The sequence below is a fragment of the Malus domestica genome, chromosome 10, assembly GCF_042453785.1.
Source record: "Malus domestica chromosome 10, GDT2T_hap1".
NCBI classification, from domain to species: Eukaryota; Viridiplantae; Streptophyta; class Magnoliopsida; order Rosales; family Rosaceae; genus Malus; species Malus domestica.
Genome location: NC_091670.1, coordinates 30391514 through 30452461, shown reverse-complemented (window position 1 = coordinate 30452461; position 60948 = coordinate 30391514). Strand labels below are relative to the sequence as shown.

The following is a 60948-nucleotide window of genomic DNA, read 5'->3' as shown; positions in this document are numbered from 1 at the left end:
AAAGATCGACTTCACCATAGTCAAGATGGACGACTATGGCGTAGTCATTGGGTTAGAGTTCATGGACAAGGTACGAGCCTTTCCCATTCCCTTCTACAATATTTTCTGTATCCTGGCTGACGGAAGACAACCTTGCCTGGTGCCATTGGAAAGGCAAGCCAAGAAGTGTACCCAGCACTTGTCGGCAATTCAATTTGCCAAGTCTTGGAAGAAAGGCGAGGCCACATTTCTTGCAACCCTAATATTGAATGAAGGGGAGGAGAAGCACGGGCCTTTGCAGAAACAAGTGGAAGACGTCCTTGTGGAGTTTGCGGACTTGATGCCTAAGGAACTGCCAAAGAAGTTGCCACCAAGGAAAGAGGTCGACCATGCGATTGAATTGGAGCCTGGTGCTAAGCCTCCATCCAAATCACCTTATAGGATGTCGCCACCTGAGTTGGAGGAATTGAGGAAGCAACTCAACGAGCTACTTGATGCTGGCTACATCCAACCCTCCAAGTCCCCATATGGTGCGCCCGTCTTGTTCCAACGCAAGAAAGAAGGTAGCCTAAGGTTGTGCATCGACTATAGAGCATTGAACAAGATTACCATCAAGAACAAGTACCCACTTCCGTTGATCGCTGACTTATTCGATCAACTTGGTGAAGCAAGGTACTTCACAAAGTTAGATCTTCGATCGGGATACTACCAAGTGAGGATAGCCCCTGGAGACGAATCGAAGACGGCGATGGTGACCAGATATGGAGCGTTCGAGTATAAAGTCATGCCATTTGGTATGACCAATGCCCCCGCAACATTCTGCACATTGATGAACAAGGTATTCCATCCTTATCTTGACAAGTTTGTCGTGGTTTACATTGATGATATTGTTGTCTATAGCAAGACATTGGAGGAGCACGTCAAGCACTTGCGCATAGTGTTCAAAACCCTTCGGGAGCATGAACTCTATGTCAAGAAGGAGAAATGCTCCTTTGCCACAAAAGAAGTAGAATTTCTTGGCCACAAGATAAAGGAGGGGAAACTTATGATGGAAAAGGGCAAGATCAAGGCCATTCAAGAGTGGGAACCGCCGACCAAGGTACCAACACTACGATCCTTTCTGGGGCTAGCCAACTACTATCGGAGATTCATTAAAGGGTATTCAGCCATAGCGGCACCCTTAACAGACCTTCTTAAGAAGAACAAGGCATGGGAATGGACGGACCGGTGTCAAGAGGCCTTTGAGAGGTTGAAGAAGGCCCTAATGGAGGAGCTTGTACTAAGGTTGCCCGACCTTAGCAAGCCATTCGAGTTGCACACTGATGCTTCCGACTTTGCCATAGGAGGAGTGTTGATGCAAGAGGGACATCCGATAGCCTATGAAAGTCGCAAGCTAAACAATGCCGAGAAGAGGTACACGACCCATGAAAAGGAGATGACCGCCATCATCCATTGCCTTAGAGTTTGGAGGCATTACCTGCTTGGTACCCCATTCATCATCAAGACGGACAACGTTGCCACTAGCTACTTCTGTCAAGGGCCAGACACTGGCTGATTTCCTTGCTCAACATCCCTCCCCATACGGTTTTGGGGGCAACGACGTTGAAATCGGCATGGTTCAGATGCGCGACAACCACTGGACGATGTACTTTGACGGCTCCAGTACGTCATATTCGGCGGGCGTGGGAATTGTCATTCAATCCCCGAACCACGATCACTGGTTATTTTCGCTTAAGTTGGATTTCGAATGCACCAACAATCAGGCCGAATACGAAGCCCTAATCGTCGGCCTTGGAATTCTTCGTGACCTGCGGGCAACCCGCGCCCTCGTCCTCGGTGACTCCGAACTTGTGATTAACCAACTCAATGGTTCTTTTCGTTGCATGAGTTGTACCCTGGCGCCTTACCACATGATCGCCAGCTATTTGGCTGAGTCCTTCGACGGTATTACATTTAAACATATTTCCTGGAGTCATAATACCGACGCAGACGAATTGGCTCAAATTGCCTCCGGCGCACAACTCTTGGGGGGCAAGCTAGGCCGAGAAATACCCGTGTTGCGACAGCTATACCCGGCCTTGGTTAACCAACAAGTCCTCTAGCGCGACAACGTGATACGTACAAGAGTCATGTCCTTACCTTCGTTGTTAGATAGAGACGACCCTATGGACGTTTGTGCCGTCGAGGCAGTACCAGATGATTGGAGAAAGCCCATTATGCAGTACCTCGACAATCCCAATGGTAAACATGATCGCAAGACGAAAGTTCACGCCACGAACTATGTCATGTATCAGAACGAGTTATACCGAAAAGGCGAAGATGGTTTGTTATTGCTATGCCTCGGCCCCCAAGAGAGTGCTCGGGCGATTACAGAAGTCCATGAAGGGATATGCGGAGCTCATCAATCCGGACGGAAAATGCGATGGCTACTTCGACGGCACGGCTATTTTTTGCCAAGGATACTAAAGGATGTGTACAATGCCAAATCCACGGGCCTATACAAAGGGTCCCGGCCGAATCTTTGCATTCGGTCATAAAGCCATGGCCGTTTAGAGGATGGGCCATGGACGTAATCAGCAAAATCACGCCGTCTTCTGGAGCCGCTAAGCACGCATGGGTAATAGTTGCAACTGATTACTTTACTAAGTGGGTCGAAGCGAAATCATATGCCGAACTAACATCTAAAGAAGTTTACGATTTCGTGGAGGAACACATCGTGACTAGATTTGGCGTACCAGAAACGATCATAACTGACAATGGAACAATCTTCACAACCGAGAGGTTTAAAGAGTATACGGCGAATTTGAAAATTCGGCTCGAACAGTCTACACCGTATTATCCACAGGCGAATGGGCAGGCCGAGGCAAGTAATAAAGTGTTGATCGGCATCCTCGAAAAAATGATAAAAGAAAGGCCTGGCATGTGGCATTTGAAGTTGAACAAGGCATTATGGGCATATCGAACATCGCCCTGATCGGCGACTGCGACAACCCCGTACACATTAACCTATGGACACGATGCAATGTTACCAGTCGAGTTAAGCGTAAATTTGTTGCGATTAATCGAACAAAGTAGTTTGTTTAGCGCCAAATATAATCAGTCCATAAGATAGGAACTCGAAGATTTGGAAGAAGCACGACTTGACGCTTATAACTTACTGGTGGCACAAAAACGGATTGCCGAGCGAGCCTATAATCAAAAGGTACGACAGAAAACATTCGGCGAGGGTGAATTAGTGTGGCAAACGGTGTTACCCGTAGGACTAAAAGACCCTAGATTCGGCAAGTGGTCGCCAAATTGGGAAGGACCGTTCGTTGTGCATAAAGTATACGAAAAATGGGCGTATCATCTTAAAGACCGGACCGGTTTGGTTCACAGATTGCCGATCAACGGGAAGTTTTTAAAAAAATACTACCCAGTCACGTGGGAAATGCGGGAATAGAAAATCAATTCATTAATATTGGTAAACATGTACAAGACGACTGAATTGATCGTTTTTACATCCAAGTGCCTTTAAGGCGAAGAGGGTAGGAGGGTGCCAAGCAGGGCCTTCAACTCCAACCACCGTACCTCGGCCATGATAACTTCAGCTTGCCGATTCCTCTTGTCCAGCTTCAACCGCTCGACCAGTTTTGTGGTCGCCGCGTACTCAGTTAGGCAATCATTTCCGCCCGATTCGAAGTCTTTAGCAAGCTCGGAAGCAATGGCCGACCGACGTTTTGCTAGTTCGGCCATCTGACGGTCAAGCTCGGCTAAGGCATCTCCTTTTGCCCTTAGATCGTCGATTTTCGGACAGAGAGTGTCTTGAACGACCGTGGCAGCTTGCAGGTCATGTTCGGCCTTTAGAGCGGTCTGGAAGATACTAAATGTCTCCCGAACCCGCTCCAAGGCAGACGATGCCCGAACAATGGCATCTCCGCTCAGGCGACCGTCGGCTCCAAGGTCGTTCAGACATATGCCAAGTAGATCAAGACCGTTGCGCTCGAGTACTTGCGACGTTGAAAGCGACAGGACTTCTCGCAACTGAGTTAGAGCGCTTGGATCGGCAGCTTCAGTCGTAGCGGCCGAAGGACCGGACTCTGCAGTTGTGCTGGAGATGAGGGTTTTGAATTCGACCTCCCACGAAGCCTGCACATACAAATCAGGTTAAGCTTAAAAGAAGTCATGACAAGAATAACAAGAAGGTTTCATTTTTTAACCTGCCGAGAGGAGACCTCGGCCATATCTCCAGGATCGTTGCTCGAACCTAAAGAACTCTATGGCCGAGCCCAGTGTCTCAAGGTGCTTCTCAGTTCACGCGGCCGATGAAGGCTATCTACGTTTGATGGCCACTGAGGCGGCCAAGAAATATAGATAACGCCCTTTGGCGCGTAGAATTTTCGGTGAAAAGAGTGTACAGGCACCTGACATTTAGTATTTTCTTCGTTTAGAATTCTAAAGTAGAAAAGCAATCAAGGAAAGATGGTAGAAGGTACTTACGAAGGCTGAAGTAACCTCCTGCGAAGGAATGTGGAAGCCCTGGTCTTGAGGATGAACGGGCGACTCCGCCATTGCCTCGGGTTCCTCGGCCGGTCGTTTGCCACGGTCGGCTGTGGAGGGGCTGACCGGGACAGCCGCTTCGGATGAGGCAGGGACATCCTGGTCCTGAGAAAGAGCGAGGGGTTCGACCATAGCTGTTGGTTCCTCGATCGGACGCTTGCCACGATCAGCCGTGGAGGGGCCGGCTGGAACCACCATCTCAGAGATTGGAGGAGGTTGTCGGCGAGTATGAGGACGATTTGCAAGCGGGACCTCATCGCTCCCCTCACTCTCTTCCAGAATGAAGACCGAGGGCTTTTGGATTTTTAGGGGAAGTTCCCTCGGTCACAGAAACTGCCTTTTTCGGAACAGGTGCCTCCTCGACAGAAGGAGGCACAACTGGTGTTCCAGCCCTAGAAATAGGTCGCGTTTGAACTGTCATTGCGGCCAGAGCTGGCTGTTTCTCAACCGAGGGTTGGCCGACGGCAGGAGAAGGGGAAACACTGGGAGTCGTCGCCCCTGAAGTTTGACTGGAGATGACGTGGATCTCCCGTGCACCTTTCTTTGCTAGCTTTTTTACCCGCTTGGCAGGCGGTGAAGGTTCGACAGGCGGCTCGGCCTCTTGGCGATGCCTTTTGGTCAGCACAGCCCGACCAGCAGTTTTATCCTTCTTATCCACGACCGATTTTTTCTTGGCCGTAGCCGCGGCAACTGCCTCCACTTTTCTCAGTGGCCGACTACCTGAGAAGATAAAAAAAAATCAGCAAGGCAAATCAGTAAGGCAAATCAATATGCAAAGTTGAAGGAAAATAGGAGAAATGAACAGTTACCTTGAGTTTGGGGGGCCGAGGCCTTCTTAGGTCAGTCACCGAAGAGTTTGTTCAGCACATCTTCGACCGGAGCACCAAAGAACTCCTGGGTGTAATCTTCCCACCAATCACCGAAGGTGTCAGTACAAAGGGTTTCTGGGGTGACCGGTCGAAGGCGGAATTTTTGGCAGTGCTCTTGGAACTCCCTCGTGGCAGTTTTGCATTCCTTCTCCGAGGAACGGGGCTCACGTCTACGGCTCAGAACTGTTCGGGAGGAGAGAAGGGGGACCAGGCAGCCCTGGAGATAGCCAAGCTGTCTAGCAAGGAAGTTAGGATGGTACACTTCCCAACCCACTCGTTTCCCATCGCAGCCGAGAGGAAGGTCGCGAGTGAGCACAAACGACCCCCAGGACTGACGAAGGTCGGCATCTTCCCCCGCGCCCCACATGGATGTAGGCAGTCTGATGGATGAGGGATAGTCTCGACGACGACATATCAGGAATTCGTCGTTGGAAAGGTCATCAAGAGCGAAGAAGTACCTAAATACCTATTCGGCTTGGTGAGGAGGTGTCGGTCGGGAGGCCAGCTGAGGTCCAAGCACCTCCGTTGGTGAGAAGTCGGCTATGGCCGGCCGAAAGGAGGCGAAGTACACTTGTAACCAGAGTTGGAAGACCCAGAGGTGACCATTCTGGTGAGGGTCGATTTTGTGAAGGGTCGCCTCGGCCAGGCAGCGGAAGAGATGGGCGAGAATGTTGGAGCTCAGTGACAGGACGTGACCACTAGCCAGGGCCTCGGCTACCGGCATGTTCTCGACCAAGCATTTGTTCAACTTGGTACAACAAATGTACTTGTTGTACCAATAGAAGAGGAAAGCTCCATGTTCTCCTTCTCGCAGGTCCTCTTCTCCTCGGCCGGCGAAATGAAGATAGAGGGTGTTGTAATTGAAGAAGTTCTTGTGGAGCTTCTGAATGTCTTCTTTTGACGGGATTTGACATTCACGGTTCAGCGTCTTGAAAGCCCGTTGATCAAAAAACGTCTTCAGGTCAATATTCGACGGGTACCCAGAGAGTGCCGCGTCGATAGGGATCCCAGTTGCTGAAGTCCCCAAAATGGCAGTGACATCGAGAATGGTGGGACCGATGGGACCAAAGGGAAGAACCATGGTGTTGGTGATCGAGCACCAGAAGCACAAGGTGGCTAGGAGAAGCTCCTTGTCGAGAACAACATCCATTGAAGAGAGGAGGATGGCGTCGTAGATGCCGAGGGCCTTCCATTGCTCGCCGAAGAGCCTTTCCATTCGAACAACCCAGGCTGCCCAGGTCGTGGTCGTCGAGGGCCAGGAGCCTTGGGGTTTCGCTGCATCCCATCTCGACCATTCAAACCCTTGGAACAAGGGTGTTAGGCAGTGCTCCTAGAGAAGGCCAGTAATGGTCGACGGTACTGCCACCTTGAAAATAGGACCCAAGATTTGGTAGGGAGTGCTCATGTCACTTTCAAACCGTATGGTTTTGATTGAGCTCCGATCAAGAATTTTCTGATGCTGTTCACATTCCCTGGAAAGCTTAGAGATGAAGGACGCCATTGTATGAAGGAAGCACGGCGTAAAAAGTTTTCTGGGTTGGGGGAGTTGAAGACGAAGACCTGGGAAAAAGAAATGTGCTGGAGAATAAGGGCAAGAAATTTCAGAATAATTTTGGAAGCGTAAAGTATGAATGAGGATTTTCAGTATTTATAGGATTTTGGCAGGAAGGGGCAAAATCGACCGAGGGAATCGCCGATCATGATGAACATTTGGGAAATGCAGTTGAGAAGACCGAAGGTTTCAGGTTTTGGGGGCCCACGATCGCGTGTGCCGGCGAGATTGATGGCGAAAGACGTTTCGATGCTTGTACGATGACAAGTGGACTCACGGATTGAGGTAGTGGCTCGCGGATTGAGGTAGTGGTTAAGTTCAGCCATAAGGTTATAATGGCGAGACGGTTCAGGCAACCGCACGCCTTAGACGTCATTATTAGGGAGTGGCCGTGTTGGAGGACGTCACGTGGCGAGTTTGGTTAGCAGGATCAAGATCGTGCAATCATGTTCAATAAATGTGCCTTGGAACTCGGGCATTAGGGTTATAAGTGACAGATTCGCTTCTTCAAGGCCGAAACTCGGCTGAAGAATTCAGGCCGAGGACCGCAGAAGCGAGGGGGCAATGTTTGGGCCCAAAATAATAGTTTGGGCCGAGGGTAGGAACATTCTCGGCCCGAGAGGCCGTGCGGCAAAAGGGCCATGGATCGTTCAGCTCGTGGGCTTCCAAGCCTAGGTCAGTTTGATCAGAACGCAAGTTGAGTCCTAGTACAATAGAGAGTCTCGACGGGATCAGTAATTCAGAAAGCGAATCCGGCTCAGTTAAGGACTAGATTCATAGTCCTAGTGAAGGTAGGACTGGTCGAGGTGGTGTTGATCCGGAGAGGAAGACCTAGTCCGAGTAGGATTTTAACTCGGATTCAGGATCCAGTGCTATAAATAGGGGAAGCTGTGCGTTAGAAAAGCCCCCTACAAATCAATACAAAATTGCCCTGCGCAAATTCTCACAACTTGTGATTTTTCTTTTTCTTTTTCGCTGACACATCTTCCGTTGGCATCAACAGCACTGTGGAAGCAACCGGTGATATCTTAAGTCGGCATAGATAGCTCTATCACCGTAGAATCAGTCGGTCTCGTAGTATCTTCCGTTGGCATCAACAGCACTGCGGCGAGAACGATTGATTACCTATCCAAGTCTCGGTCGAGAAGGATTTCTGAATCCTTATTGGTCGAGGTCATCTCATCAGCCTTCTTGGCGAAGTGAGGTGTTACAAGTTATTACATTCGGCACGTTGAAAGCCGAATTTGATATTGAACTTCGTAAAAATAGTAGCCTTGTCTTCAGGTTCGAGAGCCCAAGAGGCCGAGACGTGTTCCTTCCTCGGCCGCAATCGTAAGATGCAGAAGTCAGCCGCGCACCCAACGCAACATCAAAAAATTTACTCCTCGGCCGAGCTCGGCCGACGAGTTGGCACGCCCCGCAATCATCGAAGGACGTAGTTAGCTTATAGATTACTCGGCCTGCGCGCCACGTAGGCTTTGTAGTTTCTAGGGTCAACAATGGTGTAAAATGTTACACTTACGTATAACTGTAAGCTCCAAAATGCGAGGTTTATTACTTATTATATATCATGTAGAGGAATTTCCTACACCTTTCCTGCCGATTGCGATAAGCAACGTCGATAAGTTCAGCATGAAATACTGTTTCTGTACAATTCTTTATCACCTAATGGAGTAAAAGGTGTTGTAAGTGGTCATTTATCATAGTGGTGGAAATGAGTTGAACTCTTGTATTTCGGAGTGAGTTCAAATTCCGTCGATGACTAATCTAAAATCTAATCTAACAAAATTTATTGTTTGACAAAAATATGGAGTAAAAGGTGTTAGAAAGTCATGTACGATTTTTTTAATTTGTTTTTGTATCTGCATGTCATCTTTTAATTTGTGGCATTGTTCAAACTTGGCTACGTCTTAATTGGTCTCAAATGGTAAAAGTTTCTTTTGAACTAAAAGTTTCTAATTTATGTGTGTGTATACAATCATCAGGTGCATTAATCTAAAAGGGTTTGTTTCTATATATTTTGAAAATTAAAGTTGTTTTGAAAATGTGCAAATTAACCATAAATAATATATAGTAGTAATTGTTAGGAATGAATCTCACATTGATGAGAGGAGGGATCTTGCATGGGCTTATAAGTAAGTTGAGTTACTCTACATATTGCTAATTGGTTTTATAGTGGAACCTTAACTTTCTTCATGATATCAGAGCCAGGTTGGCTCGCGTGTGAAGCCCAATGGCACACATACTCCACGTCACCCAATTCATGTTATTCACTTGTTTGGCTTGAAAATCCACCACACGTGAGGGATCCTATGAGAATGTGAAGGTAAATGATGAGTCCTACATTGGTGAAAGGAGAAACATTGCAAGAGGTTGGGTTACTCTCCATATTGCCAATTGATTTTATGGTGAAACCTCAATTTTTTTCATGGTAATAGAGCAGGTTATCCTGCATGTGAAGCTCAATGGCCGCATATGTTCCACGTCACTCCGTTGTGTTGTCCACGTGTTAAGCTTAGAAATTTCTCACATGTAAAGGAGCGTGTTGAGAATGAATCCCACATTGGTGAAAAGAGAGGCTTTGCATGAGATTATAAGTAAGTTTGATACTCCCTATATTGCTAATTGGTTTTACGGTGAAACCTCAACTTTCGTTACTAATATAGTATGCACTTGTGTATAGAAGCATGTTTTACAATGACTAATTTATCACCTTCCTTGTGTATAGAAATAGAAAATCTTACTTTATATCTTTTTCGTATTTAACTTGCCTGTCAACCAATAGTCATAAGTTTCACCACAAAAAACAAAAAAAACATTTTAAAACCCAAACTAACTAACTTTGTTAATCCCTAATTAACCAACCTGAAACTAAAAGCATAAAAAGGTAATAAAATTCAAAATCTAGATTAATGTACTAGAACACCAAATTTCACTCAATTTATTTATATAACAATTCCACAATCATCGTACTAAAATTCAATATATATTGGACTATTCGACTATAATAAAACATAAACTGCAACACATAGTCTGAATTCACGTAACTGCAGGATAGAAACTGCAATGTATTATGTAGTTTATGATTTGAGCTTCAAGGACGAGCTAGCACGTCAAGTTTCAATTTTCAAGTCTCAGTCAGATCATTAAGAGTGAAAGAGTCATATTTTAACTATTCACAAGGGCATGAAAACCCATATGACATTTTGCATTAACCTATACTAATTAATAGCAAGGCCCATTGACCTTGCCCAAAATCAAAATTAACTCTTGATATATTTCTAATTACTAAGATTATATTGACTTTTACCTATATTTCCTTATTACTTATACAATAATATTATTTGAACACACAAAAATGACACGTACTTATTGGCTGATTGGTTCTTACCCCCCCCCCCTCCCTCTTCTAACAACATAAGTTTAGGGGGCGTTTGTTTCACCTCCTTAGGAGGGACTGGACTACAGTCCCATGTTTGACATGGTCTTGGATTAGAGTTAATGGGACTCGCCTCGACTACGAGGCGCCCCGCACTTCACTAAACCTCAATATCTAGTCCCACCGTTTCACTTGGTATTAAGCAGGACTAACAAAGAAACGAACCGACGACCTCAGCCCACCCTTTCTCCGCATGTGTCTCTCTCTCTCGTCACAAATCCATGTGATGCAGCCATTCCTCTACAGCCCCCAAAATTGATTCCCACCACTCTTGCGGTGCAGCCTTTCCTCCGCCGATGGGAAACGGCGGTTACAATGCCATTTTTTTTCTTCTGGGAAGCGTTGTTGATGGTGCTGGGTGTGTGGCAGCTTACAAAACTGGGTATTTCTGGGTCTCTCTCTTTCGGGCCTGGTTATTTCTAGGTCGATTGGGTCTTCGAAAATCTGTTGTCGCAGACTAGTGAGTTGCTGCGGTAAGGAAGCAATTGAATCGCTTTAATAGATAAACAATTGAATTGGGATAGAACATCTGGGTATTTCTTTATTGTTGGTGTTGGAGAGTTGCTGCGATAGGAAATTAAAAAAAATTGCTGGTAATTGAATTGGTAGACGAAGCATCTGGGTCCTTCTTGGATAGGGAATAGAGAAGCAATTTAATTAGGTTTTTTAAATTTAAAATAACTACAAAATAACATTTTATAATATAAAATTTAATATTTTTTCATGTCTGCCTTATTAGTCCGGCGCCATACCAAACACTTCACTATTTTTAGTCCTGCTTAGTCTAAGCCAATCCAGTCCAGCTTAGTCCCTGAAGTTAGTCCAGTCCGAGATAGTCCGGTGCAACAAACGCACCCTTATAGGTTAGATACTTCAGAGCTATCAAGTGTAGGTCACCCAAGACCTACGTATGCAATAATCTATTTTTAAGTAAATAAAATAAAATAGGAAACATGTCAAATTATCAAAGAGACATGCTAAATGCCCATTTCCAACAACACCGATATTATCCTCAACTTGGTAATTGTTATTTGCACAACATCAATATTAGTTGAAGTGAGGTTATGATATTTAAACTCTTCTTTTCTTAGAGCTACTGTCGATGTGAGATATTTTGACATGCTCCCTCACGTGGGACCCAATTAGTGGGCCACACATCACATAGGAGATTTACACATCGGCAACCATGTGGAGCCAAGGGATCCACCATCATCGCGTGGGGCCAAGGGGATCCACCGATTACATGGCAGTACGGGCCCGTTCTCTGCCTCTGATACCATGTTAAATTATCAGAAGAGACGAGCCAAAGTCCCACTTCTAGCAACACTCATATTGTTCCCAACTTGATAATTACCACTTGCGCACAATTTGTCACGTGTGAGTTTTAATACAAAAGGTCTCGATATTAGTTGGAGTAAGGTTAAGATATTTAAAGTTTTATTTTCTAGAAAATAAGGTCGTTGTGAGATATTTTGATAACATTATCTGATCGTGACTGTGTGACAATTACACTTAAAAAATTACAATGACGGTATAATAAAAAGATATGACAAAGAAATACCGCTCTCTAGTTACATGGGGAGACAAATGAGGATAAGGAAATAGATATTAAATAAGAAAAGTAAACAAGAAGAATCCAGTTTCGGCCGGCTTAACAGAAAATTCTCTGAGCAAAGTTCTAAGAAAGTTCCCAACCCTCTTGTATGACAATACCTATGCCTTGTGCTTGTCTCCTGTCCCCCGCCTTCACCAACACCTCCTCTCTATAATTACAAACCGTAATTTCCGATATTTCATATTACCATCATATATCCTAGAAAACTAAAACTTGAAGTTTTGTTTTGAAGTATGAAGTCCAACCATCAGGATCATCAAGATTCAAAGACCTCCAGTACTGATGAAGAGGCTGATCATCAACCGCATGCGAACGATGACATGGGCACAGGGCGGTCGTACGAGTGTGTATTTTGCAAGAGAGGTTTCACAACGGCGCAGGCCTTGGGAGGACACATGAATATTCACCGGAAAGAGAGAGCCAAGACCAGACCTAGTTCAATTCCTACAAGTTTGGCTTCGTCGATTAGCACGGCAGTAGAAGATCAGAATCATCCGAGGGCAGCATTATACCGTGCAATTCAAAGCTACCGGCCAGGGGTGTTAAGGCCCCCACATGCAAATCATATTAGTGATGAGGACTTGTGTGCAAGAAATTATATTCCCAGGCACCGGAATCTGCTAAGAGATGATCATCGGGATTGGAGATCAGGGAGTAGTTTGAGCTTGGGAATGGGCCAGCCATCGGATGATTACAAGGAGAGAGTGATTAATGGTGGCCTTGAAGAAACGGACGATGAATTGGATTTGGAGCTTCGACTTGGTCATGATCCCTAAGTTTATTTGTTAATTTTATCAAACATTTGAGAGATCATAAATTCTACATTTTTATTAATTAATTTGCACACCACTTTTTAGTTGTGCGTACAGTTATGGATTTATCTGTACAAATTTCAATGTGATATTTTTTTTCATGGAAAAAAAGTGAGAAGTTATAGAATATCTCAACATCCCAAATTTTCATGGCAATTTTCCTCTAACGGCCGGCAGGATTTAACGGCAGGAAGAAGGAGCAATTTTACCCAGGTACGTATAGTAAGGAAGGTATTTTGCTTCATCCATCAACATGTAAGGATGATAAGGGTTAAGATACTGCCATGTGTAAATAGATTAGGCAGTATAGTTGTTAGTTTGTTAAGAAATTGGTTGCTTAGGGAGTAAGTAATGTAACTAGTATAAAAGGAGATAATAGGCTTGTATTAAGATAACAATACAGTCAAGAAATATATTAGAAATTCTCTCACTTTGTCTCCTTTTCTCTCTCTGTCTTTTCATCTTCTTGAATACTTGATTACCATTGATAAGCTTGAAGCTGTGTTCTTGATATTTCTACATGGTATCCTCGCCAGTGATGGGGCATTTCCTTCGTTCCTGACTTCTTCTGCTTCCGCGATTCTCTGTGATTCTGGTTGTGGTATGAAATTTCTCTCGGTCTTCTTTTATTGAGCTTCTTCTTCCTCTGGCAGATATTTCGACTTCTTGCATAAGTTGTGTTTGATGAAATGCGTGTGAAGACATAATCCTTTTTCCACTGCTATCTACATAAGTTTGGCCTTTGCATTGTTGTTCTGTGTTAATTTCGTCACGAACAAGTCTCTCCAATCCTAATTTCTTCACGAGATTCAAGAAAATATGATTACTGCTGCACACTTACAACTCGTCCAGTCTCCAATTACAAATCTTGTGCCAAATGTTTCTACTTCTGTTACTGTGAAGCTTGATGATACGAACTACTTAGTTTGGCATTATCAATTACGGTTGTTGCTCGAGAGCCATGGTATTCTTGGTTTTGTGGATGGCTCCAAATTATGTCCTTCTCGGTTTGTGGATGAACCTGATAAAGAAGGAGTTGAAACCGAGAACTATCAGATCTGGAAATTACATGATCGTGCTTTGATGCAACTTATAATTGATACTCTTTCTCCTACTGCTATGTCTTGTATCATTGGCTGTACTAGTGCTCATGAGATCTGGATCAACCTGAGAGATCGATTTTCTACTGTCACAAAAGCCAGTATCTTTCAGATGAAGCTTGAGTTACAAAACATTCAAAAAGGCTCCGAATCTATTTCCAAGTACTTTCAACGTATTAAGGATGTTCGTGATCATTTGTCAGCAGCTGGAGTTTCTTTTGATGATGATGACATAGTCATTCTGGCTTTAAAAGGTTTACCTTCTGAATATAATACTTTCAGGACAGTAATTCGAGGGCGTGAAAATGTGATTTCCCTTAAAGATTTCCGCGCTCAGCTACTGGCTGAAGAAGCTACAATTGAGAATAATCAGTTTTCTGGTTCCTTTACCACTGCCATGCTTGCTCAGGGTAATGAGTCAAAGGGCAAAGGTCTTATGCTTGAAGAAGGTTCTTCCCACAGCAAAGGATTCTCTCCACCTCATTCAGGCCCATATCATGGCAGTTCTTCTAATCAAGGGGCTTCTTCCGGCTCTTACAATTCTAATGGTCCTCCTTATCCTTCTGGAGGTTTCCGGGGCTTCCATAATAATAGAGGCCGTGCTAGGGGCAGAAACAACTCCAGTTCCAATTTTCGATTCTCTGGAAATAACAGCCCCGGGATTCTTGGCCCTGCTCGCCCTCACATCTCCACTTGTTCTGACCATGGCAATGGTGTACCTACATGTCAGATATGTAATAAAAGAGGTCACGTTGCTTCTGATTGCTTCCAGCGGCATTCTTCCACAAATAGGCCATCTTTCTCTCTCCAATGTCAAATTTGCTGGAAATTTGGCCATTCTGCATTGCAGTGCTATCACAGGGCTAACTTCTCCTATCAAGGCCGATCACCACCTTCTACCTTAACTGTTATGCATGCCAACTATCAACCTTCTGCACCACTCGACCAATTTTGGGTGGCTGACACGGGTGCTACCTCTCATATGACCTCTGATTTGACCAACCTCACCCAGGCTACTCCATTCCTTGGTGCTGATACTATAACCACTGCTAGTGGTTCAGGTTTGCCAATATCTCATACTGGCAGTTCATTCTTACATGTTCCACAGTATGCTTTTCAGTTAAAAGACATATTGCATGTTCCTCAAATCTCACAGCACTTGCTCTCTATGTATAAGTTGTGCAAAGACAACAATTGTAGATTTATCTGTGATGAATTCTGTTTTTGGATTCAGGACAAGATCACAGGGACAATACTGCTGCAGGGACTGTGTAGGGATGGCTTGTACCCGATTCCATTTCATATACCTCAGCATATACTTCCTAAAGCATCTCATACATCTCACTCTCTCACAAATAATCAAACCTGTTTTCTTGGTCATCACATCAACACAAGTTTGTGGCACAACAGATTGGGGCATCCGTCCAATGCTGTGGTTTCAACAATGTTGAATCAGTCACAAATCTCATTTTCTGTTGATCCCTCTAAACATGTGTGTATTTCCTGTTTAGAAGGCAAATGTACTAAGCTACCTTTTTCTTTTCCTGCCCATAAGTCAGTTAAACCCTTTGAGGTTTTGCATAGTGATGTGTGGGGACCATCACCTACTATGTCCGTTGAGGGATACAAGTTTTATGTACTTTTCATTGATGAATGTACCAGGTTTACCTGGATATTTCCTTTAAGAAATAAAAGTGAGGTGTTTCAAGTCTTTGTGCATTTTCATGCTTTTATATCCACCCAGTTTTCTACCTCGGTTAAAACCTTTCAAAGTGATGGTGGTGGTGAGTATTGTAGTACTCGTTTTCAGCAATTTTTGTTAGATAAAGGCATTATTCATCATAAGTCTTGTCCTCATACACCTGAACAGAATGGCCTTGCTGAACGAAAGCACATGCACATCGTTGAAACTGCATTGACTTTATTAAGCACTGCCCAATTACCTCCACAGTTCTGGTTTCATGCATGTGCCATTTCTGTTTATTTGATTAACCGAATGCCTTGTTCCACGTTGTCTATGAAGTCTCCTTATACTTGTCTTTTTGCTCAACCTTCTGCTTTGACACATTTGAAAGTTTTCGGGTATAGTTGTTATCCCTTGCTCAAGCCTTACAATACCAACAAACTTCAACCCAAAACAGTTCAATGTATATTTCTTGGTTATGCAGGTCAATACAAAGGGTATATTTGTTTTAATCCTCTCTCAGGGCGGTTTTATGTCTCTAGACATGTTGTTTTTTATGAAACTAATTTTCCCTACAAACACTTACTTGTCAAACCTTCACAGTGTTCTCCTGTGTTTGTCACCCCACCATCTATTACACCACTGGTCACAGGTCAAAATGTTGTTGTTTCTCCTCACACATCTGCATCTCATGCATCTTTACCATTGTCTCAACCCACTAGAGCTTCAGAGTTCCTTCATGAACCCACTAGTGCCTCTGAGTTCTTGGCCTCCCCAATTCGAGTTCCAGAGTTTTCTTCATCATCTCCCCCTCTCCCTGACCCTATATATCATGCTTCAGAGTCTTTGACTTCTCTATCACCTACTGTACCTGCATCTTCACCCTCTACACAGTCTCCAGTCCCTGCTGATCCTGATTTTCAACCAGAAAATCTCACAATTGTTCTTCCCGTGCATTCTGTGAGTTTACATCCCATGCAAACTCGGTCTAAAAGTGGCATTATTAAGAAGAAAGCCTTTGTGGCATCTATATCATCTGTTGGGCAATCAGATGTTGAACCCTCAACCTTCAAAGCTGCGAGTAAGATTGTGGAGTGGCAGTCTGCTATGCAGGATGAAATTGATGCCTTACATGCTCAACATACTTGGGATTTGGTTCCTCTTCCATCTGGGAAGAACTTGGTTGGTTGTAAATGGGTGTATCGGGTCAAGAAGAATCCAGATGGGTCTATAGCCCGATATAAGGCTCGGCTAGTTGCTAAGGGGTATAATCAAGAGGAGGGCATTGATTATGGTGAGACCTTCAGTCCTGTAGTCAAGCCAACTACTGTCCGCCTTATCTTAGCACTTGCAGCTCAATTTCGATGGTCTTTAAGGCAGCTTGATGTCAAAAATGCCTTTTTACATGGTGATCTCCATGAGGAAATGTATATGTCCCAGCCTCCTGGTTTTGGGAGTCCTCATCATCCTTCTCATTTTGTCTACAAGCTTCATAAATCCTTGTATGGTCTTAAACAGGCCCCAAGAGCCTGGAATGACAAGTTTACTAGTTTCTTACCAGGATTGGGATTTCAGGCTTCCCTTGCTGATCCTTCTTTGTTTGTTAAACACACTTCTCTTGGGATTGTGGTCTTGTTACTTTATGTAGATGACATCATCATTACTGGTAGTAGTTCATCTGATATTGAAATCGTAATCTTGGCGTTAACCAAGGCTTTTGATATGAAAGATTTGGGACAGCTACACTATTTTCTGGGCTTGCAGATTTCTTATCATTCAACTGGTTTATTTGTTTCTCAGCAGAAATATGTCCGAGAATTGTTAGCTCGAGTGGACATGAGTAACTCCAAACCTTGTGCTACACCTTGTCTTCCGTCTCATCGGCTCTTAAAGGATGATGGTGATCCATATCACAGTCCGGATCAATATCGCAGTATAGTTGGTGCTCTGCAATATTTGACTTTTACTCGTCCTGATATTGCGTTTGCTGTTAATCAGTGTTGTCAGTTTATGCATCAGCCTATGACTTCTCATGTTGTTGCTGTCAAGCGCATTCTTCGATATCTCAGTGGTACAATTCATTATGGCATTAATTTCCAATCTGGTCCCTTCTCTCTGCACGCGTATAGTGATGCCGATTGGGCCGGTGATCCCAATGATTGACGGTCAACCTCTGGTTTTATTGTGTTTTGTGGTTCCAGCCCTATTTCCTGGGCTTCCAAGAAGCAACATACGGTTTCAAGATCATCTACCGAAGCTGAATATAGAGCCCTGGCCATCACTGCTGCTGAATTATCCTGGATCCGACAGCTCTTATGTGATCTTCATGTCCCTCTTTCTGCTCCTCCTTTACTGTTGTGTGATAATATCAGTGCCATTGCCTTGTCTTCCAATCCGGTATTCCACTCTCGAGTTAAACATATCGAGATTGACTATCATTTTGTTCGTGAACGGGTGATTCGTGGTGACTTAGATGTGCAGCATGTATCTTCCAAGGAGCAATTTGCTGATATTCTCACTAAGGGCTTGTCTAATTCTCTCTTTCAAGAGCATTGTTCCAATCTCATGCTTGGTTCGAACAAGTATGAGATTGAGGGGGGATGTAAGGATGATAAGGGTTAAGATACTGCCATGTGTAAATAGATTAGGCAGTATAGTTGTTAGTTTGTTAAGATATTGGTTGCTTAGGGAGTAAGTAATGTAACTAGTATAAAAGGAGATAATAGGCTTGTATTAAGATAACAATACAGTCAAGAAATATATTAGAAATTCTCTCTCACTTTGTCTCCTTTTCTCTCTCTGTCTTTTCATCTTCTTGAATACTTGATTACCATTGATAAGCTTGAAGCTGTGTTCTTGATATTTCTACACAACACACCCAGCCCTAATTTTTGTTAGATTTTTTAAGAAGTTGTCTTATAATTTATGTCTTCTTCTTCCTTCCATTGTATATGTCTCTTAATTACAACACGCCCCCCCCCCTCCTCTCTCTCTCTCTCTCTCTCTCTCTCTCTCTCTCTCTCTCTCTTATTTTACACCTAGCCAGCTAGCCCAAGTTTTGCGTATAAATTTGTACTGCTGTACTTCGTATCATATTGTATGAAGAGATTAAAATTTCTTGTTATCCAGAATTACATAATTAATTTGCTTGAATTCTTGCTTCATTAACCCATATCATCAGTTATGTTTAATTGCTTTTTTTTCAAGAAAATGAATCAACAAGTACAGGAAAACTGTTAATACTAACTGGGAAACCTTGCTTAATTCCCTGTTCAAGTTTCTCTTGTGCCCTCTGATCCGTGCCAAATGGTCCTGTGTACGTCTAAATCATCGCATACCATTGGCCGTTGTAGCTCGACTGTTCAATCCCAACTTACCATACACATTTCAGGTTAGCTCTGAGATTTTAGACTAAATTATTCTTTTTAAAGTTCCTTAAGTTACATTGGAGGGCTGGAACCCTGAACCTAGGATTTTCAGCCGTATATGAACATGGTATCAAATTTAGGTTGTACAAGCTTAATTTGTGCCGACAAAACTTGTTTCGTAGGCTCATTCAACTGGATTTTAGGGTCACTCTCCTGTGCTGTAAACAAATTAGTTTTCATTGTTAAGTTGTATCTGTCTTCATAAACTTGGCAATCTTTTAGATTTGTATGTAATATATAGTAATATTTGTACAAATTAAACGAAGATACTAGTATATACCCAGGTAAGATGTTAACCATTTATAACCATCATGTATAGTTTTTCTAATTTTATGAAATGATAATAACGGATTAGGCGAGTTAAACTACATATAAGGCTTGATCATCGGACTACAAAGAATAATGTTAGCTGTAGCCCTTGATGTTAATTAGGAAAATTAGTAATGTTTGAAGTGGCCAGCTGATAATTATAAACAGCGGATCTCGAATTGATGTGTTAAAGTTTTGATTATTTGGGATTGCGAATGGCATGCTTTGTGGGACTTTGGGATAATTTTCAGACTACATCTTAGATATATAATTCTTAATAATTATATGGTTTTTGTTCAATTCTATTGCTTTTTAATAATTTTGGCTTTAAAACTCTTTACTCGCTTGGAAAGGGATTGTAAAATCAAGGATGAAAAATCTTTTACTTTATGTGGAAGCTTGCTTGAATCTCGACACGCTCCTACAAACATGAACAATTGCTATGACCCTCCGCGCATGTCTAGAACCTTGCAGATCATTGGATTGGCTATGGTATGTCGAGTTGCCCCTTGGTTTTCGCCTCTCAAGACCTAGGGCCGAAAGTGATAGCCCTAAAGACCTAACTAGAATATTTGAACTGTGGAAAAACTTGTGTTTCTTGTATTTTCTCTCTTCCTAAAGCCTCCTTATATAGTGGTTGGAAAGTGTATATAAAGATTGAAAAGTCCATGAAAATCTCAAATATATTATAATATGAATATCTCTTAATTTTCATCTAATTATCACATAGATAATTAGAAAGTTAATATCCCCGTATGGATCATTTATATTTATTTATCCCATAAGATAAATCCTACAGTATTAATAGCAATTACCGGAAGTTGAATATATACTAAACTATAAATAAAATATTGTACGTACATAATCGGCTAAGCATATAATTAAATATATAAAAGAGAAATCTGACTTGACCAAATGAAGTAATATTTAAAGAATTTTCTGCATGCAGGCCACTGCCATGCCGCCATGGGAGTAAATGGAGCGGTTTCATGACGATCGACTGACTTTGACCTGCCACAAGATCAACACATGTCATGCTCAGGAATGCCGACCAGCCTGCAGGGCTGTGCAGGGAACAACTTGATATTATGATACTCTAAACCACTTTAATTTATATTGACGAAAATTCATATTAGGTCACAAAATTACCGTAACAATTACTCAAATTCAGATAACTAACGTTTGTTAGATGGACTTGATGTTGAAATTATATTTTAATTTTTATAATTTATATTCGTTATACATACATTCCTCCATTTGAGTTGATTGTATAAACATAAATATCGATCGCTTCTAGATTGCATTTTTTAACGTTCTAAATTAACTTCCCGAAGGGTTAATGCTCCAAAGAGGTTGATCACCATCCTTGGTTCTCTTCTTGTTCTACGAGTTGATGCTCGACAAGTTCAAATCTTGTCTTTCAAACAACTAGCCACACATTATTAATACACGACTCAAAGAACTTACAATCTAGATGGAGCTTAGAGGACACTGACTTGACTGGTTGAACGACTCGCCGGAACGAAGATTTATGGACTTAGGTTAGCTCTGCAGCTAAACATAATTAGAAGATTGATAACCTCTGTCTGACGATACGGAGGCAGAGTACTTTGTACTTTGTCATGTGGTTGATGAAACGACGTATAACCTGATGCAAATTTCCGGCATTCAACTCCTACTTCATACATTCGAATATCTTTATACAAACATACCAGAATATCTTTACAAGCAGAAGGTAAACATCGATTACAAGGAAAAGCAAGCGTCTTCCATATTCAACTCAAAACTAGTGGCTGTACCAAATCCATCATGGATTAGTTACCTGGTGAGATAATATACGACTAGGAATACGACCACAAACGATGCGACTAGTGTAAACATTCTCTTGCTTGACTTGGTCTCGAAAACCTGACCAAAATGAAACCCATCACAATGTCATGAGTTACGAGGGAACCCTAGGGAGGATAAATGATGAAAAGATGCATATAATTTCGAAAGGGAAAACGAAAAATTTGGAAAGGTGTACAACGGCAGAAATCTAGAGAATGTACCATCTTAAACTTGTCCATTGTACCAGATAGCACCCCCCTCGATGAATCCATATCATTTCCCTGAATTAGATGATGCACGGTATTACAAACAACATATACCACTGTCCGGCCAAAACAAATCTAAATTATAGAGAGAAAGATTTATTAGCTGCAGCATACATACCATTCTGTCCAACATGTGATTATGGCTCTCCACCTCCTCATGTATATCACCTGACAACTGTTTAAGAGAAATGGATAAGTATTTGGCAGGGACATACTAAAACCTATGAAGCTATCTATAAATACTGACATCAATTGCTATTATCTTCAGATAATATTTTGTTAAATCGATAACTTCATAACAAAACTAGTCTTAAACAATGGAGGATTCGAGACAAACATTAAGTTCAATAGGTGATGTTTAATTACATTGTTAAAAGACAAAGGCAAAGAACCATCCGGATCTATACTCGTACTTGAATGATGTCATTGTTGCTGTATGTGTTGCCAATAAAGCATAGGGTAAAGATAAAGAAATTACGCAAAATTTTAAGACATCACCGTACTACAAATTCAAAAGCTATATTTTTCCTCCTCAACCTATTCAAACAGTTGAAGAAAGCATACCGCTGATTACGCAACAACACAGAATCTTATTGATATCATGACATAAAAACCATATATACCGAAGTCAGTAAAAAAAACTAGTAAACAATTGTATTACAACTTTACAAAGTTTCCAGGCATTGAAAGACAAGGGAATGAAGAGGGTAGGGGGAGGGGAGCTTACTCTCTTCAGCAAATTGACTCTATCTTGCAACCCGTCCACTGCCCTTTCATTATCATGTTCATCAATTTCATGGGAGTAGGAAGCTGAGGCCCTGATGCCACCCTCCTCAATGCCATCAAAAAGAGCAACTTTGTTGCCGCGGAAGTCCCTAAATATAAAGAAGATCATTTCGGTAATGTCAGAATGATCAGCAAAACATGCCATTAACAACGGATATTATTTCCTCAAATGTAACATGGGAAAACTCCAGAAAATTTAACAGAATCCTTTTTTCGAAAATTTAAAAAAAGCTTCGGTAACAATCATGAGCAAATCAAAGTGGTTGCAGTATCCAATCAATCAAACCATTTTCTCATCAAATTATGGCAAAGACATCCCAAACAGACAATACCATGTCGAATGAACGCTTACTCGAATATAAATCTCGTTTTATTTTGTACAACCGAAGCAATTCGTACACGAATTGGTCCAAAACAGCCTAAACATAACTTAGCAGAAACACTGACTGAACCCGAATACTAACCCAAAAATGCTCCAAGACCCAATTCCAATATGGGTTTTCGAGTTCACGAAATTCCCAAAGTTTATCACTCAGTTACCAATCAGAACACACAACAAACAGCAAAATCGCACAGCTAAAACCACACCACTACACAGATCCAAATACAAATCTACTATTTACGTCACACGATCAGGTAAATTAGCTTCAGAATGTTCTGGAAAACGAAAGATGAAAATTACAAAACACCAAATGAATCGGATTCGTATGGGAACCGGAATCGAGCTAACCTTCGAGCATTCATGACTGCAATTCGATCCCGTCGCTGCTTCTTTGATCCTTGAATTCGAGTTTCTGTGAAGCAAATTCGAATTTTTCCAAAAATCTTAAAACTGAAACCGAAAATTAAAATCATGATAAAAGCAGAGGTGATGAATGTTTCAGATCTGAGATATTGGGAGCGACGAAACGTACCGTTTTGGAGGAAAGCGGAGGATTTTTCCCTGCGGAGTAAGAAAGGAGGGGGAAAATGGAGGGGAGGAGGAGGAGTTTTAACGACTGATCTAGCGGGGGGAGGAAGGAAGAAAGATTTTACGTTTCTGGGTCCCAAATGGATGATGGGTATGAATATTGGATAAGCATGGGAATGTTTTTAGGGTTGGTTTGATATTGCTGTACTTTGAAAAAAAAATTGCTCTAAGAATAAATGGCTGTGAAATAAATTAGTAGAATATTTGGTAAATTTTTTTGTAAAAGTGCTTTTGGAAAAAAAAAAAAAAAACAGTCTGATAGTGGGTCTTTTTATTAAAGGAGCACTGTAGCTCCGTGTGCTTTGAAAAAAACTAGTTTTACAAAGCTTCAAATACCAGCTTTAACTTTTTCCTTTGATTTCAGCTTATTCTCATAGCAGCTTAAAAAATAAGCTATTTTTTTCAAGTTTACCAAACACCTAAAACTCTTACAGCTTTTTTTTATGGATATTTTTTTTTTAAACACCTAACTCCCAAACCACCCCTTATTGCATTGGGATTTGTTACTACTGTACTGACAGTAAATGAATTTTTCGACTCGCAATGGCAGAATACAATCATGTTTATACATTTTGGTGTGGTTTCATCCGCTGATTTCTTTCTCCTTCGCCAACTAAAAATTTAACAGATAATGCTATTGCTTTGTCTAAAAAAAGAAAAATTAAAATAGCACCATAATGTAGCTAGTTACAAGTGCGTATCGAACTTGCGTTCATGTACATTAAATCTAAATCCCATTCGACTAAGTGGAAGCAATTATTAGAAGACAAAGATCGACTTTAATTATCTGACAATTATGCATATAATAAGTTACTCTACTCCAAAAATTCATAGCGACGAGAAGGTTTGACATTTACATTTTGATTTTTTTACCACTTAAGTTGTAGTATGTACTAATGGTTAGATTGTTCGACTATTAAAGTGATATGTGAGTTAAACGAACTTGAATAAGACATAAAGATGAAGTAAACTGTTAAATTTTCTTATTAGGTTAGATTTTGCTACATGATAACTGGTGACGCTACATAACAAATATTTATTGACTTGTTAGGTAATTTTCGAAAACGTAACAAACATCCATGGACGGGTGATACTTTTAAGAACTATTGGGCTGGGGTGGAATCTGAATAGGGTTTTTCTAACCCGGACACAGCCCATAATATATAAAATAAAAATAAAAAGTGTAAAAAAGCAAAAAATGGTGGGAATTTCATCGTCGTCTTCAATTGGCGAGCATCCAATTCTGGTCGGACTGTGATAAACAAAACCCTAATCCGTACAAGGTAGGGCTTGTTGGAATCCGAATACCTCACATCTCAAGCTCAATGGGCTCACTGAATGATGACGCCGCCGCCACCACCGCCACCACCTTCGAGTCCTCACCCGAGATGGTGAAATTTCTCTGCGACCGGTTGCTTGACCGGGCCCAGCCCATCTCGGAGCGTTTCAGAGCCTTGTTCTCTCTCCGCAACCTCAAAGGCCCTGCCCCTCGCGACGCCCTCATTGCCGGTTCGTTTTCTGTACTTGTCTGCAAGTATTGATTGTTAATCATTATATTTTCCGGAGCCAATTTGCTTGGAAATTCAGGACTTGTTTTGGATTTTCAATTTCTAGAATAAGGGTAATCTTTTTTGATGGATTGATGAGAAATTTGGAAGTAGTTGTTTTGATTCTTAAGGCGAAATTCACTATTTTATCTTTGAGCTGAAGTAAAAGTTTGGACATTGGGCAAGGGGCTGGTAGCTCGGTTAGTTAAGAGCATTCTTCCGTGCACCGGTTGTCCCGAGTTTGATTTGCCCCCTCCCTCGCATGTATTAAAAGAAAAAGTTTAGAACTTTGGATGAACATTGTGACGGCAGTAATCGGTTTTACTAGATAAGTGAGCATTGATCATTAGGACCTTAGGTGTTTGTTGATAGACAGGGCGTTACACTGAACTTCTGGCATTACGATTACAAATGCTTGGAAATGGGCTGGAAGTAAACATGCTATATATTGGAGTTTTTGTTTTGTTCTTTGGTAAATATTAATGGATGTTTTGCCTCCGTAGATCTCCTGTTATAAACCATTGTGTATTGGTAATTACTGTTGTTCTAATTGGTTTAAGGATATGTGGTTTCCTCTGCAGCAACGAGGGATCCTTCCAATTTGTTGGCACACGAGGCTGCGTTTGCATTGGGTCAAATGCAAGATGTGGATGCAATCCCTGCCTTGGTTGCTGTTCTAAATGATTTCTCTTTGCATCCCATTGTTCGTCATGAGGTGAGCTTTGCCACCTCAATCTACTAATATTCCTCGCGATCTTGTAATACATCTTATTTTTCTTATTTCATTTTATGCAGGCAGCAGAAGCTCTTGGTGCAATTGGTTTAGAGAGCAATGTTCCTCTTTTGAAAAATAGTCTAGCTCTAGATCCCGCTCAGGAGGTCAAAGAAACTTGTGAATTGGCCCTTAATCGGATTGAGCAGTTGAAGGATGCTGGTTGTCAATCAAATGATGAAAAATCACCTTTTATGTCAGTTGATCCTGCTGCACCTGCTACTTATGGTTCTTCAGTAAATCAGCTAAGGTCTGCATGGTTATCATTTATATTTTTCTTCTTCCATTTATTCTAATATGTTAGATATCTGACTTGTGTCAATCATTTTAAGGGAAGTTCTTCTGGATGAAAACAAAAGTATGTATGAGCGCTATGCCGCTCTCTTTGCACTGCGGAATGATGGTGGAGATGAAGCTGTTACCGGTATAGTTGATTCATTGGGTTCAAACAGTGCTCTCTTGCGTCACGAGGTTTGTTTATTATCTAATCTATCATACTGAACTTTATAAATTTAGACCGGGCACTCGCGTACACACACACACACTCTCTCTCTCTCTCTCTCTCTCAAAATGGCTATTTGATTTCTAAACTTGCACAAGGATGCCTATAGTTTAATGTTTCTAATTGCTTTTGGAGTATGGTAAATTGACATTCATGCAAAACTAGCATGTTTAGACCTCTTATCTGATATAGATTTGATCGGTGTCTTGTCACCTTCATGTCTTCTTTGCTGTGACTTTCAGGTTGCTTATGTGTTGGGTCAATTGCAGAACAAAGCTGCTTCGGCCGCTCTTTCCAACATACTTATGGATAGAAATGAACACCCAATGGTTAGACATGAAGCTGCAGAAGCTCTTGGTTCGATTGCAGGTACGACTGCTTGATATAATTATGTTTCCAAATATACGTCTGTTTATAGTGTAGTAGCTAATTGGCATTTTGGGGCTATTTAATTAAGTTACTGGTTTGTGCGTAGATGACCAAAGTGTATCACTTCTCGAAGAATTTGCGAGGGATCCTGAACCTATTGTGTCACAGAGTTGCGAAGTTGCTCTAAGCATGCTGGAATTTGAGAGATCAGGAAAATCCTTCGAGGTATGCATATCAAACCATGGTTTGAAACCGGTCAAACTCTAGATTTAGTACATCGTATCCGGAAAACGACTGAAGTCTCCGTTTTATGTGCAGTTTCTCTTCATGCAAGCTCCTCTAGTGCAATAGATAATGACAGACAGTTTCAATCACCCGGTGCATTTCATCCGTACACCAAATCATTCCGACGCAGACAGTTCATCCATGTCGTGGAAGCATGAAGTTGGGGAGAAACAGAAGGAACCAAATGTTTTACTTTGTCCGAATCGAATGAATTAAGCTGTATTATTATACATATTGTCACAAAGTAGTTGGTTTGGGATTATTGGTGTTTGCGGAATAACCTACACGATCATTAACAAATAAAATCACACTGCATGGAGTAATATGACAAATGTGAATTTTTGTTCCTTCCAAGTGCCGGCCACGTGTGAGTTGGCGATCGAGCAGATGCGAGCGGTCGACCGAACCATTCACGTCGGTAGATCGAACCGTTCACGTCGGTAGACCGTACCAAGCACAGCTCTTACGTCAAAATCTTTGAAGTGACCTTTTGACATTGACTTGGTTGCAAAAAGCTTCTTTAGCACACTTTAATACATTATCGTTCAATAAAAAACGCAAGAAAGCTTCTTTTTTTTGAAAGGCCGCAAGAAAGCTTCTTTTGCACGTTGTGATGTGTTCCATATCGGGACTTAAAAGTGAGACTGTGATGATTCGGGCCGGGTCGGGTGAAAAAGGGACGGAGCCTGGGTCCGTTAAAACCAGACAGCAAGCGACAAGGAGCCCGTGTGGAGAACGAAAGTTATTCTTTCTTCCTCAAAATCCCAGCGAGGGTCTCTCACTTCTCAGTTGTAGAGAGAGAAAGGGAGAGAGAGAGGAATGGAGAACCCGCAGGCCCAGAAGCCATGGAAGGTGGAGTACGCGAAGTCGTCGAGATCGTCGTGCAAGACCTGCAAATCCCCCATTGAAAAGGAGACGCTCCGCCTCGGCAAGATGGTCCAGGCCACCCAATTCGACGGCGTCATGCCTGTAACTCACTTCCCCTTCACTCTCTCTCTCTCTCTCTCTCTCTCTAACCCCCATTTCACTTGCACTGTTACTCTCATTGCCATTGGCTCATAGGTATTAACCCAATACGGCAAAAAGTTTAAGAAAGAAAACAAGAACCTTGAAAACATCGATAGTGTGAGAATTTTAATTTTAGAAATTTTGGATTTCTGTTATTTTTTTGTGCATATTATGCTGCATTTTCAATTACTTTGCAGTTTTGTAAGTCAAAAGTCTGGAGCTTTTTGTTGGTTTTCACATTGTTTGGCATTTTAGTTACTGTTATGTAATTGGGAACTTAGTCTCTGTTTGTTTCGAAGTGACGTAGTCATTCAGAAATGTTTGATAATGTTTGTGTTAGTCGGAAAGTGTTCTTCGGCAGATAACTTTCCAAGATTACATGAGGAGATGCTTGTGAGAAATGTTTTTATTTGTTCTTTCTCAGAAAAGAGACAACTTTTCCAGCTCTATTGTGAAGTTGACATATTTATCGAAACATAATCAAGAAAACTTATCCTATTTCCGCTTGAAAAAACTGGAGCTTTATAGATTTATATTGCTGTACTTTTGTTTTCTTAATCTGTCCTCCTGTTTTCTTGTTCGATTTCCTCAAATACTACTGCATATATAAATGTTTGGTTTGTTTTTGTTTTCTGAATCAGATGTGGAACCATGCTGATTGCATAATGAAGAAATCGAACCAGATAAAATCGTACGTGTTACTGTAATGCTTATCATAATCTCCTTTGAATTTAGTGGATGAATGCAGTGATTAACTAATTGCTTTTGTCTTGCATTTAGAACTGATGACGTTGAAGGCCTTGAGCTCATTCGTTGGGAAGATCAGCAGAAAGTTAGAAGTTATGTACAAAGTGGTGGACCCCCGGATACAACACCAGCAACAAGCAAGTTCACTACTAAAGAATGTGGTATTGAAGTTTCGCCAACTTCTCGCGCTACTTGCAAGCAATGCAGCCAAAAGATTTTAAAAACAGAGGTTGGTAATAATGTATCCCTACCATTTCTATGTTCAGGAAGTGAATTTTTGTATTCGTTGTGACAAGCTTTCATCTCAGTTAATCTATAAAAACCTATCATCATCATCATCATCATCATCATCATCATCATCATCATATATAAGATACAATATCTTTCTGCAGTTCTAGTTAATATGGTGTAACTGAAGTTGAGTGCTCTGCAATCTGCATGATTCCTTTTTAGGGGAACTAATAAAAAGTCCCTCACGAAACTTTTTTTTTTAATCGAAAAACACTTAACAACTTGTCTTAGTATTAAGGACACTTTTTATATTATAAGGACAAAAAACAAAAAGGATTCAAACTTCATGAGGGTTTTGAATTGAAAAACATGTCCTTAATAATAAACATAGGTGACCTTAATGATAAAGAACCTTGTCTAAGGGTTTCTGAATAAAAAAAAGTTTTGCGAGGGGCTTTGTATTAATCTTCTTTTCTTTTTATTTCATTCTTAGGTCCGTATATCAACCAAGCCTGAAGGTCAAGGGCCTAGGAGCCTGGCATGGAACCATGCCAACTGCTTCATGGTATTATCACCATCCATCGAAGTGGAGAAGTTGCCTGGATGGGAGACCCTCCCAGTTTCTGATCAGGAAGCTGTACGTGCCTTGGTTAAGAAGGTTCCTTCTAATGCTGGCACAAAACGAAGAAAAGATGCTGGTGATGATCAGAAGTCAAAAGTTGCTAGGTCTGAAGGAGATGTGTCAATGAGCAGGGATGTGTCTGTGAGGAGTGCTTCTGATGTGGGGGATAAACTGGAGGCCCAAACTAAAGAGCTGTGGGCACTGAAAGATGATCTTAAAAAGCATGTGACAAATGCAGAGATGAGAGAAATGCTTGAAGCCAATGATCAAGATTCAACAGGATCAGAGCTTGATTTGCGCGAGCGCTGGTAATATCTTCTACATTGTTCTAAGTGTGGAAATTGGCTATTTTCTTGTCCCTTTAGTTTCTTCTTTTTTGCAGTTTCACTTTTAAAAATAGTTTTTTTGATTAAAAATGGTTTTTCCGTAAATGCTTTGATTCATATTCCTTGTTTTTTAAAGGTTCACAGCTTCGCATAGGCTTGTTAGATTTTGTTGCCTGATTGTTTTCCATAATGTAGACCTCTATTTTTGTTTCCTAGATGTACCCAGCTGTGTGTAAATTCTCGATGTGTTAATTGCTATTGGGTAATCATCGTCTCTAAGTAGATCATTGTTTTTCATCTAATTGACTTGGAGATGATATTTTGTATTGCTGTACTTGTTTAGTGCTGATGGAATGATGTTTGGAGCACTTAAGAGCTGCCCACTCTGTTCTGGTTCTCTTCGATATTCTGGAGGCATGTACCGGTGCCATGGCTACCTATCGGCCTGGAGTAAGTGTTCTTACTCCACTCAGGAACCTGAACGTCTTGAAGGGAAGTGGAAAATCCCAGAAGATACGGAGAATCAATATCTTAAGAAGGTATTCAACTTTGGTTAATTATGCGTTGGTTGGTAGACAAGTTATGAATGGAGTTTTATTTATATATTTATTTGTTTTTATTTGCAGTGGTTTAAATCACAAAAGCTTGCAAAACCTGTGCGGATACTGCCTCCATTGACACCTAGCAAGCCTTCTGAGAGTCCAGGCCAATCTCATTCGTCTAACAGTACAAGCTTGGTGGATTTAAAAGTTGCTTTTCGCGGATTACCTAAAGAATCAATGGTATGCCCTTTTTTGCTCCTTTTAAGTTGTATTTAGTTTTTATCATCTGTGGAATTATCTTTCTTCCGTAGTTTCAGTTCTGTCTATCTATTTCATCAAGGGTGATATTGCAGGAAGAATGGAGTAGAAAAATTGACGGTGTAGCTGGAGTGGTTCATTCGAAGATCAAGAAAGGCATGTGCTGTTCATGGACATAATTTTGATTTAATTTTTGCATTCTTTGGTTTACGGCTGTATCAGTAAAATATGCATAATGATAGTTATTCTTGCTTACCAAATCAAAGTGCAGATACTAATTGCTTAGTTGTGAGTGGAGCATTTGATGATGATGCTGAGATGAGAAAAGCCAGGTTAAGATGCTATTAAATTGCTGGTCTTGACTCTTGAGTATATTTCTACGTTGGTTCCTTTTTATCTGACTATGATAGGTACGTTTTCAGGAGGATGAAATTACCAATTGTTAGGGAAGATTATCTGGTTGATTGCTTTAAAAGACAGAAGAAGCTTCCATTTGATATGTACAAAGTTGAAGCTGTCGGTGAATCCTCTAGCATGGTCACTGTCAAAGTGAAAGGCCGAAGTGCTGTTCATGAATCTTCTGGTCTGCAAGATACTGGGCATATACTTGAGGATGGGAAAAGCATCTACAATACAACTTTAAGTATGTCTGATCTATCAACTGGTGTTAACAGGTGTGTTCGGTTTATTCTATCTTTCGTGCTCAAATATTTTTCTGGTACTAATCTATTGTTCTTCGCATCAATTGGTACTAATCATTTCTTGAATTTAAGTTGCTAGTATCGTTTCTTGCCTTGTATCCTAATGCATGACTAGACCATCATGTTTTAAGATAAAACAATTTTGCAAAATCTTGTTGAAATAGTCTCTCAAAATTGCAGTTTTCTTCTGAACTTAGGTTGGAATATAAACATTAGTTCTTATCAATAATTTTCTTTATAAATTAAAAGGAATAAAGTGTTGTTCTACTGTCTTGGAAGATGAACTTTATTGTATTGTTTTACCCATCACTTGCAGTAGTTGTGTCTTTTCTTTTCATTTTAGCTTTTTTAGAATAAACATTTGAACTCTTATTTTAGTACCTATTATCTCTCAATAAAAATTCACAATATAGGATTATAAATTCTTATTTCTAACTCTCTCTTGCTGTCTCTCTTTTCTATGTAAAGTTACTACATTCTCCAAATTATACAAGATGATAAGAGTTCTGACTGTTATGTGTTCCGTAAATGGGGACGAGTGGGGAATGATAAAATTGGAGGAAACAAACTGGAAGATATGTCGAAATCAGATGCGATCCGTGAATTTAAACGTTTGTTCCTTGAGAAGACTGGGAATTCGTGGGAAGCATGGGAGCAAAAACAAAATTTTCAGAAGCAAGCTGGAAAATTCTTTCCATTGGATATTGTACTGCTTGTTCTGTTCTTTCTTTTATATTTTCCTTAACTCTGTTTTTTGTTCTTAAATTTAATATCTGACTAAAACTTGAAATTTTCAGGATTATGGGATTAATAAACAGGTTTCCAGAAAAAATCAGAACAATGGGGACAGCAAATTGGCTCCTCAGTTAGCAGAATTGATGAAGATGCTTTTCAATGTTGAAACATACAGGTTAGCAAGTTTTTTTCTTTAAATGTTTGTTTCTCCCCCATCCCGTCCTTTTATTTATCTATAACTGTGAGACTGAGTACTGAGTTTTGCAGAGCTGCCATGATGGAATTTGAGATAAATATGTCAGAAATGCCGCTTGGAAAACTGAGTAAAGCCAACATCCAAAAGGGTAAACATTGAAGGGAGAATCTCTTCAATTTTCTGCAGAGCTCAAATATATACTGTTCTATATTCATACTTATTCTAGCTGTTTGGATGATAAAGTATTGTGTCATTTAACTTCGTCATTTGTCTGTTCTCTCTATTCAGGATTTGAGGCATTAACAGAAATACAGAATCTGTTGAATAATAATGGCCATGCTCCTTCCATAAAAGAAAGCTTGATTATAGATGCAAGCAACCGTTTTTTCACTGTGATCCCTTCCATACATCCACGTGTTATCAGGGATGAGGATGACTTTAAGTCAAAGGTACATAAGGGTGTTTTGCATATTCTCAAGCCAGTGGTTTCCTTCATGCCTTTTCAATATCGAAAGATGGTTTTTCTGCTCCTATGTTTAATATGCATGTATTAAATGATGTCATTGGAGTTTTTTTTTTTTTTTGGTTGATGATACCAATCTCTTCCTTAATGGATTGCTTATGTTAATTTTTATGCTAGCACTGTAATATTATTGTTTCATCGTTCAGATATTATCTTTGTAACCATAATTATTTTGATAAGTTATTTACTAAAAAAAATGTGATTCTGGTATGAATAATATTTATGTTTCATTACTTTTCATATGTTAAAAGATGAACTCATGCGAAAAGAAAAAGTTCATGTAAAAGGTGGGATATTGGAGTTTGACATATTAAAAGACGTTGATGCTGAATTTACTGCTGTGATGAACATTTACATTGAAACTGATATTGGCAAGTCTGCATAGTTACAAGCAAGGGATAAAATGTTTATCAGCCTTCATTTATCCTGGCAGGTGAAAATGTTAGAAGCTCTACAGGACATTGAAATTGCTTCCAGATTAGTTGGTTTTGATGCTGATAGTGATGACTCCCTTGATGAGAAGTATAAGAAGCTCCGGTGTGATATTGATCCAATTCCTCATGATAGTGAAGATTATCGATTGATTGAAAAATACCTTCTTACTACTCATGCTCCTACACATACGGTGGGTTATCGTGATACTCTTGAGTTTTGAGCATATGTGCTGGTGACCTATGTTAGTGTACTCAATATTTAAATGTTAATTTATAGTTTTCTTCCCCTAAATCTTGTCTCTGGCATCTTCTAATGCTATCAGGATTGGAGTCTTGAACTTGAAGAAGTTTTTGCACTTGAAAGGGAAGGAGAATTTGATAAATTTGCTCCCTATCGGAAAAGGCTTAAGAACAGAATGCTTCTTTGGCATGGTAAGTTGCACTACCTACAAACATAATGTCATAAAACTTCTGTGCAGTGAGATGGGAAAGTTCCTTGCAATTTTTCTTTTACCAAGGTTGATAGAAATGCACTACTAACTGTACTAACTGATAACTTTATCCTCCTAGGTTCTCGGTTTACAAATTTCGTGGGTATACTTAGCCAAGGACTAAGAATAGCTCCTCCTGAAGCTCCAGCTACTGGTTACATGGTATCTCTCTCTCTCTCGCACATTTATGTCTATGTGATGTCTTACATGTCTCTGCGGGTGCATAGTAGTAGTGTATCTGCTCTTTCTGTAGATTAAGAGTGTAAACATTTTGTATTTCAGTTCGGCAAGGGGATTTACTTTGCTGACCTTGTCAGCAAGAGTGCACAGTATTGCTATACAGATAAGAAAAATCCTGTGGGCCTCATGCTTCTAAGTGAAGTTGCATTGGGGGAGGTGTATGAGCTCAAGAAGGCTGCGGTGAGGACATTTTCCATTATTGTTTTATGTGCTTTGGTTGTGTGTTTTGATATTCCATCTGAAATTTGACATTGTGCGTCCACTAACCCGAGCTAGTGGTATAGACTTGTCATGTGTAACTTTAGTAGCAGTTTGTCGGGGTTCTTATGCATCCCAAAAGTTCTAATGTTGGCGTGTGGAGCCAAAAAAATAATCCCATATCGATGCATCAAATTTTCCATTTCTGATTTGACTTTTGCCCATTTAACTTATTGTTATGCCGCTATCTTTCAGTATATGGACAAGCCTCCTAAAGGAAAGCACTCTACAAAGGGGCTGGGCAAGAAAATACCTCAGGAGTCGGAGTATGTAAAATGGAAGGACAATGTCATCGTGCCTTGTGGCAAACCAGTGCCATCAAATGTCAAGGCCTCTGAGCTCATGTATAACGAGTACATCGTTTATGATACAGCTCAAGTAAGTTCTAAGCTTTGTTTCTGTTAGTAATTGGCACGTGCCACATATGACTCTTATTTCATCACTCGTTTAATAGTGCTGATTAAACAAATAGTTTACAAGTAAATCTAAAAATGGAGTTTTTGAGGGCCATTAGTAACTTTTCCGGGTGATGACATATGTGGACAGGTTAAGATGCAATACCTGTTGAAGGTGAGGTTTCATCAAAAGAGGTGAGGGAGACGTATTGATGTTCAGTATTTTGGCCGCGGTGTAGAGTCAGTGGTGGTGTGTTAAGAAACTCACACGATATTTCTCTGTGCCGGATTTTGGATGAACATAGCGATAAGATCTATTTTGGGGTTTTGTGTGAGATCTTTGAACTTTTGCTTCTGGCATTGGAAAGAATGTTTTTATGAAATAGAATCAAGTCCCTCTTCTTCGGGCATTTTGTTCACTCTTCTTGTATTGAGGATGCCATTGTTCTCCTTGCCTCACAATATCCACAATCTTTCTATAGCATCTTTACATGGAACGGATTTACCATCCTGGTCCAATAATGCATTGTCACGTGGAGATAAAAACTTAAACATGAAATATATTATTGGACCGGAACAGTACATGACAATGAACTTCAATGTAAGTCCTTGTAGTGTATACCAAGGAATCTATCTTTAAATGAAATCCAGTCTGGCAGGCAACTGGAGCATCTAACTGGGCTGGGATATCAGACCAAACAACAACTGGACTAGGGACCTAAAGGAAAAATTAGAAGGAGAAAAACGTAAATGTAAAACCGTCGCCAGTTGGACTACGAGTTGGTGTAAGTTGGATTTTTTTTTGGGGAAAGATTTACCTAGACACAATATGTCAACTTGGCAAATCAAACAATGTATTTTAACTTTCTTACGCAATATTGTTTTAGAACGTAACAGACATAGTAGTTCCGGTTGAAAGCCTATCTTTTATTTATATTTTGTTTTTATAACTTTAGTTTTGTTTTTATACATGATCGATTGTTTCAGGATGTAGAATCATCATTTAAAGTTTAGGTTTTAGGTTGTAGGACCAAAATTTGATACTTAAGACCTAAAGTTAAAAACTCTAAAGGACAACTCTACTCTAAATAAAGAAGATGAACATATGCAAGTGGTGATTAGAATCTTCTTCCTTAACACATTGTCTCCCGAATTCAAATCTTTCTCTCTGCCTCTTGATGGAGATTGGTGTAAATATTTTTTGTCTAGTGCTATGAGTCAAAAGAAAGAAATTACGACCCAAAGAAAAAAAAAATCGTTACCGATACGGGATGAATTGAACTTGGATATGGGATCTTGCAGGCAGCTTTGCATGTGTGCCATGTGCTTGGATGATGATCAAAGTTTGACTCCAAATAAATGTTAACCTAAGCTTCCGACGTCATGTATGTGAATGGATAGGAGTTGTTTATAGAGCGAGGATCTTTCCTAGATCATCTTTGTGAGGATTTCGAGGATCCTTCAATTACATCCGTTTATCGTACATCGTGCGGCCAGTTTTCGTTAGGTATTGTTTATATTTAATTTTAAATAAAAATTTTTTACAATGATTTCTAACCGCATAAAATACGATGAACGGATATGATTTGAGGATCCTCAAGATCCTCACAAAGAGGTTCCAGTGAGGATCCTCAATCTTGTTTATATACATATGGGGATGGATCCGTAGTTTTTATTTTTTTATTTTTTTTATTTATTTATTTTTTTAATTAATTATTTTTTTATTTTTTTATTTTTAACATACGTTTTTGTGGGGCATACTTCGTAATGTATTTTCAACGATTTGAACCTTCTATCTTTTAGTTATTCCCTCAAAGATCATGTTTACCAAAATTACTCAAATCTAAAACCATATGACCGTTTAAGTGTTTAGAGTTTCTTTGTAGAATCGTATTTGTCTATTTTCTTCACTACAAATAAATGTCTTAATGATTTTGCATTTGTCTAATTTTTTGTAAGGATGATCTATGAATGATGTTATAAAAGATAGACAATTCAGATCGTTAAATACACTATGAAGTAAGCCCCACAAAATGTGTGTCAATAGTTATGTGAAAAAAAAGGTGCTATGGATCTAGACCTAGCATTCGTGTCGTGTTTTCCGTGTTTGTGTCGTTTTCGTGTCATATTTGATATCTTAACAGGTCGTATCGTGTAACACCTGTTAAAGTAAACAGGTAATATGACCAGGCCCGAAATTGACCTGTTAATATTATCAGGTAATATGATCTGACCCGTTATTTGTTAAAGAAAATATATTTTAAATCAATAAACAATGAAAATGAAAAACATAACTTGACCCACAAAAAATAGAAAACATACTAAATTGGTATATGCATATCACACTGTCACATAAATATTACTTCAAAATATAAAATAAAACAACAAATTTTTTTTGTCTTTCAAGTATTACATACTCCAAAATAAGAGCGTAATGAAAAAACATTAGTACATTACTACAAAATACCAAATGTTAAAGGATATGCAAAATGAAGGGAGTTGCATTTCAAGGTTGAGGAACCTTGCACGTTTATATATGCTTTTACATTTTTTAGACTTGTACATTAATGATTATGAATTTTATTTATTTTGAACTCTCTTAAAAATACTATTCATGAGGATTTGTATGGTTTTAAAAATTCAAATGATGATGTACCCATAGCGTAGAGCATGTGATCATGAGCCTTTGCATATTTTTTTTTCACATTTTTCGCATTTGTAAATTAATTATTATAATTTTTTTAATGTGTTTGGTATTTTTAAATTGCTTGATTCTTTTATTTTTAATGTGTTTTATAATTTTTTTAATCTCACTACCTATAGTATACTATAAAAATAATTAAAACAAATTTTTTGCATTTATATAGAATAACAATACATATTTAATTTACAATTATATACATATATGTAAGAAGGATAAGGTGCAAGATTGTGATCCAAGTGATGAGATTATCAATGGTCAAAATAAAGCCACTTGTCAAGAGATTAAATAGGTTGTTATACATATAGTTAGTGGTTAGAATCTGGTGGACTTGGATAAAGTTGGTTAGAGATAGAGTTAGTTGATATAAGGAAGTGGTTAACAAGGATTACTTGCTCTGCAAGCTTTGTACTAAAACACCTATATAGGTGATCATTGTAAACCTTCACAACTTAACAAAGAAAGCATTTTTACTAATACAAACTCTCTCTCTCTCTCTCATCTCTCTTAAAATCTGCAAGTGTTAATATCTTTACATGGTATCATCGCCGACCGATCCGGTTCTTCTGCTCAATCTCTAAAGCATGTCTTTCTCTTCTACACCCTCTAATTTACATCTCTCTATAATTTTTGGCGACGGAAAATATACAAGTTGCTCAGAAAGTTGGTTTCTTCTCGTCTATCCACCAACTATTCGATCAAAAGCCTCAGCAAAAGATTTCTGCAAAATGGTCACTGCTACTCAGTTGCAAATTGTTCAGTCACCCATCACCAATCTTTTCTCTACAGTATCCACTTCTGTTATAGTAAAACTTGATGACTCAAACTACCTTACTTGGAGCTTTCAGGTCAGATTGCTTTTGGAAAGCCATGGAATTATGGGGTTCGTTGATGGGTCAAGATAGTGCTCACCAAGATTTGACGATGATTCTAACACTGAAGGGGTTGAAAATGATGACTACTTGGTCTAGAAAATGCATGATCGTGCATTAATGCAGTTACTCATTGCCACATTGTCATCGACTGCCATTTCTTGCATCATTGGGAGCAAGAGTTCTTCTGAGATGTGGTTGAACTCATTGAAAGGTTCTCTGCGGTAACAAAAACCACAATCTTTTAGATGAAGACAGAGCTGCAGAATATCAAGAAATGGGTCAGAATCAGTTTCGGTTTATCTCCAGAATATCAAGGATGCAAGAGACCATCTTGCTGCAGCTGGAGTACTCTTTGATGATGATGATATTATCATACTTGCATTGAAAGGCTTACCCACAAAATTCAACACATTTCGATGTGTGGTCAGAGGAAGGGAGAATGGAATATCTCTCAAAGACTTCAGATCTCAACTATTGGCAGAAGAAGCTATTATTGAGCAATCCTATGACAATTCTTCTGGACTATCCTTTAGCAGTGCCATGGTTGCTGGAATTCAATCTGACAAAGGGAAATAACTTGTTATCGATCATGAGCAACCATGATCTTCTTCTGATCAGTTCTTCAAGCATAGTGAAAGATCAAGTTCTACAAATCATAATCATGGAAATGGGTCTCATAACAGTTTCAATGAGGGTTATCACAACTATGGGAGCTATAAAGGCAATAATTTCAGAGCTAAAGGTAGAGGAAGATTTCAGTACAATTATAGTACATGGTTTTCAATTGGTAATCCTGGCATTCTAGGTACTCCAAAGCTATATTAATCGAACTGCCCAGATCACCTTTATAAGATTCCTATTTGTCAAATATGCAATAAGAAAGGTCATGTTGTTGCAGATTGTTTTCAAAGACATATCAACACAACTTCGAGCTCTCCTACTCAATGTCAAATCTGTTGGAAATATAGACATCCAGCCCTCCAATGTTACCACATAAGCAACTTTACCTATCAAGGCAGGCCTCCAAATGTCAATCTTACTGCTATGCATGCCAATCATCAACCTTTAGCACCATTCGAACAATTTTGGATTGCAGACATTGGTGCTGCATCACACATGACCTCGGAATTAGCAAACTTGGATCTGTCTACCCCATATCAAGGAACTGATACAATTACCACTGCAAGTGGTGCATGTTTGCAAACTTCTAATATTGGTGCTTCTAAATTGGTGGTACCACAACATTCCCTTACTCTTAAGAATGTCTTACATGTTTCCAAACTTTCTCAGCATTTGTTATCCATTTATCAACTCTGCAAGGATAATGGGTGCAAATTCATTTATGATGATGTTTCTTTTTGGGTTCAGGACAAATCCACAGGGAAAATACTACTCAAAGGGCTATGTAGAGCTGGTTACTACCCTATACCATTCACCATTTCACAGAAGCAGTCACCTACACCACATGCATCTCATTTATGTTTCCTTGCAAAACCAGTTAATTCAAGCATATGGCACAAAAGACTAGGACACACGTCAAATGCAATTACTTCTGCAATTCTACTTCAATCTCCAGTTCCTGCATCACTGGACACATACTCCTCAATATGTACACCATGTTTAGAGGGAAAGTTCACCAAGCTACCATTTACTTTTCCTGTAACCAAATATGTACAACCTTTAGAGAAAATACATAGTGATGTATGGAGACCTGCCCCTTTACTATCCTATGAATAGTTTAGGTATTATGTAACCTTCATAGATGATTGTACCCGATACACATGGATTTTTCCATTAAGAAATAAATCAGAAGTTTTTGCAATCTTTGTTCAGTTTCATGCCTATTTGTGTACCCAGTTTTCTGCTATAGTCAAAATATTCCAAAGTGATGGTGGTGGTGAATGTACAAGCAATAAGTTTCAACAATATTTGTCAAAACATGGTATTTTACATCACAAATCATGTCCATATACACCTGAACATAATGGTTTGGCAGAAAGGAAACATAGGCATCTTGTAGAAACAGCAATTACACTTCTTCAAACTGCAAAATTGCCTAACCAATTTTGGTTTCATGCCTGTGCAACTGCCTCCTATCTGATCAATAGGAAACCTAGTGCTTCTTTAAATATGCAGTCACCATTTCAAAAGTTATATAACACAGTTCCTGAGATCAAACATCTTAGGGTCTTTGGTTGTGCATGTTTTCCCCTTTTAAAACCCTATAACATTTCTAAACTTCAGCCTAAAACAACAACTTGTGTGTTTTTGGGATATGTAGGCCAACATAAGGGTTTCATATGTCTAGATATTGCTCATGGTAAAATTTATGTGGCTAGGCATGTTTTGTTTGATGAATCTACTTTTCCATATTCAAACCCTAGTTTACTTCAACGCTTAAAATTGTCTTCTGCATCATCACAGTTACATTCACCAAATACTTCAAGTTACCCCCGTGTCACTTTCGTGTAAATCTATTAAGGACCTATTATTAATGGGTTCTTCTCGTGTGACCTGATAAAGATCTGATTAGTTATTATGTTGACCCAAAACCCTTTATTTTCGTATCGTTTACGTGTTGTGTAAGAAATTGCCAGGTTTATATGGATCCACCCCTATATGTGTGTGTGTATATATTTATAATATTAATTTACTACCGGTCATCCATTCATTCATGTGCTTAATTAAGTGCTTTGGTGGTAAGAGCTTGTCCAGTAAGCTGATCTGCATGCAGAAGCAAAAGCAGAAAGTTGAGCTCAGAATTATCCGTGACATGGGAATGTAGCTTGTGTTGCAAACTGTCATTTTCCTTTGTTAGGATGACGACCTTCTCATTCATTTGAGTTGAAACCTCTTCCCTTGTGGCTTCTAATCTATGCACCAAGTCACAGTACAAAATTTTTATATATGTGCCCTAAGGAGGTGGCAGCTGGTCAATAATAACTCTGATCCCACAGGAGCACCTGTTGTATTATTCATCCATGCATTCATTCATTGAAGTTTACCTTGGATAAATTGGGTCATATACTTGATTGACCACGTTCTATTTTGGTTTTGGTAAAACTGTCTTGTGAGGGACTAGCATAGTTGAAGTGAGGACTTTAGGGTTTTCACCCCATACTATGGGCGCGTTGAGAAAATCTCATATTTTTACTTGTTTGATTTTGTTTATTGATACGAGTGATTGTCTAGTGTTAAAATTACCATACCAAAAGCTTGAACTTTAGAGTCCAGCTAGTCTCATAATACGTAATTGCTTAGATATAAAATTTTAAAGCACCAAACTCTGAAACTTTAAACCTAAAATCGAAGCTCTAAAGGATTATTCTTGATAAGTCAATCATTTGAAAAAAAACGGACCTCCTATAAAAAAAAAAAAAAAATTTCTATGAGATGTTACTTGTTAGTTGATGCTAACTGAACTAGTTTTTTTTCCCTAATTAACAAAGTATCTGGACTGCAGCAACTAGGATCAGTCAACAAATCCAAAATTTTGCAGTTCTTGTGGTTCAAGTTGAGGCCAGTAGTGACTGAAGGATTTAATTTGTGACAGGTGAGATTTTGGTTTGTGAAAACGATGGCCTTATTAAACCCACTTTTGACTAGTTTTCCTTTTTGTCTCATGTGATCAATGGCATGTTGTATAACGCACGAGGATAACACAACTGCACTCACTTCATTATAGACTTCAAGATCAATCCTTCAGCTACAAGAAAGCACTTATCTCGTCATCTTCTTACGACCCAGTTTCCAAAATCTCGACCTAATCAGAAAATCTTACCTATCTCCGTTTATATTTTTGTGCCCATCTCACTAATTATGTCCTCAATCACATAACCATGAGATAAAAACATACGTATGTAGTATATTCTTCACAAGTAAGTCTTCCTCGTAACAAACACCAAACCAAACCAAAGCAGCACCAATCTTCTTCACCAAGTTGGAGGATTGGAGTCTTGAGCTTGAACAACACTAATGACTAATTAGTTTAATAAATCACTTGCGTATATATGTTTGCAACATTATAAACCCTATTTTAAAACCATATTGCTCAAGGTAACTGAATCATTAGTAATTGTCGGTAGAAAAATATGCCAGAAGAGCTGTGGCAAGTGCAGTGAGTGAACCACAATGTCACAAGGCGACAATTTGCAGCATTTCCCAGGTGCGGCGTTCGGCGGAAAATATAAACATATTCAAACCCTAAAATCAAACTTTGCAATTAAAAAATTGCTAATCATACTCGGTAGCCATTAATCATCCACGCTGGAAAAATATAAAACGAAAAAAGAAATGATTGTATTAAAAATATGATGAATGCTTAAAAAAAGTAGACCCCATGATATTACATAAACCATTAAAAATTGTCCCCTTAGAAACCTACACATAGACCTTCCTTGTCCCCCGTTCACATTGCTTATAAGACTCCCCCTTTATGTTTCTAAATGCCCCACTTTCCTCCTTCAACTTCATCACCGTTTCCTAGTGTGCTCGTGTGCTTAATTTTCATTATATTTTCTTTTTCTCTCACCATCTCTCTCTCTCTCTCTCTCTCTCTCTCTCTCCTCTGTGTTTGTCTGTACCAAAAATGGCTTCTGGGGGTGCTGGCAGCGCTGGCATCGGCACTGGATCTCCTTGTGGGGCATGCAAGTTTCTGAGGAGAAAGTGTGCACCTGATTGCATATTTGCACCTTATTTTTGCTCCGAGCAAGGACCTGCTCGTTTTGCTGCCATTCACAAAGTGTTTGGCGCCAGCAATGTGTCCAAGTTGTTGTTGCATGTTCCTGTTCATGATCGTTGTGAAGCTGTTGTCACAATTGCATATGAAGCTCAAGCAAGAATTCGAGACCCCGTTTATGGATGCGTGGGTCACATTTTTGCCTTGCAACAACAGGTAACCCTTCTCTTTTTTTTCTGTTAGAATATTAAGCTAACCCTTTTGTTTTTTAGGTTGAATTAGCCAACCCTTCTACCTTTTTTTTGTTACACTGGAGGAATTCGAACTTAGCTAACCCGTAAATCCTTTTCTATTTTAGTCGACTTAAGCAAACCCTTTTCATCTTAGGTTGAATTAAGCCAACCCTTTTGGTTTTAGGCTGAAATAAGAAAAATACTTTTGGTTTTTGGATGGAATACGTGGTTTTAGGTTGAAATAAGCCAACCCGTTTGTTGTTAGGTTGAAATAAGCAAAACCCTTTTCATATCATTGTCTAAAAGTTAGTCTTAATTTTTCGTTCATATGTAGCTGGCATGTTTGCAAGCACAATTGATGCAAGCAAAGGCTCAACTGGCTCACCAGAGCCTTGTTGATTCAAGGAACATGGAGAGTACTCAGTGGCAGGGGAATGGGATTGGGAATGGATCAGTCACAAGCTTTCCGAGTTATACGAGTTACATGAATCCTATTTCACCTCAGAGCTCTCTGGACTCCATTGACCCCAACAGTGACATTGCCATGAATATGCAGGAGATTCAAAGCAGCAGAGAGGAGTTCTCGTACCAAGTTTGTTCTAAGAAGAGACCATATAATGGTAACTTGGGGGAGCTTCAAGCTTTGGCCTTCAGAATGATGAGAAACTGATCGATCCCTACACATCATGTTTTGTTTCAAGGATATAACGGTGGCCTTTCAGATGTTTCTGTGACCAAAGATGTATATACTGAGCCTCTTTTTTTTTTTCTTTCAAGAAAAAGAAATTAGCACCATTAATCATATAATCTCTCTCTCTCTCTCTCTCTCTCTCTGTGTTGCACTAAAAATACTACTGCAGGTGCATAAATTACTATCGGCTAATCTATAATCTTATGAAGATAATGTAGTTTTTACTGAGGGACAATAATAGAATACACCACATTGAGGCAAATTAATCTTGAAATCTGAGTCATCTTGAATTGTTAATTACATCTTTCACTTATCAAATTCAACAATAATACACGTTTGGCCCGGTTTACAAGTTTAGTGATGGGGCATTTCTTGCCACCTTCAAGAAAAAAGTTCAACTATTGTCCTCCCCATCCATTAATCTCCAATTAAAACAAAAGATGATACTTTTGGACACTCTGGCATTCAAATATCTAATGTAATTAACCTATTTTTCATGGATTTAGCTAATTCAAGCACTCTTGGTTTTGTCCCATTATTAAATAACATGAAATTATATATATGTTCGAACTTTAACCTGAGATTGCCTCTAGAAACAAATGGTGTCTATTATTATATTTGGATTGACATGCAAAGGCATGTATATCATGGTTAAAGGAGAACATCCTACACCTTTAATATTCCTGGAAATCCCATGAATAGTTGAATCTTTTCCTTATTATCAATATTGTTGGTCCAGCTGTCCTTGATAGTCATCACCAAATAACATAATTAAAGCAATAAATCATCCATGCTAACCATGTTTCTAATTCTATAACTAATATAAATAAATTTATCAACTTAATTGAGCAGCTTTCTTTATAAGGAAGTATACTCCTAGCTAGCAAAAGTAGAAGGTATTTCACTGGGATATACATCCCCTGGGAGCTAGGGTTTGACATGATGAGTTTGATTTCAAATCTATCGTCTCCCTAAATGGTGTGATTAATTAAGGGGAGATCAAGAGAATGTTATCATTGTAATTAAGGGGCAAACACACTCAAAGAGTACTTAATGGCCTCACTTTGCTAGCTTGAGGTTTTTGTTCTAATAAGTAGGTTCACCTAACATTAGTACTCTAATCCAAATTTAATATTCTCGTACCTATGATTTTGTATTCCTATATATAGACAAAGTGTCCCCTTGATTGAATGCACAAACCTAAATCATTAGTTAGTACCTCAGCAACTTTAGTTTTGTCAAACCAATTAACCAAATTATTTCTCCAAAATCTATAATTACAAAGAAGATTATGACATATTAATCTAATTTTAAACAAGATATTAGAAGCAACAAAAAAAGGGGTTCATGGGAAAGAATAAATAATGGTAGTGAAGTCACATTAACTGAATAATTAATCTTGTTTCTTTGGGCCCATAACTGTGGCGTAGACACGAAATTTGTAGTCAGTCCAGTCGAGCGGCCTGTAACCACTTTCATACTTTGTCTTTTGCATCTTTGGCATTAAACAATTGCATTGTGGAAAAATAATAGAAAATGCACGCACCTGCAACAGTTGCACTTGGAAAGTAAAATTACGAAAAAAGGTGAATTGAAAAAAAAAAGACATGAAGAATTGAACTTTGATAGAAAATGTATAGAAAACTAAGAGCTTCAAAAGTAGTTTAGCCTCACTTCCTTGCCATATAGTCTTTTTCTTGAAAGAAGAAGAGATGAAGAAATGTTTTGTTGTATGTGATTAAATCTTTGTATTTTTACAAGTGGTTCGCAAACACCAAGTTTTCATTTTATTTTTCCTCATAATTTTTAACCAAAAAAATTCGACAATGCTACAAGGACTTATGATCATCGACATAACCACCATCAACAGTGTCAGATTTGGCCAGAAAAACTAGCATTATGGCACATCTGAATATAGTGTCATGACCTAAATTTGCTGTTTTTAATGCTTTAACAAGTAGTTCTTGTTTTTTTTTTTTGATTCTTGTTTAAGAAGGTAATTTCTCATCGAAACTCGACAAAATAAAGGAAAACTTATATTAAATAGTTTTTGTTATTTGCATTCAGACCTTTTGCGATATAATTCAACACATGTTGAACTGTGTGCAGTTGATTAAATTGAGACAACATTTGTGTATTAGTATTAGGTCACAAACTCAATTTTGAAAGCTTTAAGAGCATCTCTAAAAGAGATGTCAAAAAGTCCACATCAACAATAATGGTATAAAAAAAACAGCATTAGTGTTTTTCAACCGAAATGTCAATTCCTATGTGACATGACATGGAATGGCAGCTAATGGAGTTACTGTCAAATTTGACAGCATCTTCAAATCTATTTTTAGTGGATAATAAATGCTGTATAATTTTTGTTATTATCTTTTGTTTTAAAATACTAATAACAATTATGAAAGCTAAATAATGTAATTAATGATAGTTTAAATTTGACATATCAGTTGGAGAATAAAATTTACAAAAAAAATTCAATGTGCCCCATAAACCTTCAAATTTAAATTTTGTATTTAAAATTTGACATCTCCTTATCACTTGGTACTACGGTCTAGTGGTACTCATCTTCATTTGTAAATGACAAGTCTTAAGTTTGATTCACGGCAAAAACGAATTTATTGAACCACATTATTACCAGCCCATTATGAAATTAAGATAATAGTGAGTCGCTAACATAATTTTGAAATCTCCAATGCATAGAGTAGTTTTATTCAAGGTTAATATGTTGATAACCATTATAATATTCGGATAAAATGAGAGAATATTTTCAATAGATGGAATTGAGTAGGTAAAAAAAAATAAAGAAACTTGGAAGGTTGTAATTGTGAACTGAGGAAAAGCACGAGGGGACATTGCCTCTAGGGTTTTAAAATACCAAAATTTGACTGTTGACTATGGATGCACACACGTGCAATGTAAGCCATCAGATCTTAGGGATCAGTGACAGAGAGGTTGGGGCTCCTTCTCATTCTTTACAAGTATGAAGTGCGTGCCGCTCTGCTTAAAATAATGCATGATTAACTTGACACAACCGAAGTTTTATGACAAAGAAAAAGATGGAAAAGAAGAAGTTTGGCCGCAGAAGAACCCTAATAGGATTGAATTAGATCATTGAGCTTTGTGCTGAGCTGCGTCTCGCGCGAAAATGGACAATTTTTGTCGCGTACTTTTGGAGGGTTTTGTTTAACTTTAAAGTTACTTTTGTATAGTCCACTAAAGTTAAAGATATAATGTGCATGATTGATTTTGTCTTCTCATTGTAAATAAATGAATCAAACTCATCAACATAATGTGCATGATTGATTGTCTTGTCGTTGTAAATAAATGAACCAAACGCATCAACAAGCTTATTTTATTTCATAATCCTTTTATGTAGTTTTGCAATGATTTTGTTGTAACAAAACTTGACGTGGTCACACGTAAAATTTGGTTAAAATGATGTATCTAAACGCATAAATGCATAATAGTATATGTTTTGATAGACACTTATTCTCTTCTTTTAATTAATTATTTTTCACACAAACGATATTGAAAGAGAAGATAACCGAACATAAGACTTTGTGTGCACAAATAAATATTTTTTACCACTTGAGCTTAAATTTTACTCACCCTTTTTAACCTAAGGAAATCAGCTACAGTTGGATTAGTCCTTCTTGAACTAACAAAGAATTCCTTTGTATATTTTGACTTGTGGTGTCATCCACACACTTTTTTTTACCTCTTACTCTCTCTATTAATTTCTATTTTTTTGATCATCTTCAATTTATTCTATACAATGACTAAAAATTAAGAAGTGTATGAAAAGTTAAAAAAGTGTGGATGCTATCACCCTACTTTGACAAGTAGTTTGCCTCCTTTAAATCTTTCATTTATTTTTCCTCAAATTGGTCAGATGGACTTGAATAGATTCCATGGGTCTTTGGGCTTTTACCATGACTCACTTGGGGGTTGCCCACAGAGTTAGGTCTATGTACTAATTCATGGGTTTGGTCCAAGTTAATTGGGAGTTTTAACTTTTAACTGAAGACTAGTTTGCCGTTTAATTTGTTTTACTCTCGGCTTCTTCAAAGGGAAAACTGTTGTGATATTAATTAGGGAAAATTAGAATCCTCTGCAATTTTCTAATACTCTTTAGATTAAACATTGGTTCTATTTTGAAATTTGATTAGGATGTCTAAACAATAGTCATGTCAGCATTTTTCTATTTATTTAGATTACATGTAATTATTGTGTTTTTTAATTTAAAATGTTAATTATTAAATTCCATATATATCCTTTTAGGTTGATATATTTTTGAACGTGGCCTTTTTTTTAGGAAGCCAGTTTCTTCTCCCACATTTGAGCCGTATGGTTCCTTCTCCCACGTTAGAATTATGTGATCCTCATTTTTGAATTTTGAATGGACTTATCCATTTCAATTAGTGGTTGTTTTCACTATTTTATATTGATATCATGTGAGATAATTAGATCTATTCTCTATTTTCAGAGGCTTGAGGCTAGTACGTTCAGATAATATATTTAAACGTACCGAATATGTACCAAGAAGATATATAAAGTAACGTACCAAATATGTTTTTTTTAAATAAATATAAACGTACCAAAATAATATATAAATGTACCAAATACATACAAAAAAGAAATATGAACGTACCAAATACGTACCAAGAAGATATATAAAGTAACGTACCAAATACGTACCAAGGAGAAATATATGTTTAATCAAGAGGAAATATATGTACCAAATATGTTTTTTTTTAATAAATATAAAGGGTAAAAGACTGTTTACCACCCTCATGTTTCGTGGTTTTCAACATTTAGTACATCAAGTTTTTTTCGTCCCAGAGTCATACCTAAAGTGTAAATTTTGGGACAGTCTCATACATCTGTTAGTCAAACTGTTAGTTCTCCCGTCAAGTTTTTTTTCTTCTTCCTCCTCCTCCTCCTTCTTCCTTCTCCTTCCTCCTCCTTCTTCTTCCTTCTCCTTCCTCCTCATTCTTCTTCTCCTTCTTCTTCCTTCTAGGAAGAAGGAGAAGGAAAAAAACAGAAAAAAAAAAAAAAACCGAACCCAGAAAAGAAGAGGAAGAAGGAAGAAGAAGGAGAAAAAGAATGAGGAGGAAGGAGAAGGAAGAAGAAGGAGGAGGAAGAAGAAAAAAAAAAAAAAAAAAAAGAAGAGAAACCGAACCCAGAAGAAGAAGGAGAAGAAGAAGGAGGAGGAAAGAGAAGGAAGAAGAAGTAGAAAGAGGAGGAAGAAGAAGAAGAAGAAAAAAAAAAGAGAGAAACCGAACCCAGAAGAAGAAGAAGAAGGAGAAGAAGAAGGAGGAGGAAGGAGAAGGAAGAAGAAGGAGGAGGAGGAGGAAGGAAAAAAAAAAAAAAAAAAGAAACCGAACCCAGAAGAAGAAGAAGAAAAAAAAAGAAGAAGAAGAAGAGAAGAAGAAAAAAAAAATTATATTATTATTTTAATATTATATTATTTATTTAAATATTTATTAATATTATTTTTATTTAAATAATTTTTTTATTTTTTTAATGACACGTGGCGTCCAATCAGAGCGCCACGTCATCACTTCACGGGAGAACTAACAGTTTGACTAACAGATGTATGAGACTGTCCCAAAATTTACACTTTAGGTATGACTCTGGGACGAAAAAAACTTGATGTACTAAATGTTGAAAATCACGAAACATGAGGGTGGTAAACAGTCTTTTACCCAAATATAAATGTACCAAATACATACAAAAAAGAAAACAAACATACCAAATATGTACCAAGAAGATATATTAAGTAATGTATCAAATATGTACCAAGAAGAAATCTACGTTTCATGTGTAATTTAATTCTACAATATTTATATACAAGATTTTAGGAGTTTTGGTGTATTATCTAGGAATTAAAAGGTATATTTATATAATGTCAAGTTGGGTAATTTAAATTATAAAAAAGGCTACTTCTAATCCATGTGGCACCTAAATTGTAGGAAAATATTTAATCAAAACTCTAAAAGGCATAAATGTTTAATCTCAAAATTTTAAAACCTAGGCATCTATATCAAAACCCATTTATTAATTATAGCACATGCGTAATTGTGTTAACTACTAGTACATTGTATTTAAGATAGGCTTTTTATATTAGCACTGTTGATGCACAAAACCGGAAGGTCTTGGAACAACGTAAATCCGACCGTGAATATGCAGAAAGTAAAGAACACAAGATGTATCGTTGTTCACCCCAATGTTTGGGCTACGTCCACACTGATGTTGATTGTATTTCTCTGTAACTGTATGTATGGATTACAAGTGTGAGGGGGAGTCCCCTAGAGAAAGAGAGAGTTTGAGAGTGTTTCTCTGTTTGTGAGAAGGTTGCTGGATGTGAGCCTTCTGATTGTGAGGGTGAGGAGTTCCTTTTATAGACTAAGGGCTCCTTCCCTTTTACATAGATCATGGGCTCAATGTCTGGAAGCCCACATAATGAGGCCCAATGTAATATGGTACTAACAAGCACCCCATAAAATGTTGAATGCACCCACATTAAATTTAATGTTAAATAACTTATTTACTTCATGATGCAATGACAATTTTGACCTTATTAAGTTTTATAAAAATAAAAATAAAAATTTCTAAATACATCCCAAATCACTTTTAACATGGTGAATGCCAAGCTCTTCAGAAGCTAGTCAACATGGTAAAGTTCATACTTTGATCTCCGATAACTGGATCATCTATTCTTATACCGAACACTAATACTAGGTTACACCTGTTTCTTATGTAGACACTAATACTTGGCAACATAGATGACATTGAAGAAATGTGAAATAGTAGCTCGGTTGTTCTTACAACAGTGCTCAAGCTCATTGACAAGTATAATCTGTATGGGCAAGTGGCCTATCCTAAGCATCACAAGAAATTAGATTTACTTGACATATATCATCTAGCTGCAAAACAAAGGTACATACATACTGTATGATACAGGCTTCAATTATGTCTTTAAAAATGAGCCCTAGTTGGCTTCACAAGGTCAGATGACCCTTCACAAGGTCATTTTCAAAACTCAAATTTCTAAGAGTAATAATTTACGGGGATTTCTATTAAAGGGAGTTTTCATCAACCCAGCTCTCATGGAACCTTCACAATGAAGTCATTGCTGATGATTTGAAATCTTTCGGCAAACTAAACGTTCAAATGGTTAGATTCAATCTCTGAAAATTAAAAATGAGTGTTATAAGATTTGAGAAATGTGGGATGTATAGAAAATGTGGGGTGTATGTACAAAATATAAGGTGTAAATTGAGAATGTGGGGTGTGGGGGTATTATGGGAAAGTACGTGGGGTGTATTAAGATAATTTTTAAATGAAAAGCAAATGTGGGGTGTATTAAGTATGTGGGGTTTATTCAACAATTTGTGGGGTGTTAATATAATAAGCCTTTAAGATATTAAAAATCTTATCCTTTATGATTGTATTACTGGCAAGGTAAGGAATCCTATCATGTTTACTATAAATATAAAGGCACTAGGCATAAGAAATAAGACACACAGAATTCCTCAAGCCTTTCTCCATCTCTTTATCTGCCGCACTCTCTCTTCCTTTAGTATATTAGGTCATAACACGTTTTCAGTACGTTTTTGTTGTTGTGCTAAGGAATCGAAGGTTTTTTGCTACAAATAAGATTTTGAGATCTGACAATGGGCGAGAATAATTCACCGTCTAAATTGTTGATATTTTTTTTTCCAGCTTGATTGCATCCAACATTCACCATTAAGTATGAACTCTAATTTTCGATTACCGAATTATATATTTACTCAAATTGTTGTTTACAATTATATTATTTTACTGTTATTATAGTTGTGGTGAATTGCGATTGTGTGAATAAGCAAAGAAAAAAAAAAGAAAAAAAAATCCTAATCGTGTAAGCCGTGCCTGAAGCCTCGCCACGTCGAGCCGCGCCGCCGTGCCACGCTCCAGCAGCTCAAAAACCGCCAATGAGCAGCTCCAAGCCGAGCCGAACTGCTGTTTTTAATATAAAAAAAAGGTGTACTATCCACACATCCCTTGTTCTAATTTCTATTATTTGGTTTTTTTTTAATTCATCCGATCCGACAATTAAAAATTAAAAGGGTGTGTGAGAAGTAAAAAAAAGATATGTGGATATCACACTCCTAAAAGAAAAAACAAAATGGTCAAAACGACGTCATTTGTGTCGTCTTTCCCATTGGACCAAAGACGCCATCCGCGCTCGCCTCACGCCGAGCCCCTCCTGTCTTCTTTCATTGCTTTTTGGTGAAACTGCCATCCCCAACGACCAGAAGTCGTCACCGGTGACATCCCAGTCATCCCCGACGACTTACACTGAAAAATCATGACGATTTTTCGCTAGATTTGGTTTGACTTCAGAAAAACACCTCGACTCCATTTCGATCTTGTCATTGCCATCCCCTGCCCAGTTAGAATCACTAAATGATTTTACCGTCAAATCTCATCTGGAATAAGATATGCCAAAGTGCAGAGTAAGCTTCAAGTATCTCAAGATCCATTTAACCTCAGTAAAATGAGAAATCATAGGATCTTGCATCAACTAGCAAACTTGGACTAAGAAAGTTACGTTAGGTCTAGTAAAGGTAAGATACTATAGAGCTCCTACAACCCTCTTGTAAAAAGCAGCATTATTAAATGGTTGACCATGTTAATCTAAAGAGAGAAATGTGTATAACAGTCTAGAGAGAGAAGCTTTAGAAAACAGAGAGAGAATCGAAGTGAGAGAAACTGTAATCTTGATATTTCTTAGTGAAGAAGTTAATAAAAAATGAGAGCCATAAGGCTATCTATAGCATTGCTGGGAACATACCACCTCACTAATAAACTAGCCTAATTAACAAATCAATTGACAAGTGGCATAATCAAGGCCATGCATTATTATACTCCTAATACTATTTACATATGAATGGCGATGCCAAAAGCACAAGAAACTGGCCTTCAACTGACAGGAGTACACATAAAACACAACTCAAAATTGAGAAATTAGATACCTTTCAATTACATTATATTCTAGCTAAAAATATTAACAACTACATATATAGCTAAAGTAATTGTCTGAATTAACTTATGAATCATGAATAATGTACGTCCTAAAGAATGTATAGTGTACGCGATTATTTCTTTTTAACTGTAATGGTTCTGGGGGTTGAGCAAGAAAATAATAGTAAAAAACCACTTCCCTTTTTTATGGAAGGATTAGGGCACGCCTGATTAAGCAATCAATAAGCACTAGTACTATAAATAGTAAGAGGAATCACCGGGTTGTTCGGTTCAATGGTTGGGAAGCTAAGCTCCTTAGAAAGGATTGACCGAGAAGGCGACCCCTTAATCAACGGAGTTTTGTAACCCATAAAATTTGGGATAATGGAATTGTGCATCTCATTATGTTTGATATATATATATATATATATATATAGCTGGGGTTCCTTTTTGGTCTGAAGATAGCTAGGGTTTTGATAATCCACATTGATCTCAGAATTAGCCATATCACATTTCTTAATTTGTTATTAATTAGGAAATATGAATGAAATGCTGGAGATATACTTGAAATCCTTTCACTAGAATATATAGATAGATAGGGTTTTGATCCACAGGATCATCATTCTACAATTAGCAAAAAACTCATAAGCATGCAGTTTAAGTTTAGTCCCTAAAATATTTGCATTGATGAGCACAATATGTACAATTATATATCAGAATCAGAAAAACATGATTTTGAAAAAAGCATGCATGTATATGCAGTCTACTACAGATTCTCACACAAAAACAAGCATCACGCTTGACAAAATAATAGTTTAAATTGCAGGTGTCAAGAAGATACAAATATCAATTGAGTTCTAATTCAGGTTTCCACTTGATCAAATGTGGTATTCAGATATCTATATTTGCATGTTTTTCAAGAAATCATGAAACAAAATCTGGGAAAGATAAATTTTTGGAAGAAGGAAATAATTAAACAAAAGGGGTTGGAAGACCAGAGTTGGGAGAAAATTTTCAGGGTTTCCTCCCAAGTTCCAATGACAGAGAGAGGTTTTGATTTCATTGGGATCAGGGCTTTCTAAATATGAGGTGCAATCCTCCTCATGTTAATATTACAAATATGAGACGTACAAGCTGCAGATTTAGATGTTATCCTTTCATGAATTAACTTCATCAAGTCATTCAATCATCTATTTTCTTAGAAACTATATAAGAATGGAAACAGGTTAGCTAGACAGGTGGTATAATATACATACATACATGTATATATGTATATATGTATATATATATATAGCAAGAGTTATATGAGGACAAAAAGGAAGCTAATTCTGAACTTCATCAAGTACTTCAATCATATATTTTCAGAAAAAACCATTCAAGAAAGGAAAAAAAATAGTAAAAATGGTCTAATATATAATTATATAGCAAGATAGGAAACAAATTATATGCTTAAACATTCAGTGCGAGTAAAGAATTAAGCTAGCTAGCTGCAGCTACTTGCACCTAGTAAATCTTCAAACATTAAATTTCTATCTGATCTTATTGTTTAAGCAAATGTATTGGAGACAGAATATTCTAGGGTCATTAGATTTGTCCATTACGCCTTCAAATCAGTATATCTTTAACTTGAGATCAAATTAAACAATAAGATAAAATAATTTGTGAAATGCAACATACTAAGTTTATATAGAAAGAGCAGTATTAACAAAGCAAAACTAGGTCAAAATTTTAGGTCTACATGAGGTTCAATAAACAAAGAAAATTAGCTCAAGCAGAATATCATGAGATCTATCCATTTCTGTCAGAGACTGACCGATCAGAGAAATGAACTTATATTATTCGACTAATATATAAAATTACACTAGCTAGCTTTAACATATATATGGTACGTAGGGTTTCCACTTGTATTAACATTTCTAGGGTTCAAGTCTGAGCTTAACGATAGCAACAAATTTAAAGTGAATGCTTCAAAGTATGCAGGGCTGAAATTTAAAACTGACACACAGTCATTTTAACTGATGATATATAGAACTCGTGCACCGGTATACTATCATTGCCGGTCACCTCATCATCGTGAATGCAGGTCAGTGTATCTGAAAGCCACTGGCTGAAGTTCATCAGCATCCTGAAAACCCCATTGCCTATTGTAATTCGTTTGCATGTCAAAGGAAGACATGGAATGAGAAGTGCCCTCTTCAAAGCTGCCATACGAAGAGACATTTTCATCTGGGATATTCATTGAATTTTCGTAACTCCCATTAACAGAGTTATATGAATTCATCATTCCATTCTCATAGTATGATGTGGTTCCAGCATCATTGGAATTGATCAATTTTGGCAAAGGGTTTGATGAATTTTCTAACTCATGAAACCAACTATGAGCTTCTTCTGTGTGAGAAGGAGCCTTCCCATAAAATTTCTCATTAGGGTTAGCTACAGCAGAGCCATTGAGAAAGCATTGAGCTGCTTGATCCTTAAGGGAAGCTAATTGTGCTTGTAAGCTGACCACCTGAAGATTTCAAAGCAAAAGCATATATTCATCAATCAATTGGATATATAATATAACTATAAGATAATTAAACAGCATTAGGTTTTCTATTTTTACCCACAAGTTCAAGGTCAAAAGCTACAAACCTGCTGTTGGAGAGCAAAAATATGTGAAACACAACCATAAATGGGATCTTGAAGCCTCGCTTGAGCTTCATATGATATCGTCACGGCCGCTTCACAACGATCACTCACCGGAAGGTGAGCAAGCAGCTTCGACACATTGCTTGCGCCAAAAACCTTGTGGATGGCCGAGAAATGGGTAGCACCTTGTTCATGGCAGAAGTAAGGTGCAAAAATACACCCTCTCACACATTTTCTTCTCAAGAACTTGCAGGCTCCACAAGGAGAACCAGAACCTGTCATGATTTCAATTAGGTTTTAATTTAGGGATTTTGGTGATTTCTGCTCTGTTGGCTTAGCTTATCATTTGTGCTCAGCATTATTTATCACCATGTTTATAAACACTATAGGAAGAGTGGAGTTGATTATAAAATATCAATAATTAATTGCATTAGGTTCCCTTAATGGGGTACATACATCATTATTTTTTTCCCTTTTCCTTCCATCTTAAATTTGTATACACTCAGTCTCAATATTAGATTCCATTGTACCTCCTTATACGACAAAAAGAGCTACCACAAACCAAACCCCTTTCTATTCTTTTGATGAATTCGTTTCGTTCTTTGTAGTTGGGTAGTAATACATGTAGAGCCACATTACCAATTATATATAACCTGCATTAAACCTATCTGCAAGAGAGCATATCTCTGCATCACTAGTGATCATATACTTCGAACAAATGTGGCTTAGTTTTTGTAATTCTCTTAAAATTTAATTTGAGTCTCATTTTTTCTCCAAAAATTTACTCTGTTCCACTTTCTTTTAGAACTCAATGTTCATTTTACATTGCCAGAATTCCGTTAAGTTCATGAAATATATGTTAAGTTTGCTCATGTACCTTTCAGGTTGTGGTGACACGTGTCGGATAAGAATTGAGTTACACAAAAAAATATGGAATAATTGAATTACAGGGGAAGAAAGTGATATAATTGAGTTCTAGAGAAATTCCAAAAAATAAGCCTAACTAAAATATTATATTCATTTAATTTACCCCTCGATAAAAAGAAAGCCGGCATTGATTGGTAAAATTTGGACCGCGGTGAAGGGGATGTTTACGTTCGAACTAATTAACTCTAGCCCCCGACAAAACTGTGGTCATTAGACAAGCTCACATCACTAACTAGCTATTTAATTAGTTTGGATAAGAATTAATTAAGTAATCAATCCAGGTTAGGGAACTGCTGGCCCCTTTAATTCACAGAAATAGGAGACACAAGTATATATAATTTCAATAGTTTAATTAGTACGGAGTTGCACATATGGGAGAACATTTTTAATCAGATCCAATTAGTATGATGAATTTATAAAATCTTAAACATATATTTTTGGTGGAATATTGTGCCAATGTGGTTATTGGATTAATTGGGCATAATCTATAAAATCCAAATCGTACGTGCAAGAGGCATAAGGATATAGAAGAAAAGAAATGAACGATATTCGACAATGAATGAAACAAGAGAATGACATTGGAATGCAACACTGGCTGCCCAGGGAAGCACAAACATAAGGAAGAGAGAAAGGAGATTTTCCCCTCCGTCCTTTCTCTCAATTTATTTGTTTAAGTTATGGAGTCACGGTTTGTCTGAGCAATACAGTGTATATTAAATAACTAATCTTATATTAATCATAATCACTTTTGCTTTGCCACCCACAGCTACAAACATGTAGACGTGCGGTTAGGTCCTACACCCCCTAACTTAATAATGACACCCTAACTTAATATAACTATATATCCCCCATCTTTCCAGTGAAATTAACTTAGCTACTCAAAAGATAAGGAGGAGTTCCTCCTCTAAATACCAAGATTTTGATCATAAGCACAATGTTTTATAAATTGGATTTGACGCGTTTTGAGTAGCTAAGTATTGTTCATTTCCTACTTCCTTTTTTTCATTTTGGTTCTGTATATCGATTTAATTTGTGATCCTAATAAATGGTATAAATTTTAGTAAGGATGTAACTGTTGGTTATAATTTATACTAGTTTAAGTAAGGGCTAACTACATTTCGTACCCTGCAGGTTTGGTGGGATTTTCAAACTAGGTCACGAGGTTTGAATTTTCTCATTTTGCACCATAAATTATATATTGAAATTGTATCAATTTATGTCTTTCTTAAAATTTATAAAATTGATACATTTCAACTCTAGGATGTAAAATGAGATTAAAACTTCATGGCCTATTTTGAAAACCACCTCAAAGATATTGTGGGAGCTATGTTATACTTCAAAATTATCAACATACGTGCAAGAGACTGATCTTAACAACTTAAGTTTGAAAACAGAAGTTGAGATTTCCTTATAAATTCAATTGGCAATATAGAGAGCAACACTTCTTGTATGAAAACTGCTAAGTATATATGGTACCTGTGGACGTGATTTGGTTTGGGTTTTTTGTTTTGGGGGTGGGGGGGGGGGGGTGTTGTTTTGTGCTCGGCAATGGAGCCATATGGACCATTGGCAGACGTTTTAAACAATGGGGGAATGACTTTGAATCGTGTATTTGTTGGCCACTTGAGCATGGAAATAATGTGCAGAAGGATATGGACAAGAAGGTTTACTAATGGATAAAAGATTTATAAAATAATTGTTCTTTGAGATATGTGTATAGTAGGAATTCAACTAACCTTCAAAAGAGAACATCATGGCGTACACACCTGTCTAAACTTTTGTCTTAAAACTTTTAGGGATAGTTAAATAAATACTCACAAGCATGCATGTTTCATTTCATGTGATGCTAACATTTTCTCACATTGTCTTAAAACATCTCCATTTCATGCCATGCATTGTATGGTGATTGGCCATTGCTCACATTTTCTCCTTTTTTTTTTTTTGCCACATTGTCAGTACTTTATTTGCGCCCCATTATATTTTGCGTTCATTAGACCGCCTTTCTTCAAATGTTTCGAAACTTTTATTCTCTCTCAAAGCACTCCAGGTCTTATGTTCGGTATATCTATTATCGATTGTGTAAAAGAAAAAACTTTATAATACATTTATTCTAACCCCCACTGAGTTTTTGTCTTTTAAACTAACATTATACTTTTAACGTTACATTAGCCAGCAGTAACCATTGAGAGAGAATGTGGCTGACGAAATAGAGAGGGATGATGAGAACTTAGGAAAGGAAATGACATTTTGCAAAACACCACTGCAGATACATAAGGATAAATTGAATACTAGAATTTGGAATAGTAGTACTTAGTTTCAAGTAAATTCCAATAAGATAAAAAGAAATTTTAAGCTTTGGCAATTTAAGTTTTTATTAATAATAATTAGCTTTGGCAGTTTCGCTATAGCGACGATATTAAGGAGAACAGCAGACCACGGTGTAGAGTTCGCCAAGATGACCAGACACTGATTTTTGGAGGTTGTTAGCCAAGGAAGGTTTCGCAACCTGTGACGTTTATTTTGGTTCGTCCATATATATCGGACTCCTGTTAAGAAAACGATATTACGCACAGTAAGATGACATCAATATGAAGAGCAAGAATTTTTCATGTGCGATTGACTTCTATATATAACAAAAGTTTTTCATGTTTGGTAAACCCTATAAAAAAACACTTTCCACGCATGGAACATGTTGTAAGGAAACATAGACACATACCTCAAAACAAAACGGGCTTGCAGAGAGGAAACATAGGCACATTATAGAGACATTCATCACTTTATTACAAACAGCCTTATTACCACCTTCATTTTGGTCATTTTTGCTTCTCAAGCCTTAGTCTATCTCATCAATAGGATGCCTTCATCAACATTGGACAATAAATCGCCATTTGAAGCTTTGTTTAACTCCATTCCTAAGATTCATCATCTTAGAGTGTTTGGTTGTTTATGCTATCCTTTGCTTAGACCTTATAATCATACCACACTGCAACCTAAAACTAGAAAGTGCATGCTTCAAAATATAAGGGCTATATTTGTTTTGAAGTCAACAAGTGCATTTTCATATCCCAATTTGGTTTCTCAATGCTCAAGAGTGAATACTACATTGCCTATAGTGTCATATCTACACCTGTATTAACCCTAAACCTTAACAATGTTCTAGTTACACCTCAGTTTAATTCTTTGCCCATTTCATTATCACCATCAGTATCCTATACACCAAGCCTAGATTCTATACCTATGCCAACTGAAGTTAGCCCTGCAAATCTGAATGCCCACAGTTCTGCATCTCTTAATGACAATAACTCTGCAACTCTGAGTGAACCCATTACTGGCACTGCACATCAATCTTCTCCTTCACTCTCTGTGGTTCTTGAATTTCAGGGTGAACAACTTCAAGTGGTTTTGTCTATACCACTATTGAACCTTCATCCTATGCAGACTAGATCTAAGAGTGGCATTTCTAAAAAGGTTTCTTTATTAGCTTCTGTCCATGAACATGGTGGTGTTGATCTTACTAAGGTTGAACCTGCAACTTACAAATCAACATTAAAATCTCGAATATGGTTGGCTGTAATGAAAGATGAATTGAGTGTTCTTCATAATCAAATAACTTGGTCTCTAGTACCTCTTCCTCCTCACAAAAACTTTGTAGGCTGCAAGTGGGTGTTTAAGATTAAAAATAATGTTGATGGTTCTATAGGGAGATATAAGGCTCGATTGGTTGCAAAAGGGTACACTCAAGAGGAAGATATAGACTATGGTGAGACATTTAGTCTAGTGGTTAAGCCAACCACTGTGAGGTTAGTACTTGCTTTGGCTGCTCACTTTAATTGGACTCTCAGACAACTTGATGTGAAAAATGTTTTTCTGAATGGTGTGTTACAAGAGGAAGTCTATATGGCTCAACCTCCTGGTTTTCTGGACTCTACTCACATTGATTATGTTTGCAAATTACATAAGTCTTTATATGGTCTCAAGTATGCCCCAAGGACTTGGAATGATAGATTTACTAGTTTCTTGCCATCTTTGGGTTTTAAATCCACATATAGTGATTCCTCTCTATTTGTTAAAGTTGTGAATGGTTCAGTTGTGACCTCTTCTTATATGTTGATGATATTATCATCACAATAGTGCATCTCAAGCTATATTAGATATTATTCATGCTCTTACTCAAGAGTTTGATATCAAGGACCTAGGACCTTTGCACTACTTCCTTGGTATTCAAGCTGTTCACAAGAATGATGGATTATTTCTCTCTCAAGATAAATATGTTAGTGATTTGCTTAGTAAAACTGAAATGGAGATGTCCAAGCTGTGTGCTACTCCTTGCCTACCCAACAATATGTTGTTGAAGGATGATGGGAAGCCATACAATAACCTAACATTGTATAGAAGCCTTGTGGGAGCACTTTAATACCTAATTACATGACCTGATATTGCAATTGTTGTGCATCAGGTTTATCAATTTATGCAGTGTCCTGTAGAAGCTCATTTTGTGGCAGTTAAGCGGGTTCTGAGATATCTCAAAGCTACTAAAGGTTGTGGACTTCATTATACCAAATGAGGATTGGATTTACAAGTGTTAGTGATGTTGATTAGGCTGAAGATCCCAATGATAACAGGTTTACTATAGGTCTGGCTGTTTTTCTTGGCTCAAATCCCATTTCATGGTCTTCAAAGAAACAAAACACTGTTTCTTGTTCTTCTACTAAAGCAGAGTATCGAGCACTATTTACAACTGCTGCTGAGATTGATTGGATTAAACAATTGTTACAGTGTCTGCAGGTTCCTATTTCTGGTACACCTACACTATATTATGATAATCTCTTTGTTATTG

General features: G+C 38.2%; 7 protein-coding genes and 1 long non-coding RNA gene across 9 annotated transcripts; 5 read left to right on the top strand and 3 right to left on the bottom strand.

Moving 5' to 3' along the window:
- Positions 1-2108: 2108 nt before the first annotated feature.
- Positions 2109-2516, top strand: LOC139188675 (uncharacterized). Its single transcript, XM_070806338.1, has one exon. The coding sequence runs from the start codon at positions 2109-2111 to the stop codon at positions 2514-2516; it is 408 nt and encodes a 135-aa protein (XP_070662439.1).
- A 9710-nt stretch (positions 2517-12226) lies between these two features.
- On the top strand, positions 12227-12769 carry LOC103442162 (probable transcriptional regulator RABBIT EARS). The gene has a single exon (NM_001301126.1). It carries the CDS (start codon positions 12227-12229, stop codon positions 12767-12769), a length of 543 nt encoding a protein of 180 aa, NP_001288055.1.
- Positions 12770-20137: 7368 nt separating this feature from the next.
- On the bottom strand, positions 20138-20974 carry LOC139188426 (uncharacterized). Its single transcript, XR_011571837.1, has 2 exons — positions 20794-20974; positions 20138-20337 (listed from the first exon to the last, which is right to left on the bottom strand). It is a non-coding gene; the product is annotated as an uncharacterized lncRNA (long non-coding RNA).
- On the bottom strand, positions 20971-23363 carry LOC114827693 (bet1-like SNARE 1-1). 2 transcript variants are annotated; one of them, XM_029109986.2, is made up of 6 exons: positions 23123-23363; positions 22939-23002; positions 22150-22297; positions 21541-21597; positions 21378-21437; positions 20971-21234 (listed from the first exon to the last, which is right to left on the bottom strand). In XM_029109986.2, the coding sequence occupies exons 2-6, from the start codon at positions 22950-22952 to the stop codon at positions 21145-21147; spliced, it is 369 nt and encodes a 122-aa protein (XP_028965819.1). In that variant the 5' UTR covers positions 22953-23002; positions 23123-23363; the 3' UTR covers positions 20971-21144. The 2 variants fall into 2 exon arrangements, with proteins under 2 accessions (XP_028965819.1, XP_028965820.1); XM_029109987.2 differs by having other exon boundaries at positions 22939-23040; positions 23123-23288.
- A 940-nt stretch (positions 23364-24303) lies between these two features.
- LOC114827692 (deoxyhypusine hydroxylase-B-like) lies at positions 24304-26985 on the top strand. The gene is made up of 7 exons (XM_029109985.2): positions 24304-24687; positions 25307-25440; positions 25521-25747; positions 25830-25968; positions 26242-26368; positions 26475-26593; positions 26687-26985. Exons 1-7 carry the CDS (start codon positions 24504-24506, stop codon positions 26717-26719), a joined length of 963 nt encoding a protein of 320 aa, XP_028965818.1. The 5' UTR covers positions 24304-24503; the 3' UTR covers positions 26720-26985.
- Positions 26986-27200: 215 nt separating this feature from the next.
- Positions 27201-34779, top strand: LOC114827691 (poly [ADP-ribose] polymerase 1-like). Its single transcript, XM_029109984.2, has 19 exons — positions 27201-27622; positions 28303-28352; positions 28442-28637; positions 29133-29569; positions 29931-30126; positions 30214-30369; positions 30483-30543; positions 30659-30719; positions 30810-31061; positions 31557-31794; positions 31886-31998; positions 32091-32167; positions 32308-32468; positions 32976-33167; positions 33300-33408; positions 33547-33629; positions 33750-33887; positions 34161-34343; positions 34512-34779. Exons 1-19 carry the CDS (start codon positions 27473-27475, stop codon positions 34557-34559), a joined length of 2901 nt encoding a protein of 966 aa, XP_028965817.1. The 5' UTR covers positions 27201-27472; the 3' UTR covers positions 34560-34779.
- Positions 34780-42391: 7612 nt separating this feature from the next.
- On the top strand, positions 42392-43654 carry LOC114827310 (LOB domain-containing protein 16-like). Its single transcript, XM_029108959.2, has 2 exons — positions 42392-42830; positions 43182-43654. Exons 1-2 carry the CDS (start codon positions 42525-42527, stop codon positions 43515-43517), a joined length of 642 nt encoding a protein of 213 aa, XP_028964792.1. The 5' UTR covers positions 42392-42524; the 3' UTR covers positions 43518-43654.
- A 10715-nt stretch (positions 43655-54369) lies between these two features.
- On the bottom strand, positions 54370-55518 carry LOC103447726 (LOB domain-containing protein 14-like). The gene is made up of 2 exons (XM_008386919.4): positions 55188-55518; positions 54370-55062 (listed from the first exon to the last, which is right to left on the bottom strand). Exons 1-2 carry the CDS (start codon positions 55464-55466, stop codon positions 54622-54624), a joined length of 720 nt encoding a protein of 239 aa, XP_008385141.2. The 5' UTR covers positions 55467-55518; the 3' UTR covers positions 54370-54621.
- Positions 55519-60948: the final 5430 nt, after the last annotated feature.

Excerpts from the sequence above, each read along its gene's own strand:
- LOC139188675 (XM_070806338.1), top strand. The coding sequence starts at position 2,109 with ATGTCCTTACCTTCGTTGTTAGATAGAGACGACCCTATGGACGTTTGT.
- LOC103442162 (NM_001301126.1), top strand. The coding sequence starts at position 12,227 with ATGAAGTCCAACCATCAGGATCATCAAGATTCAAAGACCTCCAGTACT.
- LOC114827693 (XM_029109986.2), bottom strand. Across the intron at positions 21,598-22,149 it reads GAGTCAATTTGCTGAAGAGA|TTGTCAGGTGATATACATGA; the intron begins GTAAGCTCCCCT and ends TCTCTTAAACAG. Across the intron at positions 21,235-21,377 it reads CAATGGACAAGTTTAAGATG|GTTTTCGAGACCAAGTCAAG; the intron begins GTACATTCTCTA and ends CATTTTGGTCAG.
- LOC114827692 (XM_029109985.2), top strand. The coding sequence starts at position 24,504 with ATGGGCTCACTGAATGATGACGCCGCCGCCACCACCGCCACCACCTTC. Across the intron at positions 24,688-25,306 it reads TCGCGACGCCCTCATTGCCG|CAACGAGGGATCCTTCCAAT; the intron begins GTTCGTTTTCTG and ends TTTCCTCTGCAG. Across the intron at positions 25,748-25,829 it reads TCTTCAGTAAATCAGCTAAG|GGAAGTTCTTCTGGATGAAA; the intron begins GTCTGCATGGTT and ends AATCATTTTAAG.
- LOC114827691 (XM_029109984.2), top strand. The coding sequence starts at position 27,473 with ATGGAGAACCCGCAGGCCCAGAAGCCATGGAAGGTGGAGTACGCGAAG. Across the intron at positions 28,638-29,132 it reads AAAAGATTTTAAAAACAGAG|GTCCGTATATCAACCAAGCC; the intron begins GTTGGTAATAAT and ends TTTCATTCTTAG. Across the intron at positions 30,720-30,809 it reads GCTGAGATGAGAAAAGCCAG|GAGGATGAAATTACCAATTG; the intron begins GTTAAGATGCTA and ends GTACGTTTTCAG.
- LOC114827310 (XM_029108959.2), top strand. The coding sequence starts at position 42,525 with ATGGCTTCTGGGGGTGCTGGCAGCGCTGGCATCGGCACTGGATCTCCT. Across the intron at positions 42,831-43,181 it reads TTTTTGCCTTGCAACAACAG|CTGGCATGTTTGCAAGCACA; the intron begins GTAACCCTTCTC and ends GTTCATATGTAG.
- LOC103447726 (XM_008386919.4), bottom strand. The coding sequence starts at position 55,466 with ATGACAGGTTCTGGTTCTCCTTGTGGAGCCTGCAAGTTCTTGAGAAGA. Across the intron at positions 55,063-55,187 it reads TTTTTGCTCTCCAACAGCAG|GTGGTCAGCTTACAAGCACA; the intron begins GTTTGTAGCTTT and ends TGAAATCTTCAG.